This window comes from Panthera tigris, chromosome D3, assembly GCF_018350195.1.
Source record: "Panthera tigris isolate Pti1 chromosome D3, P.tigris_Pti1_mat1.1, whole genome shotgun sequence".
Classification (NCBI taxonomy): Eukaryota; Metazoa; Chordata; class Mammalia; order Carnivora; family Felidae; genus Panthera; species Panthera tigris.
This window is the reverse complement of record NC_056671.1, coordinates 59,924,312-59,996,400: the sequence shown is the minus strand read 5'-3', so window position 1 is coordinate 59,996,400 and position 72,089 is coordinate 59,924,312.

Here is a 72,089-nt window from a genome sequence, read left to right as displayed (position 1 = left end):
AAAGTAAAAACTAAGAGGAAAAATAAAAATCAAAAATCAAATAATATGGTAACCTCTATTCAATCATGCCAATAATTACATTAAATGTCAGTGAACTAAACATACCAATTAAAATACGGAGATAATAAGATTAAATTAAAAAATCAAGATCTGACTGTATGCTGTCTGTAAGAGGAACAGTTTAAGTCCAAAGACAAAAGATAAAGCAATCATACCCTTATCACAAGAAAAATGGAAACAAGGATTTCTAGTAGAGTTAAAGAGAATATATTAAAATGAAAAAGTGGCAGTACATCAGACAGTATAATGATGCCAAATATGTATATGCTTAATAGGAGAGCTTCATGTTTCAAGGAGAAATAATTGGCAATCCAAAGGAAAACAATAGACAGATCTACAATCATAGTTGGATATTTTAAAATACAAGTCACAATTTTTAGTAGAACAACTAAAGAAAAATCAATTAAGATAGACTCTCAACCACACTGACCGAATTCACACTTGTAGACCTCTACACTCAACAACACAAAGTACATTTTTTTTCCGAAAGGGTACAGAATGTTTACCAAATTATACCATATGATGGACCACAAAGCAAGTCTCTGTAAGTTTCTAATTATTGAAATTTTGAAGTCTGTTCTCATATGTCATGGCCCCAATCAAATACTGCCTTTCCTTCCCTGTACACTTTTGATTGAGGCTAGAGATTAGGCTTTTGCCTCCATTTCTATTATGTGTTCTATTTCCTTTTATTATTCCTAAGCTTTGCCTGAATCCTAGGCTGTTCACTTAAGTCTTGAAAGTCTTGGGGTTTCTTTTACACAACAGTACTTATCTCTGCCTATACCATATGAGATCTGGTTTCAGTCAAGATTGAATACCAGTTTCTAGAAAATAACCCACATGACTTTGGGGGTTACCATTATATTTTCCTGCATAATCTTCCAGAACATAGCACCTTTTGACAATGATTTCACATATTCTGCTTGAGTTTACCATTCCTTTTATCCTTAGATCTGTAATATGAACTGCGGCTCGCCCTGTACCCCAACATGTATCTCATGCTGAGTTCCCTTTGCTCTGGCTCTCAACAGTCCAACTTCAGCCTCTCTCATGCTGAATTAGAGAGACTCCACCATCTGGAACACTATGATCATTGTCACAGGTAGCTCGCAGACTTCTGTTTCAAAAAAGCATGTGTCATCTCTGCTCAGAGATGTGGTCAAGGCAAATCACATGTCATACACGACTGCAAGAGAGGAGAAGACCTGAACATATTGAACATATTTAGTGATCAGACCTAATGACTACCATGATGGAAAGCTGTTTGTGATCTGTAGTTAAGTAAAAGATGCAGGGTAAAAACCAAGTAATTTTGGGGTGCCTGGGTGGCTCAGTTGGTTAACCTTCTGACTTCAGCTCAGGTCATGATCCCATGGTCCATGGGCTCGAGCCCCACATCGGGCTCTGTGCTGACAGCTCAGAGCCTGGAGCCTGCTTCAGATTCTGTGTCTCCCTGTCTCTCTGCCCCTCCCCTGCTCATGCTCTGTCTCTCTCCATCTCTGAAAAATGAATAAACATTAAAAAAAAATTTTAAAAAGAAGCACACCCTTTTTAAAAAAAAACAAGTAATTTTAACTGTGTGAAGAATTAAGACTGGTAAGATGCCATAGTATGGATAGAGATGGAACCCATCTGAGGCAGAATGGGGATGATTTCTTTTTCATCTTGCCTTTTTTCCTCTAAATTTTGTATAATAAATATATATATTGGATAAATTATTATTCTTAACAAGAAAAGCATATATTCTGGGGCACCTGGGTGTCTCAGTCAGTTAAGCGTCCAATTTGGGCTCAGGTCATGATTTCATGGTTTGTGAGATTGAGCCCCACGTCTGGCTCTGTGCTGTCAGTTCAGAGCCTGGAACCTGCTTCGGGTTTTGTGTCTCCCTCTCTCTCTGCTACTCCCCCACTCATGCTCTGTCTCTCTCTCTCAAAAAATGAATAAACAGTAAAAAAATTTAAAGAAAAACATATATTCTTTCTTTCTCATAATAGTTCTATTGTTTGTGTGTATATATATAATGTAGGCTATAATCTATATTAGATATATATACAGTATATGTATATATATACATATTTTGAAAAGTGTCCTAACTTATTGAAACAGTTATTTAGACTTGAAAAAAAGATCCCAAATTAGATTAATATAAAATGATAGCTTGTTTCTATAATGGAATAATCAAAAAGAATAAAATGATGTTTACAATAAAGACTTATTAGGGAAACACAAGGATCTTTTATAGCTGTGCTTGAAAAGAGAAGCTTAATTTAACATTAAGAGAAAAGAGCAGTATAGAAAACTAGTCAAATTATATATTGCTTCACTCTTATCAATTAAGGATAATTATTTTAAAACATAAAACAGATAAAACATATTTGCAAAAGTATCTTAAAACTAAAAGTTTTCCAGAAAGAATAAGAGAATTTATATTTTCCATGGATTAATTTAAATCTTTGACATTATGTATTGCACTTCAGATTACTGAATTTGCAGATAAGATAATTAAAATCAATATTGGTCATCTATAAAGTTTTGGAAAATGGAAGAGAAGCAGAGAAATTAAGGTGATCACATGTCAATCTAATCTTCATAGAAGAACACAAAACCAGCATTACTAAGGCAAAGGTTTCTGTGTAGGGTGAAACATCACAAAACAATGGTGAAAATTATAAATTCTATGGTCTATTTTTGTCTCTAAATCCTGACAAGTTTATGATTTCAAAACTGGCAAGGACAATTTTATGTGCTATAATGTTGCACATTCCACTATTATTGTGTGTGTCCTTGGGATATCAGGATTTTAAGAATGGACATGGAAAGTGGTACTCATGCATATTTACTCATCTTCCTATGCAACATTACAATTACGAAGGAGAAGATGTTGAATTTACAAACTACAAATTAGTGAGTTTGATGCTGATCTCAATTAACATTTATTACCATCATCATATTTGTCATTGTTAGGCATACTAATTAGAATAAATCATTGAATTTAATAAAAAGCAACAACTAGTTTCAGATTTGCTGTTTCATCAAATGCTACTTTTACTTGATGAGTAGATTAGGGAATGGTAGATGACTTACGTATGTACTTCAACAAGCTATTGATCAGTTCCAGGCCCCATGACATCATTTTACACAAATACAAAGACGTGAATTGGATTATTTTGAAACGGAATTATAACTGGCTGACTGCATGTTGATTAAAATGGCAATTTCAGGGGCTGGCTGAGTCAGTTGGAAGAGCATGCAATTCTTGACCTTGGGGTCTTGAGTTTGAGCCCCATATTGGGTGGAGAGTATACCTAAATAAATAAAAACTTCAAAAAAATAAAGTGGCAATTTCAACTTGGTAGAGAATCTTTCCTAGTATGTTATACATCTCTATGCTTGATCCTACACTTTTGTGTGTTTATATTAATGAACTGAAAAAGGCCAGTTCACAGATGGCTGAAAGCCGAATATAGAAAACATTGTATATAAAATCCAATACAAATTTTATAGATAGAATTTTGACTAGGTATATTTAATAATAATAAATGTAAGTATTTATGATCTAATCCCCCACCTTACCCATATTTAGCACTATCCTGAAATATATACAGTTTTGAAAAGGGTTTGATATTTTAATAATAAAAAGACAAATAGGAGGAAACAACATATGGCAATTTTAAAATCTGGTGTTTTGATTTTATAAAAATGATCAATTAATTCATACTTTACTCTTTTGGGTATTAGCCAACTGGAACCAGACTACTATAAACATATATATGGGCTTGTTTTAACGGCTTGTTGTAGGAGGTTATTGAGAGGATGTGACCGCTGGTTGACTTACAAGCTGTACCTGGTCCTTGGGATGTATGTTCTGCCCACCATTCCCACAACTAGAGCTGTTTTCAAGGACACAACCTTCAGAGAGCAACATGTTGTTGAAGGCATCTGGATGATATATATATATATATGACTGAATCCAGGTATGGCCTCTGTATAAACTTTTTAAGATTTTGGCATGTGGGTACAGAGATCTAATTGTCTTGTGGTTGCCGAAGACATGCCTTGTAGATAAGTTTCCGTGCTTATTAAAACTGCCACGTCCAAATCTGGAGCGGTCTGCCTCTTTCTTCCGTCCCTCCTTGCCCTCTATGTATGGGCGCCAGTTTCAGATTTCATCTGAGAAGCTCTCAACTTTACAAACCAATAGCACTACACTCTGGGCAAGTGTTTATAAATACTGAGAATGTGGGGGCGTCTCAGCACTGTATCCTACCATAACTCATTAAAGGAGGCAGATGTCTAACGCTGGAGAATCGGAATCCAACAAATACACAGTGGCGATCTGAAACTACTTGAAGAGCTATGATGTGGATGAAATGTAGTTTTTATGGGCATATCAAGGATCACTGAGTCAGTCACAAAAGAGTATGATTCTTATTCAATGAAAGGAAAAATATTCAATGATAATGTTTAAAATGAAATCAGCTTCTTTAAAAGAGAATTTTTTTTAATCTCTTCTGGTTTTTATAAAGTCTGAACGTGGTTTGTCAGTGATTTTGAAGAGGAACTTACACTACTTGGGAATGTAATGTACAGTATGGTGACTATAGTTAATAATACTGTATTGCAAATTTGAAACTTGCTAAGAGATTAGATCTTGAAAGTTCTCATCACAGGAAAAAAAATATTAACTATGTGTGGTGACAGATGTTACCTAGACTTACTATAGTGATCATTTTGTAGTATATACAAATACCAATCATTATGTTGTACATCTGAAACTAACGTTGTATGCCAATTATATATCATTTTTTTTTAAAAATTAAAAATAGGATTTTCCTCAGAGACCTACTACCCCAGAGCACAGGTTATCCATGAAAAAACAAGCAATTTGATGGAAGACTGTTGTTAAAACTAACTTATAGGAAACAAAGCAAATTTCATTCTTCTGGTTCATTTGCTTTTTTATATTCTTTAGATTTATTTGTCTGATTTATGCTTTCTGGATTACTCAAGTAATACATGAATATAATTTTACTGTAAAAGTAAAAAAAAATAAGGAACTTAAATATCCAATATGGCAAACAAGTTTGAGGTATCATGAAAAATCATGTGATTTCCATAAGGATATGGGACTAGAATAATCATTAAGAGTCTGCCAACTCGCATACTTTATTGTTTTGCATAAAATTGTTGGCTATTAGGATCTGAGATAAAGACCATGAAGTGACAGCCTGTGTAATAGATATGCTCCACAGATGTGCTTTGTTTGCCTACTCCCATTCTACTTTCAAGCAATGTGAGTCAGATGGCAACATCAACAAATTAGGACTATCCTATCACCTTTTTAATATAATATAACCTGAACAAATAAGTGACTATCCCATTATATTCGTTGGTCCACCATGTTCAATTGCATTATCCAGAGCATCTATTCCTATTCTGGGGAATGGGAATATGGAAGCTATCTTAGAATTCTTCCTACTATAGAAATCCTTAATTTTAAGGATTTGGAAGACATTTGAGTGTGAAAATCCCAGTTCCTTCTCTGAATACCAATTATGTAATCTTTAAAATTAGGATACCAAACCTTACAGCTTGGTAAGAGAGAACAAGAGAGAACTCGACATAGAAATAGGCCTTCTAAAATTCTAAAATTCTCACTACAACTGCTATTATGTTTGGTTTGGATTATTACAGATTGACCAATCAGAGCTTTTCACTCTGAAGTCATAAAAGCCATCTAATATTAAACTTTTACTAAGATGGAAGTCATGAAATTTAAGTGTTCCTCTTTTGACTGCTACTAACTAGCTTGTCATTGACACGGAGCCTTATTTGCAGAAGTCTCACAACTTTGCTGCAGAATAAATCACATAATTGATGGATGACTCTTAGCATGCTATGGTTATTATTAGTTTCAGAGAATTCATATGGATTGGATACATTACTGCTTGTGACTTAATACCTTAGGCTCTCCCAATGCATTGTTAAGGAACTTGGATGTTCCTATCTCCCTTACGCCAGAAATCCTGATGTGGACCATCCTAATTTGATGGCTGGTGATTTAATTTTTCCTTCTGCATTTTCAATTCATTGTAAAGACAGTCCTGAGCACTTGTTTAGGTCATCATATATCGAGTTTAAAAGCATATTCAAACTAATGAAGTCTACCCACTTTTTTTGGATAACGGTGAACAGCAAAAAAGAAACTAAAGAAACGAGGATTGAAATGCACATTCTTCTTAATTTCTCTCTCTAGCATGAACTATTGGGATTCCACCTTGACCTTTAGGCAGAGACAGTTGGTTGTGCACAGCAGGGAACAAGGATGTTGTGAGATTGTGTAGAATCCCTTCAATCCATTCTCCTCTGGACATCTTTGTTAAGCCTATCTGAACATAGGGGACACTTGGAATCCTGTTGTGGCTAAACCATTTAAGACCAGAGGCAATTTTAGACTGAATAAGATTTGGTGACTATTGTGTTATCTATATCCTCTTTCGTAGAAGTTAGGGATTTTTTTTTGTTGTTTTCTGTAGCAAAGGACACACATATGTCTTTCAAGTGATATATACACTGATAAATTTGTTGGATCCCCACAACAACCCTGTGTAGTGAAGGATAGTTATCATTCCCACTTTACAGAGAAGGAAAATAAGGCAGACTGACTTGTTAAAAACTAATAGAACAAATAAGCAGCAAAACTATAATGGGAATTAAGGTTTCCCTGATTGGTTCTGTGCAATTTCTGCTTATCCTACTTTTGGATGTAGGATTTGTGTTAAAGCTACCACTTTACAATGGTCTTTGTAGGCCAAAATGATAAAGCAAGTTCTCAAAAGTGCTTTCAACTTGTGTTCTTCCTACTAGTTGAGCCTTTATTTCTATACTAGAAAACTCATTTTCCTGAATTACTTATATGAATTCCTTAATTCAGCACAATTATCAATTAATTTACTAAAAAGGTAGTTTGTATGATCTTTTCCCTTAAATGCAATTACATTCAAATGTGGTTTGCATGCAATACTGAAAAGAAAATCACCCAGATAACACTGATTATTCATCGAGTTACCATGAAATATGGAGTGGATCCTACAATTACTAATGTAACTCCATTTATCTACATGGTAATTCTCAACAATGCTAAGTTCTATTGGCCATTTGTAGGTTGATATTGTTATATAGTACTAACAGATGTTAAATTAGTTTATAAAAACACCTAGGAACAACTGTAGCAGCAGATTGCTTGTAAGTAATAGGCAAGATTATAAAATTCAGATAACATGAAATGCAATAGGTTTATACCGAGACAAAGAAAAAGTACATATAAATATTAGAGACAAGGTGTTGAATGGACCAAATTAAGATAAAACCAAAACAAAGAGGTTCAATATAAGTTAATAACATTAATGATAAAGATAGTTCAGTAGGTACCTTTCTACCAGAGAACTTCCATGCATCTCTCATCCATCTTTTGAGATGTTTGGCATTATATATTCTTTTGAATTCATGATAGTGCTTTCCACATATAAATGCATATGTCATATATAGAAAATTAGCAATTTATGGAAAATGATGAATGATACTAACCTGAAAATTAGGGGGTGGCAAAAAGTTTTACATACCCTCAAACTCAATGAATGAACTGGTTATTATAGTCAGTGAAATTGGGATATTTCAACTGTATTCCAAAGGAAACGGTAGTGCCACCTTCACATAAGGAACCCTGGTATAATGAGGCTGTATTTGATTCCAATTTTATTTCTCTCCAGAGACTTTATTATACAATAAGAACAACAATGATAACACAACAAATGCTTAAATACAAAACAAAACAAAAAACAAAAATAGAAAGCCTTTCTACCCTCCAGAAGTTGTTGCAGTCTACCTCAGCTTATATAAGATTTCAATTTCTCAACCCGTTATAGATTATTTGAGATAGACAATGGTATGAGGGAGGACATTTTGGGAGATGGTATTAATGGTATTTCACTGCAAAAATGTGCCAGAATCTTTGACGAAAAATATGCATTCTTGCTGAAAACTGTTAACTAATAAGAATTTTTGACATCTGGATTTGCAGGGGAGAAGAGAGAGAAGTCCTTTTGGTGAGAAATTTGAAAAATGTGTACAGAGTAGATTTTCAACAGCATTTTAATTCTGTTCAGTAAAATCATTTATTACTCCTGCTACAAAAGAGCCAGGCCTGTTGATTCTCAATGCTTTTTAATGCATTGTGACTAGCATTACAATGACTGACGCAACACAGTGAGTGGAGGAAAAAGTTCTCTCTCCCTCTCCCTCTCTCTCCCCGTTCAATATGCTGGAAGAAAATGTCACAGACTCCATTGAAGGTAATAGGTTTAGATCACCATTACACTTTCTATTCAATGAGCTGAGGCTGTTTGGGCCATTTCTGTTGGAAAATTCACCTGTTTGAAAAGATTCATTTTATTCAATGCAGTAGAACAAAACAGCAGAGCAGTGAGCCTGCTACACCTCCGGCCTATGCCATTTCTTTCTGTTGCAGATGCATTCCAGTCCCGGCTATGCAGCCAGATCTAATTGAAATATATGGAAACTTCAGAAGCAGAGCCATTGAAAAAACGTAGTAGACAAAGGAGGCATACATTTTTGTTACCTTCTCCCTACTTTTCACACTCCTTCCTCCTGCTCCATCCTAAATATGCTAGCTTCCCACGCTCTGCTCCCAGGCTTCTTGGAACCCTCTGTCATCATGCTCCATGCTAGGTTGCTCTTTGTAAGAAGCCCCAGCCCAGGGTCATTTCATTCCTTCTGTTATCCTTGTCCTGGGACCAGCCCCATGATCTATAACTCTGCTAGGTTATTAAAATGACAATACACCTAGGCTCAGATGTTCATGCAAATACTGGGGTAATGGCTTACATCTTCTAGATACTCCAGCACATTACAAGATTCTCATCTTAACCTTAATAAGAACCTCCTCCAAGAGCTTAGGAGAAAGAAACAGTTTAGTCCCATCTTTTCAGAAGTTTGATTCAAAGGTGTTTGGTAGAAGAATTGTGGCTCTTTCCCTTATCAAGTAAGTGATGTTGATAAGGGATATATTGGGTGTGTAGGGGGGTTGGTCTTCAGTCAATGCATTAACTTTATTAGTCTTAGGGCACTTGTGTGGCTTGGTCAGCTAAGTGTCCAACTCTTGGTTTCAGCTCAGGTCATGATAAGGCGGTTTGTGAGTTCAAGCCCTGCGTCAGGTTCCGCGCTAATAGTACAAAGCCCACTTGGGATTCTCTCTCTTTTCTCTCTGCCCCTCTCCTGTTCATGCTCTTTCTCTAAATAAATAAATGAATAAATAAATAAATAAGTAAATAAATAAATAAATAAATAAATAAATAAGTAAATAAACTTAAAAAAATATCTATCAGTCTCTCTACTTCCACTTTTCTTAATCTGGCATTTTTTTCAATTTTTATGGCAAGTAATATGTAGATGCAATTTTACATCCTCCCTCCAAACAGATAGCTGTTCCTATGCCTGATCTAAAATATTACTGGAACCAACACCAGGTATGTTTGGATGTTTCTATTCCTGAACTTGAAAATGCACAATTGTATGAGTTGGTTATAGCCTTTTATTTTTTTAAGGCAATTTGCTTGGTGGTTAACACCCAAGTTCAATCCACAAATAAGTTTTGAGTCTCAGGTTGGTGACTCAGAAATATGACCACAGCAAGTTAATGTTATGGCTTAGTTGTTTCATCTGCCAAATCTCTAGATACTTTATGGTATTTAGGGATAAAATGCTTACTTCAGAATTGTTGCAGAGGTGGAAAATAAAATGATGTATGTAAAGCACTTAAGTCTGAGCAAATACCTCACCTTATAAATAACTGGGTTTTTAAAAATTACTACTTTTATGATTGAAATAATCAAAATTATCCAGACCCTAAGAAGTTTATAATAATGTACTTGTCAGAGTTCTTTCATCTGATGAACAATGGTCACTCTGGGTTTGGAGCACTCACATTAAAGAGTACAAATGGAGTGGTGGGGGGGGCATATGAGGGAAAATGGAGACAGACTCAACAGGGTCCCACTTTCACCAAAGATAGACATTGATAGAACATGTAAGGAACACATTCTAACCAATCAAATGGCACATAAAACTTAGTTATTAAAAAGCACTTTGGCATTATCATCCTATGAGTGATGTTTATACTGTGTAAGAGATCATTAAAAGTTCCGATTCCAAAGCGCTGGGCATCCTTAGGCCCTCAAATCATTTAGTCAAGCAAAGAGAATTCTCATGCTAATGAGGGCAAAAAATTGGATTCCCCAGTTTACAGAGTATACCAAACTGAACAAAATTGTCAGCATAACATTTAAATTACTTTTTTGATAAGCTTGGCTATTTACAAATCATCAGACAATTACATCTTCCAAAAACTATTTAGCATCAATTCACTCTGCCTTTTCAACAGTGCACTTGACTAATTCCAAATAAATTGAAAAAAATTACCTTGCAGATTGCAAGAAACTGACCAAAAACAATCGCTGGGGTTTTAAATTATATATTGTTGGGCAAAAGATTTTTCCTTTGCTTCATCACCCATGTTCCAGACATTAACCCTTTAGATAAGAAGGAAAGGCAGAGGATGAACACATGACCTAAGATCAAGCTCCATTTTAAGAATTGCTGTTAAACAATTTTCATGATGATTTAAACATTCCACTCCATCCCAAGGTATGAGGTCATTCCCTAACATGCCCGTGGCATTAAAATTCTTGATTACTAATTAGAAATTAGAACTCACAGGATGATGCTAATATTTAGGGCATCCATATCTAGGCCATAAGAATCACAGTATTTTCTAACAAAACAGATAAATCATCAAGTTGATTCCTCTCCACAGACACTTAGAGATGCCTGGTATGCCACTCTTTAAGACACCTAGTGAGGTCTCTCTTGAAACCTGTTGTGGGGAGAAGATCTGTGAGGGAGGAATTTCCTCCTGAAATCACCTGGTCTGAACAACGACTCCATCTGAGGAAGCTCTGAGGTCAGAAAGCAGTAGTGGCTTCTGGGAAACAAGCACAATAAATGATGTCTTAATGTCCCTGGACCTGAAGCGTGTGTACAGACTGGGACTGAAATGTTTTGTATTTAAATACAGGGTACCTCTCTTACTCAAACTCTGTGTTAGTCACCTCCATAATCAGTTGACATTTATTCCGAGCAGGTGCTTTTATTAGGTTAGCTTCAGCATTCCCTAATGAGAAAAATAAGCCTGTTCACGTAAAATTAAATAATAATACATAACATAAACTCAAATATCAGTTGTAAATAGTCCATGATTTATTTTTTGTCTGTGCCCTTTTCTGGCATTCTCCATTTGCCTTTAGAAATGATGGCCTTGCCCCCATGAAGACTGAAATGGCTGCACCAGCAAGTTATAATAAGCAAATTCCCTTGATTCAGTGCACACCTTCCACATCACCTTGCCCTTGAGCATGCATGTCCTTGTGTGCTAGATTAATCTGGGTGGTGTTTGGTGTAAACTACTCGTGATGAATTCTTCTTGATCAAAGGGATGGGAATGTCAAAATCCTTGATAGATATAATGTCCATCGAAGATGGTTTAAAATCCAGTCCGAGAAAGAAATTCACAGGGTATTGAAAGCTGAGATAGAGCTGTGAGAGACATAGATAAAAAAGCCACCTCCCACATCAACTTCTCTGGGTTCTGTGCTGCTCCCACAGAAAAGAAGGGCTTCTGAGGTATAGGCAGAATGATACATAACACTTTTATCCTGTAAATCAGGGTCTTGTGGGGACTTGAGAAAGGTGAAAAGATTGCCATTGCTTCTGTTCATCTCTTCTATCAGGGGATGACATTACGGGACAGTGATTAAGTAAAGAGGTATTAACAGTCCAGTGGCCAAAAATCCTCCACTGAGGACAGTTTTGGGCAAAAGTAATTAATTTGATTTACAACATCTACTGGTCCTAGAATACACTTGAGCCTCCTGTCTCTCTGTAATTGTTAAAAAGAAAGAGAGAGAGAGAGTGCACAGAGACACATTTTAACCCTTTGTTATTTATAGTACAGTTGTCATTCTTATCTTAGTAGTTATTTTATCCACTTTATGGTCCTAGGTTTAATTTCATTCAGAAGTCATAATAGTGTCTTAGCTGAAGTGCTTACAACTGATCATTAATTTAGCTTCAGGGCATGAATACTAAGGAAAAAAAAGATACCAATTAAATTTCAATTGGCTATTTTTTAAAGCTGCAAACAGCAGAATCCCCATTTCAATTTAATTAACTGAGAGAGAGAGTTAAAGAAAAAAAAAAACTTGTACTTTCATATTTTATACTTACATTTCTATATTTTTCCAAAGAATTTCTTTTCTAGATAAACAGGAATTGAACATCAAAAACCAATAAGAAAACAAATAGTACTCGCTACATACGGCCATTACTATTGCCATTATTACAAATTTGTAATATATTTTGCCACGAACCCAAACAATAACCTCTGTGATAGTGGAGCATACTCTATTTTCTTTCTTGTTTAGTTTGAAGCCACCTAGAAAGACAGAGGTCTGTGCTTTCCATGCATCCTGAAAATTTGTCACACCATCCCAGAGAGAAACTCAAAAATGACATTTTTCAGTGCATGAAAGAGAGGTTATTCCTTGTGGAGGACAGAATATTCCTCTATTGATAGAAAGTGAAGTACAAGAAAAGGAAGGAAACAAATACAGAAAATTATTTTCCTTTAAGCCATAAAGCTTATTTTCTTCCTTCCTTTCGACATTTGCTTTCCTGCCAGGCCAAAGCTAGCTTTATGTTGAGGTAGAGAGTTCACAACAACTGAACACCGTGATATGAGGGTTATAGGTCTCATGCCAAACTGAACCCCAAAACCATACTGCAATTTCTACCATCACCACTCTCTTGTAAGAAATTCTCTAAATGCAAAAGTCTTACTAGAAACGTGAAGTCGTGGTAACTGAATGTCAGTTTGGCTCCTGGGTACCTAGAGTATAGTAAGGATCTGATGAAGTAGTCGTTTTGGTAAGGGTTCAATTAGAAACATCTTTGGAAGGTGTGTTGCTGTTTTTAGGGTCCTGGAAGGGGGCCTGAGGCACAGGTATTTGGATTTAAAAGTGAGGAAACAAGCAACAGTGGAATTCAAAAAAAAATTCTATCTAGCATATTATCTATCTATCTATCTATCTATCTATCATCATGTATCTACCTATGTCCCTAAAGAAAGAGAAAAAAGAAACTTTGTTCTGCAATGCTAGACACTAAGCACATAGAGAGCATATGGTGGATGAACTGATATATTTACAGATTAATAATAAAAAATAATAATTGTGGATCTACTCTTAGCAATCTTATACCCTGTTCAACATTTGTCAGAATTTCAGTGTAAAGACAGAACTCAGTCTCTAAGCTCTGTTATGAGAAGTGGTGTTTTCAGTGCCCAAAGCCTGCAGGGGTCTTTCTTCCTGGAAGACTATCCAGACAGGTAGTACTAGAAGATGGGGATCCCATTCCATTTGTGCCATGGGCTATGACCAGATAGTTACCTGAGCTCTCAAAGCATTGCTTATCTAAACAGTTCTGCAAATATTTGTTGAGCCCCTTTAATGTTAGGTTCCACTCTAGACACTTGGAATACACCAGGGAACAAAGCAAAGCCCCTGCTAGACCACGGAGAGAGACAACAAATGGATCAACATGGAAATATGTCAATGAGAGAAGGCTTGGGAGAAAAGAAAAGCTAGGCGAAGGGACAAGCAACTAGGGCAGGGCATGCAGTTTCCTTTAGGGAGGTTAATGAAGGTCTTCCTGAAAAGGTTTGGTCTAAGGAGAGAACTGAAGGACTTGAAGAATCCGGTGTGGGTTCTGGAAGCACTGAGGCCTGTGGCGGGAATGAGCTTGATATTTTTCTGGGTGTACTAAGGAGGCAATTGCATCCAGAGCATGGGGTGCAAGGAGGAGGGTGGTAGGAGGTGAACGTCAAGAGGTAGGGGCTTAGGAAGGATGTGGAAGAGAAAATTGGATTCCACCCAGTGGGCTTTGGAGTCGTGGTAAGAACTTTGCTTTACTGGGTGTGAGAAGAGAAAGTATTGTAGAATTTTGAGCTGAAGATGAGCTGATATGAATGTGAATGATATTTATATCTACATCCTGTGGACTGTTATGAAAATGAAATGAGATAATGCCCGAAAAGCCAGCACATAAAAATTGCCAGCAGGCTTGTTCAGTGCCTGCTAAGTCTAAATATACAAATTGTAAAACCTGTTCCAAGTGCTCATCTGCTTTGTTAGTGTTCTTTCCCATGTGGGTTTTACCTCCCAACTAACCTGTACACACCTTGAAAACAGGCCTGTTTTGTTCCTTTCTTTCTGTAAAGGAACCTAGATTTGCACATAGTGGCTGACTTCAGTTTTTGTGAATTGATTGGTTCATATAGATATTAATAAAAATATCTAAATGTTAGGCATTGGCCCCCAGTATAAGCAAGTCTTACTGTCTATGGGAAGGAATGAACAAGCAAGGTTGAGAACAGACTCCTTGTGAAAAATCAGAGCAGTCCATCCCCTGGTAATTATTCACTCAGAACCTTATTCCCCAAGGTCTTTGTTTTCCAAATCATCCTCAAAGTACCGAGCAAGGAACTGGCTATAATTTTAAACAATGTTTAATGAGGCTCTGAATGAAAAGAAATAATCCCACAGTCCACATGAACATTTTTACAAATTTAGTGAAAATTTTGCTCCTCCTGCCTCGTTTCAGAACCACACCCTTGCATTTGAAGTTCTTCTTTCTGAATTAGGTCCAAATATGTGGTGGCTACCCAAAGTATGCTCAGAAGGGTTGAGAGGAGCTGAGGGCTGAGACATAAGAGCTGCACCCCTGCCTGGGGCCACATGTGACAGCGGGCAGAACGCTGCATCTTAGGCAGAGGATGCAGGTTCCAGCCTGGCCTTTGCTCTGTTGGGCACTGGGTCTCCGGGTGGGCATTGTTTCCTGGTTGCTTCAACTACAAGAGCAATTACAGGCATATGCTGCATAAAAATCACAGCGATGTAGCAATAGCCAAGTGTCAAAATATGTATAAAATCACTTCTTAAATTGTCCCAATTAGTCAGGGTGCCCCATCCTCCAAAGAAAGCATATATGGACACTTATAATTAGACACACAAAAGTGCAGGTAGTAAATACTATAGTAATTTATTTTTAGGAGTGAATAGTATGCACTGTAGTAATTCAAGACAGCTCCTTGAAGCAGGCAAGCTCTAAAATGAACTGAAGAGCCATAATTTTCCAATTTTACTTTGTAATTTAATATCATGATTTTGGTGAAGTCACTCTTTAGCTTCATCTGTTTTGCTCACTTTGTGTTCTATCTTGGTCTTTACCTTTTAAGAATTCCAGGTACAGTGGGGCGCCTGGGTGGTTCAGTGAGTTAAGCATCTGACTCTTGATCTCGGCTCAGGTCATGATCTCACAGTTCTTGAGTTCAAGCCCCACATTGGGCTCTGCACTGATGGTGCAGAGCCTGCTTGGGATTCTGTCTCTCCCTCTCTCTGCCCCTCCTCTGCTTGTGCTCTCTCTCTCAAAATAAATAAATAAATTTTAAAAAATTAAAAAAAAAGAATTCCAAGTACAGATTATATCCTATTTTTAAAATTAAATTAACCAAGAAGATCTTACTTGCTCTTTAACTTATTTCTTATATACATGTATTTTTCTTTTTTCCAGACATTATTGAATTTTCTTTGTCTCCTCTTTAGTCAGTGTTTCCTGATCCTGCAGAGTCAAGGATGTGCCACACTTGGGTCTCACACTTGCCCTTAGAAATTCATCCAGAAGTCCTGGTTTGTACAAGCACTGTCTTACCTTTGGCAGCCATTTTGCACTTCATGCTTCCCTCATTAATGTGCTAGAAATGTAGCTGATTGCCTCTGTGGCCCCTTAATTAAAGACAATTAAAAGTTGCTGGGTTACCATGGGGATGACTGATTACCCAGCGGAGTTCACATTTGAGAAGATGAACCCTCAATAGTCCTCTTGCATGAGAAACAAGGACTTAGCCCTCAGGCCCCTTTATTTCATTCCCACATACTCTGAAGTTACCTAAGCTTTTATTAAGATAGGAACTTCAGGTCTCTTCCAATGGAGTCGTACTCCAAAACAATTTCTCAAGTGTCTCTTTATCCCTTCTCTGAGATCTCTTCTTGAATCTGCTATCACAGAATGGTAGAGATAGAAAGGTTCTTAAAAAGCTAGTTAAACTGGTTTAGCAAGTCAGCCAACTGTATATCATTGCAGTCCGCCGTGCAGGTCTGAGATTCAGGGAGCGAGCCTTCCAGTGATTCCCCAGTCTTTTTCCTCGTCCTCAGTCCAGTCTTACATGCAGCATAATGTACACTGTACCCGACTCTTTGCCACAGTCTTCAGTCGACAAAGGCAGGCACAAACTATTTTCCGACTGCTATTTTTGCTCCCTGGGTAACACTGCTTTTGCCTAGACTGCTCCCTATCTGTGATAAGCCACCACAGTAAGGAGAAGATGGAGAAACAGAAATTTTAATTCTTCCATTTAGTTTGATTTTTTAGAATACCAGCTAACCTGATTCTTCCTCCCAGCGCCTATATTATATCTCCTTATTTTGCTTCCATGAACTACTTCCCATTGAAGAGAATCTTCCCTAAAATGTCACTGTAACCCAATCAGTACCACATAGATACAGTGCCCCACCTTCCTACTTGGCCTGCCCTCTCAATGCTTTGCCACAGGCTGAGGTTTCCGCCCCCTACAGCTGGATCTGTACACTGATTGGCTGTGGTACTCCCCATGGTTTTCAGCCAATCCTAGAATACAGAACCCCCTGGAGGGGAATCCTGCCTTACCTAGACAACTCCGAAAAGGTTTTGCCTTTATTAAATTACTCAAAAGCACTTTATATTTAAGTACTTTTACCTCAAAAGGCGATTAGAGGCCCTGCGGGCCCTTTGTAGGTCTATGTATGAAAATTCACACTTCTTCCTCATTTATTTGCCAGGGCATCCAAGTCTTTGGTCTTTACTATTTTCAGTATATTCTATCTTCAAGAGTTCTAGGTAGGTTCCTATTATGATTGTGGCTGCCTAAACCATTAATTAACAAATTGTCTCCTCTGTTCTAATATTTGTCTTGCACTCCTGCGATACTGGTCCCCATGTTAAGAAAAGAAATAAATCTTTCTGGGGTCTCCTGGGCCTGGCATTGGGGGTAGAGGAAGATGGGTATACTTAGGGAAAGATCTCATATTATTTAAATGAACTGCATGTAATATTTCATTTGATAAATTGAACCACAGAATAAACCTTACCCTCTGCAGTGGTTAGCACTTTTTTTTCTATTTTTTTTTTTTTTTTTTTTTTTTTTTTTAATTTTAGAGTATCTACTTAATCCCAGTCATTCTTACCATCCAAAATGCCCGGTTTAAGGGGGTGAGAATGGTAACCCACAAATGCATTCAGCCCAAGGGAAATAAGAGAAAGATGTATTCGATTTATTCCCTACATTTCTTCTCCTTCCTCCTACCGCTGTGTAAGTTACTCATAAAAATACATTGCATTTAGATTCTAAAAAAATTGATTATTATTACAGTGATATTCTCAAATGCACCCTGCATGTAACACCCCAGCAGTCCTTGATTGATTTGCTACCTTAAAAATAAAATAATCTTAATAATTTTTAAAACCAATAAGCAGAAACTAATTTCAAGAGCCTGCTCTGTGCATGTTAGATCCAGGGCATGGCACTTAGTATTTTCCACAGATAATGGAAGCATAATAGGTGTGAAAGGCTGACAATTTGGACTTTGTAGGTGGTGAGGAAAGGGTCACTTGTGAGGCCACCTGTCCTTTGTTCATGTGCAGCGCAGCCATGTTTCAAGTAGTCCTGGGGTAAGGTTCCCTCGCACTGTGCTCTCAGCAGGACGCTAGCCTGACCTGTAGAGACCACCTCGGAGAGCGTGTGTAGTTCACTTTCTAGGACCGGCTCTGTCCTTGATCTCTGCGCTGTGACTGACATCAAGGTGACCAATTAGTGGGCACCGTGACGGTGTTTTCTGTGATGTTGTAAGGGCACTGAGGTCACGGCGATTCAGGCCTTGCTAAATCCCAGGAGGCTGCACAAAGCCATGTCTCTGAAGTCTGACTTCAACACAGCATCCCACAAATGAAGGTATGGCTCCTTTTTTGAACTTGACCAGGAACCTGCTTGCTGAGCAGGAGAGTGAAATGCAGCTGCTACAGCAATTTTGAATAGTAAAGACATTTGCTGATTGCCAAAACCGGGCTTTACCCTGTGAGGAGGTAAACCGGGTCATTCTCAAGGGGAGATGAAGGCAAGACGACTAGGAAAGAAAAGACTGCTTTCACAGTTTGAGGGCCCGGAGGACTGTGAGTGAGTAAGCACATATACACGTTTTCTTTTACCTTCCTTCTCCACTACACAGCTTGCCAATATTTATTTTACATCAGGGTGACAGTCATGGAATCTTACTGTGTGCCTCTTTAAAATCTGCAAAGAGCTTTGCCTCTCTAAACAGTCATGTGAGTTAAAGAGATGAATTACCTTTAAGTATCTGATGAAGGAAATGAAGACTTCTAGAAACCCCTCATCTTATCTTCTCCACTCATTTGTATTCTTTGCTCCAATTGTTGGCCTCAGGAGAGGGCCATCCCAGTAAGACCAATAAGCCCAGGATGAGGAGCTGGGTGATTCCCTGACTGGAAGGCCAAAGGATCAGCAGGCAGGCAGCCCTGGGAGTGTGAGGCAGGAGGCCGGAGGCAGCTTGGACGATCAGAGTCCGGCATATGGAAGATCAGAGACTAACAGCACACACAAGTCAAGGAGCAGTCCAAAGGGGAATTTTTAACCTATAGACAGACCAATTCTATGATCTGTTTTATTCCACTGAGAGACAATGGCTCTGATAGGATTGACAGATTTAGCAAATAAAAAAAATAGACCATCAGCTACATTTGAATTTTCAATAACTAAAAATGAATTTAAAAACTTAGTATCAGTCTGTCCCAAATATTGCATGAGACATGCTTATACTAATATATATTTTCCTATATATCAATACATATGAATATTCATTCTTTATCTGAAATTCAAATTTAGCCTGGAGTCTTGCATTTTATCCGGCAGCTGTAGGTCCACACTGGGGTAAGGAAAGAAACACAGATGGAAGAGTTCCTACACCAACTGGTAAAAGTTGTCAGTCGGTGGTGGGGAGCAGGGGGAGCCAAGGATACGAAGACTCTGAAATTTCCAACCCTGCTATATATCACATGATATTTTATTATTCTCTTACTCTGTTTTCTTCTTCATAAATCATGTATAGAAAATTGCAACTCAGCTATTATTGACATGGAAATCACTTGACCTAGTGCATGGTCAAAGCCAGTTTACAACGTCTACTACTTCCTGTTTTCTTTATTTCTTCCTCTCCTGTCCAGAGCCCCTATAGTTGTTTTTTTTTTTTTTTTTTTTTTTTGGCTCCCACTTCCCCAACCATGTTTTAGTCATTCCTTTCTTGCCACACACACCCACACCCACCCACCCACCCACCCACCCCCACACACACACACACATTTGTAATTTGTTCAGTGTCCCTGTCGTCTCAATTTCCTATGAAGTGGCTGAAGTAAATTCTGTAGACCAAGTCATGCCAAGTCTTATTTGATGGTGATAGTTTAAATTGCCAACACACACAATTAAGGCCCTTCAGGGGTTTATCTTGAAGGAATGGGTAAAGTATGAACCTCTAGTAGCCAATGAGAGGATGTTTTTAGATTAGGGAGACCTTCACTGTTTCTCAAGCCAGGTTATACTGAAGACCCCTTGGAAGGAGAAATGGCTCTGCCTTCAGGGAAGAGGAAAATCTTTGGAGTCTGGGGTTACATTTAGACTGACTTCCAAATGACAGACTCTGTTTTTGGAGAGAGCTAACATATAGCCACACCTATTTTGATCCTTTGGCCTGCTTCACCAGCTCAGGTCTCACACGTTTCCTCAAATTCTGATACTCCCTATCTGGGTGGCAATACTGCAAATAGCTGCTACCCCGTCCCCCTCACTGTACATTTCCAAAAAAATAAAAGGAGAGAAAGATGAAAGAGAAGGAAAGAAAAAAAGAACAAGAAAGAAAGAAAGAAAGAAAGAAAGAAAGAAAGAAAGAAAGAAAGAAAAAAGGAAGGAAGAAAGAAACAAAGAAAGAAAGAAAGAAAGAAAGAAAGAAAGAAAGAAAGAGAACACTCTCACTTGGATGTACCCCAACGGGAAACACATGAATCTAGTTATAATATAAAAATAACTCCATGATTTTCAGATGAGAAAGGCTACAAAATGTGCAAATGCCAAGTGTCATTATAATCACAGAGTTCATCTTGCTAAAGAAGCTCATAATTTCTCAGACATTTACAACAGCTATCTCAGCCCCCGTGGAGATGAGTTATAATCAGATGCAACCACAGGCCATTGTCTCTGAGCCAAACTCAAAGGCTCTCTCAATTAAAAAAATACCAACATTATTCGTTTGTCTTTATTTTGTGTAGTGATTATATCTGGGGAGCAAGACACCAGACCAAAACATCACACTCCTCTCTGAGGCTGGGGTGCTGCTGCATTTTAATCTAAGAGCATATTGCTGCCCTGATTGGCATTTGTGTGGAGAAAGGAATAATAACCATTTACAACCACACATCTCTTTCTTATCCCTCTTGGCTATTGACCCTTCCTCTCTTCTCTCGATTTCTTTTCTGTTTGTCTTCTCTTCCTGCATCTTTCTTCCCTACCGTACTCTCCTCTCCTCTCTGTTCCATCTTCCTTCTTGTCTTCTCTTTCCCCTCCCTTCCCTCCTTTTTTCCATGTGCTGGTGCTATGACCCTCATCTGTAATGCTAGGGGATGGTTTTTAACTGACAACTGAATTGCCAGTGTGAGTTTCCAGTGCTCCTGTTTATTTTCAGTCTCGGTTGTTTTTGGTAGGATTTCAAACTGTATTTACAAAAAGGGAGAAAATGAGCCCATTAATCTCCTTTGCTTTCTCATTCCAGCGTGCTCTATTTCTTCAAACTATTTTTTTTTCTTTCTCTGAAATAGACTTCGAAAATAGACTTTGGTACCAATAAAATTAACGTGATCAAGTTGTGTCAACTAGAATTTCAAGATGTGCAGAGTCCAATTAACATCCCTATCCCTGCCATGTGACTACTCTGGCATGTCTCATATAGGTGTGAGCCCCTGGAAGATGGTAACTTTGCATTGGACAGCCCTCTAAGAGGCACACTTTTGTCCCAGCTAGTCCTTGCCCACATGTTTCTGTGGCTTCATACTTTGCTCTCCCCCTTGTCAGTAGGTCCCTCTCACTTATTCAAAGCCTTCACTCCTGTACCACCATTTTCTCCTTGCTATGGATCATTTCTGTAAGTCTCAGTACATGTCATAATCCTAAAAGAAACAAACAGCAACAACAAAACAAGTTTCCTGGATACTCCTATCCTACTCTAGCCACTGTCCCATTTCTCTTCTCCCTTCAGAGCAACATTTCCAGAAATCTTGCCTCATTCTTTTTTATGCTGAGTAATATTCCATTATATATTTGTGTATACATACATACATATACAAATATATACACACACGACATATCTTATTTATCCTTTCATCTATTCATGGATGCTTAGGTAGAAACAATTTTATAATAATAGTGATGACCTCAAGAATGGCATCATTATATTGGTGGTGGTTGAACATGGTCACAAAAGTACTAGTAGAATTGGACTGGGGGGCATTGGTTATCTGTCTAGAACAATTTTCTAATTACTTTATCTGTGTTTTTCAGTATATTACATATGACCTATCTTCTTATCCAAAGTTGATTTAATAGCATAGAAACCCACTTCTTGCAAAATCGGGTACTGGCACATAAAGAAGGTTGCTCTCAGGGCTGCTGGGTTGTGAGGTGTGCTTGCCCTGGGGGATAGCCCTGGGAGGCTAAATTCAGGAGCTCTGCCTCTGCTCTTTGCTTCCTCTCCACTCTTATCAAGCTGTCACTTCATGTTGTCAGTGTTCCTCCTGCTTCTAATCTGCTGTGACTTGAGAAAACAAAATCAAGTGTGCTGAAACTGTGTCTAAAATAAGACCAAGGAGGGTCTAAGTGAAGACCATGAATATAACACAAGGAATTTTGAATAGGTAAGACCTCTGACTTTCTCAGTCTCCCTTGCTAAGAGCATATTCCCTTACTGTTATGTCACATATGGTCTCATGCCTGGGTGTTCATGTCACGCTCAGTATCATATAACTGACTAGAGATCCAGTATTTAGATTCTATCCCAACTCTTAATTTCCCATGAGTCCTACAATGCAGATTAATCTCCCATCCTCTCAGGTACTATAGCTTTAAATGTCTACAGTGTATTGGCACTTAGTACAGACTTTCTTATATCTTTATCTTTCTCTAAATTTATATGGTCCCTACAAGTAATTTGTAGGTTCTTTGAGTCAGAGACCACTTTTTTGGTTTCATTTTGTTTTACTTTATTTGTTTTAGGTATTTATATCTACCTTGTTCCCCAAAAGATTTTAAGTAACTAATAAAATTACTAAAAATTCTGTAAGATAAATTCATGAAGTGAAAAAAACAAGAAGACATAAAACCATGGTAGAAAATAAAATGAATTCAAGGATGAGATTAATACACACACAAGTGTTTGCTCTGAAGATCTCTACAGTATTTTATTTTATTTTACTTTATCTTGAGAGAGAGAGAGAGAGAGAGAGAGAGAGGGGGGCAGAGAGGGAGAGAGAGAGAGAACAAGCTGGGGAGGGCAGGGTGAAAGAGAGACAATCTCAAGCAGGCTCCATGCTCAGTGCAGAGCCCAACACAGGGCTTGATCCCACATCTATGAGATCACAACCTGAACAGAAATCAAGAGACAGATTCTTAACCGATTGAGCCACCCAGGTGCCCCTCTCTACAGTACTTTAAATGGGTTGTTGTGTGTCTCCTCTTTCTAACAGCCAATCCAAAGACAGATTAATGATCAGGTACTTAATCGATAGTAGATGTAACACAGGCAAACAAACAAACAAACAAACAAAAAGTCTAGTTGCTCTGCGAAAGCCTACTCATTTCTCATTTTCAAGAAAAAGAAAATATCTCCAGAGGTCTTCAAAAACCTAAGGTTGTGTCAAGCAGTGAACAAAAATTTTAATTTAGTGTGTAGCATCTATACATTAAATATCAGCAAAAAAGTTTGATATGGCTATTTTGTAAAATGTTCTTGGGCTCAGACTGAGGCACATGATCAAGGATTAGGTTTTCTACATTGTTACAGTCACATTGATTCAGAGCACTGATAGAAACAATATTCAAAGGAAAAACAAGCTGCCTTATACCTCTGGAAGAAGCCAGCACAAATTGAACACACGCATACACACACCCTGTGAATGTTCATTTCAGATTAGTTTGTGCTTTTATTTGGCTCTGAGAGTAAATGGGACATTTCTAATGAGTGCTCATCATTTTGGCAGCCAGACTACGCACAGATGATATGAGCCGCTAACCACCAGGGACAATGTTTGCCCAGATGTGACTCTATCTTATGCTACAAAGCATTGTAAATGTCAAACCCCTGGTTGGTATGCGATTCTCCATTTACCATACACAAAGCCTGCTGAAGAACAAAAGGTGCCAGATATGGATGTGTAAATCATTATAATGGGACCAACAGATCAACAACATCACCCCTTAGAAATAGGATAGCCTGAGGTCACGCTTCTTAGATCAGTAGCCCCTTTTCAAAATGTCCTTTTTTGTTTGTCCTGTTTTTCAAGAGGCACCACGGGCTTTTTGTAATTAAAGTTGTATTGATTTTGTATTTTTAAAAAAGGATTATAAAAAGACTAGCATGAACCAGAACAAAGGCAGATAATGGATGGTAAACATGAAAAAAGATAACAGTCCAGAAATGTGCTCATAATAATTCTCATATACCTGCTCACTAAAGTGGATTCAGATACCACTTTGTTTCAGATGCCACCCTGTGTACGAACAGTTTTCAATAGTGATCCTAGTCAGGGACTCCCTTTGTCTATAACAATTATAAGATTTCTATCTGCAAAGTTTTTTTTTAATGTTTGTTTGTTTGTTTGTTTGTTCAGAGTGATAGGGGAGGGGGCAGAGAGAGAGAGAGAGAGAGAGAGAGAGAGAATAAGCAGGCTCCATGCTCAGCCCAGAGTCTGACATGGGGCTAGAACCCACCACCGTGAGATCATGACCTGAGCCAAAATCAAGAGTCGGGCGCTTAACTGACTGAACCACCCAGGTGCCTCATATGAAAGTTTTTAATTCATCTTACAGATATATTTGTTCTAGGATCACAAATATACCGGCTGAAGTCTAAGAACTGATGATGAAAAACTATTTAGAACTTTAGAAAGCTCCTTTCTTCCAGTGTTGCTGTTCATCCACAGAATGGCCAGACTGACATTATCCTCAGGAGGCATATTAAAAGAATGATTAATTTTGCCATAATAGCAACAAAGGAAATTGGGGAGTACTAAAGAGAAAAACCTGACCACTTCTGCGGCTCTGTTCTCAGTGTCGATGATAACTCTCAGTACATTTTTGGATATTAATTATAGGGCTGAAATACAAACAAAAGAACCTGCAGATAGAAGGAGGTCATCAGAACAGATGTACCACAAATTTCCCTATCTCCCAACTACCTGAAAATACCTCCTGAATTACATCTGCAGTTATCCTAAGAGTATTTCACTGGTTTGCTCAGTCTGCTATGTACTATGCGATGTCTACGTGATGTCTGCCATATTCTTTATGCCTTTCCTATTCTATCTTACCCGAGTTATGTTGCATGTCTGAGGAAGAATAAGGGGGGCTTACTGCTGCCATGATAAGCATGGCCAATCACAATAATGCCATGTCTGGGATGACAGGGCTAACTCCTACTACGTCCAAAGTCACTAAACAGTTCCTCATCTGGGTTGCTTTCTACGCGGATGAGGAGACTGTCCATCTTTGCCACATTTCCTCAACATTTCTCATGCTGACCTCCACAGGATTGCTGGTTCCTCATGTGACATCAGTAACTTCATTGGCTATACTTAGGCATCAGGTCATGGAGCTAAACCAGGTTCAGAAGTCATGCTGCTCTCTCTGTTTTCCATTTCCCCCGCTCTTTACTACATTCCCTCCCCTTACTCCTCAGAGCTCCATGTATAAATTCTTTCCCTATTTCAGTCAAAACTTAGGATTTAGAGTCTTCTGCAAATGAATTCAAATAAATGAATTGTTGTTATTTGAATCTGTTCATATAGGAGATTGCAACTAAAGAAAAAATGAGATTTTCTCTTTAGAGAAAATCTTTTAGATTAGCAATGGTTTCCATACATCTATTTGTTGCTTACCAGCCAGCATGCACAATGGGCATTTGACTAAGGCAATCAGATGGGATACTTGGAATAGCTAAACGAAAGTGATTGATGTGACACGTGGGAAAATTCTCACGTAAAGCAAGGGAAAACTTTAACATTTAGAATTAGGAAACCTGTGATTTAGGTACAGCTCTGCCACTAACTAGTTGCGGGATCCTGGGAAATATCACTTACTTTTCTGGGCACAAGTTTCCTCTTTCTATTAAATGTAGAAAAATAGAATCTCTCAGTACTTCCAGCTTTCTGCTTCTTGGTGAATGAATTTCTATGCTGATTCTTTGATACCAAGCAGGGACATGTTTTCTAGCTGCATCTCTGAAAACTTGCTAGATCCTAAGGGGAAAGTCTGTAAGCAATCACTAAACCAGTGTTTAAGGAATATTTGCTTCAAACAGGGTCTTAGGCAAAATGCCATGGAAAATTCAAAGGTGTTTAAGACATAGTCTTTTCCATACAGTGATTTTAAGAGATGAAAGAGCCATGAGTGTAATCAACATGTGACTCTTGAAGCCAAATGCTTTGGTGTGATTGATGGGAGAGGTTCTGGGATTTGAAATTGGACCCAACAGGATTCCAGGTAGAGGGACGAAAGTGAGCAAATGCATTGGTGGAAAAGTATCAATAGGATGAGCTGGAGGTGATTTTTCAGGAGAAGAAAGTGCAGTTGTCTGATGGCTGGTCAAGAAATTCCAAGGGAAGACATTTGGAGTTCACTCCATTCCGCCTAACAAGCCATCAGGGTTTCTCCTCTTGCCAGGGAGAGTGAACAACTGCATTCTCGAGATAAAGATTTCCCTGTGAAGATAGAATGTTGATTCCTTATTAACCTTTAAAATCTGAGGTGAAGCTGCGAAAATCAGACTTAAAAAAAAATAAAGCAATGACATCACCAGAATCTTTTAAAAACATCTATGAATGTCTGTAGTTTGAAAAAGCTCATGGGGGGCCTCTTCTCAGGCAGGAAGAGATGAAGAAACAAACATGAATATAAACTCTACATTTGGTTTGTGCCTTGAAGCCATTGGCATTAATTAAGATTCTATGGCTTCCAAACAATTATGACATAATTAAAGTAAGATTCTTTCTACAGTAAAACGATAAGAAATGACTTTTAGAAACCGTGGGAACCATTAAAACGGCACATCAGTATCAAAATGAGCAATATTTACTAGTATTAGCACTATTAAAATGCCTTTTGAAGACAAACTTGGGCAATTATTACTCAGAAAAACTCACATTTGGAGATATAGAGCAGTGATAATTAAATCCCACACTCTATATATCTCTCTTTTTTGTGTTTGACAGAACAGAGTCTTTAAGAGAATCTATTTTAACGGCATTGAATTAGCAAGAAATTCAAACAGAGAAAGGGCACTTAGCAGGAGGTTGGTATTCAAGGAGACACAACTCTCATTATTATTATTGTTATTTTTATTATTATTCTTACTCTTTTGGAGGTGCTAAAGCTCCATTTGTGGGATTGGTACACGCACAAATAAGTTCAGCCTCTGGCTCATAAACTTTCTCTAATGGGTGTAGCACACCCTTAATTAAAATGGACAATGTGCGGCTAAGCTGGATGATTATGCAGGTCTAATAGATGGAGCACTTGAGACTTGGGTCACTGGTTCGAATCAAATGGTGAGACTGTGTCCAGCTGATCAAAAGCATCTTGCAAAATACAGTCAGGGCTTCAAGTGAATTTTAAGGTTTTGAATGTTGGAAAGGTAAAAACATCACTTCAGATTAAAGATAAGTTTTAGCAGAGGCGAAACATGACTTGTTTTCTTTCTAGTACGTGTGAGTTTGAGCACAAGCACAAGAAGTATGTATGTTGGGGTGGGGAGTAATTCAAATGAGAAATAGTAGACAGACAGTGAAGATTCAGTTGCTTCCACTCAATTGGATCATAGGATTAAATCATGGTGGCTTGTAGGAGAGATTTACTTAAGAGAGAAAGGGAACTCAAGAATCACTCATAGCCCCCAGCCACTATTTCCAGCATTTTTAAAAGACCATAGTGAATTTGTTTCTGAATAAGAAAATGAATACATTTCCTCCAAAAATATTAGTGTCCTAAAACAAATGTGAAACCTATAAGATATGAGCAAGAAGGATGAGAAGACACCTTCCTTCTTAAAAAAATATAGATGAAAGGGATTAGAGAGATAACATATAAATTATCCTCAGGGCCCAGTTGTGAAGTTTGTTTCTGTGTCAGAATGTTTCTAATTTTCAACTTTTTTTTTTTTAAGTCTGAATTAACTGGTCCAGCCCATTGTGTATGCATCTACAATTTCTGTTATACAATACAACATGGGAAAGAAAGCACATTCATAGAAGCATTTTCTATAGTTGTGAAGGAAAATAAGAAATTCACAAAGTCATGTAAGACCCCCAAAGTTATAACTCTGGTAGACTTCAGGTAATTGTTTTCTGCACTTAAAATGTTTTTAACTGTTGTCAAAAGATGGCTACATTGTAGAGGAAATGGTCTTAGATTACAAGAGGATAGAATCCAAACAAAGGGGGTATAGCTCATCCTCACCTGTCAGTGGGGAGGGCTGGGAAGGTAGCAGTACATAGCAACTGTGGTGGGGGTTTGAGGGTGCCCTTTCTGGAAAGCCAGGTGATAGATTTGGAATTACTATTGAATATTAGAAAAATAATCCACACTTGACAGCATGAATTTTCACCATTAGCATGTCATCTGCATACATGTTTTCCTGCTTAGACCATGTCAAAGATAAACAATGCTGCTAGTGAAGTGGTAAGGACAGATTTTAATCAGTAATCTACTGCAATAGGGAGAAGAATCCAGCATGAATCGAACCCAACTTCAATGTACAAAGGTGACTGGACAGTTTAAACAGAGAGTTAAGGAATATGGATAGGTGAGTGGGGGCTCAGTAGTCAGGGAAATGAAATTTACAAAAAGTGGGAAGGAGAGGTTGATCCATGTGAAACCCCTCTGGGTTTGGGAACTGGCACTTAGCAAAATTAGGCTCCTACCCTCCCCCCACCCCCCCAACCCTTACCCCCAGAGACTGGAAGGCAGGGGCCCTATCTTAAGGTGTTAGCTGGAACAAACTAAATTGTTTTGGCAGCCATGATAAGATTTCTCAGCCAGGCACTTTGAGGAGGGCTTGAGTCATTGTAGGAATGTGACTCTGGATTGTTAGAAACCCAGCTAGGGTTTGTTCAAGTCTAAGGTTAAGGCCTGATCAAGAAGAGGACTCAGAAAAGTCTGGCTAGAGTTTTGTCAAAGAAGGACCTTGTCAACAGTTAATTTCTAGGAGGCAAAGGCATATCTATGTTCTTGTGGGATGTTTAGGTCAGTCTTCTGAATACTTGCAGGCACCCCACACTTTCCTTTGCTCAGACTGTACCAAGTCTGGCTCTGTATAAACAGAATCAGTTTTGATTTTATTTTATTTTATTTTATTTTATTTTATTTTATTTTATTTTATTTTATTATTTATTTATCTATTTTGAAGTTTGTGTCAAAATGTTTCTAATTTTTAACTTTTTTTTTTTAGTCTGAATTAACTATTTTTGAGAGAGAGAAAGTATGAGTGGGGAAGGGGCAGAGAGAGAGAGAGAGGGACAGAGGATCCAGAGTGGGCTCTATACTGACAGCAGAGAGCCCAAGGCAGGGATTGAACTCAGGCACCGTGAGATCATGACCTGAGCCAAAGTCGGATACTTAACCAATGGAGCCATCTGGGTGTCCCAAGAATCAGTTATTAAATAGAAGTATATCACTGTTGATGGTGAAGTGAAGCAAACTTTTTCCTTTAACTGAAATTATTCACAGCTTATCAGGGGGGGAAAAGACACCCCCCTGAAAGAAATGGAAAACACTGTGAAAGCTCCGCTAGAAACCCTTGCCCGTTCACTTGGAAACTCTCCCTCCCCTACACTCACTGAAAATCCTTCTGCCTCAGCACGTATCTTGCCTACTGTTTTACTGGCTTTCAGCCTTGCCTCTTCCGTATTCTAGGGTCCCTTATTTTCTACTCTTGGCTGGTCCATTTTGTCTCATTTGGAATTCCTACCTTTGGAATGCCTCTATAGCATTTAGAATCCATACTTCATAACTAAGCATTTAGACACAGACTCCCCCCCCCCTTGCTTTCGAATTCTTTTGTGTCTGTTAGCCTTGTCTCCCTGGAAAGGTTAGACCTCAATTACAGTAGAGTTTCATTTGTAATTCCCTCCTGGCACTGCATGATGTTGGGCACATAATGGTTCTGACTGACAGAGTGTTGTATGCTTGCAGAATAACTGTAAATAGAGTATGAATCAGGTTATGCTAGGCTATGCTGAAATAACAACAATCCCCCAAACTTCAATGACCTAAACCTAAAAAGGCTTATTCTTCACTTGCCCAAAGTTTCTAGCAATCCTATTTTCCCCATGGCAGCTGATATCCTTGTAATAGCTCAGCTTTGCACTATCTCCATGGCCACTGTGGCAGGAGAGAATTATGCAGGAGAGTCTTACACAAGCAATAATATATTTCCACCACTTCCTACACTTTTTTCCTTCCAAGTTGTTATTCAAATTCAAGTTAGTTAACATATAGTGTAGTATTGGTTTCAGGAGTAGAATTTAGTGATTTATCACTTACATATAACACCCTGCTCACCCTGGCAGATGCCCTCCTTAATGCCCATCACCCAGTTAGCCCGTCCCCCCACCCATCTCACTTCTGACATTTTATTGGTCAAAGTGAGTCATAGGGAGATATCAAGACCAGGGTTTCAGGAGGGGTTGATTCCTTGAAGAGTCAGAAAGGGGAAAACCAGGAATATTAATAATCAGCTCTAGTATTTATACTTATAAGTACTAGTACCAGACCACAAATAGCAGAAAAAACACAGTATTCTCTGAAGAGCAGTAAAAGCCAAGAATGATGATGAAAATATGCCAGAGAAAGAATTCAGAGGCAAAAACATTTATCATCTGATTTTAACAAGCACAGGTAAGAAATAATATTTTTAATACAAATACTTCATTTATATTTTAGAAAGCAAAATCAAATGCATTATTACACTGAGGGTGAATCAAAAATCAGGGGTATATCAAGGGTATGAATAAAAAACTAAAACAAAAACATGTTAACAAATGGAATAAGTGTGACGTTTGATAAAAGTGAGGCTGGTTGCAAATTAAATTCATGAAATAAAAAGCAAAGCTTTATGGAAAAGCAAAGTAAAAAAAAAAGGCTAATTAGATGGTAACATGGACTTGGGATGAGCAGCATCTGACAAGGAAAGATAAGCAAACACCTTGAATTATTGAGTGTATACAAATCAGCACGTCTCCACTCATTCCTGTCAAGGTGACCAGGAGTCAACAAAGAGATAAATGACACACACCTTCATTATTTAGGCCAATTCTCCACTCTGGCTGGAGGTGATGGGGTTGCCCAGATAAACTATTTAATGTTTATCCCCAAGCAATGGGTCTGATAGCAATTTATCTCATTTGGTCTCTAAAGGAACATGAGAGAGAGAGAGAGAGAGAGAGAGAGAGAGAGAGAGAGAGAGAAATTGCAAGCTCTGTTATCCAAACATTTAAATTCTGAGTCAGATTGATTTTTCACCATTAGCTTGATTGAACTCTGGTTAACCTTTTGCCTATTTTAAATGTTAAAGACATTTCTTTTTTACATGTTTATTTATTTATTTTGAGAGAGAGAGGGAGGCACGTGTGGGCATACGAGTGGGGGAGGGGCAGAAGGAGAGAGGGAGAGAGAGAATCCCAAGCAGGCATGGGGATGGAGCCTGAAGTGAGGCCTGATCTCAAGATGGTGAGATCATGACCTGAGCCGAAATCAAGAGTCAAATGCTTAACTGACTGAGCCACCCAGATGCCCCTAAATGTTAAAAACATTTCTACATATGTAAATTTGGTTGGCAAAAATATCTAAACTTGGGATGGAGAGTGCCTTCTGGAGAGCAGTGAACATCATTCTTTTAGGATTTTTTTTTTTTTTGGACATAATGTCATGTCCCTGGAATAACTTAAATATAAATTATTAAAAACAGAAGTTTGTATCCCCAGGAAACAACCTTGACAAAATGATTAAATGCACTGAATATTTCTATGGCCAAGTCAGTCATGAAGGATGTCACCAAATAGTGAAATAAAAACAGACTTTAGGATATCTCAAAACATGCAGATTTCTGGCACCATTTAGCCCAACCATCCCAGCTGGAACCAGTGTTTCTCCTCCTACTTGTAACCATATTTATTGGCTTCCATATTATAGAAAGTGGGTTTGCCTAATGATTTTTGATGGTCCTGATAAAATTATGCCTTTTAGAATTTTTATTTACCTCTGCTTATAGCCTTAACAATTTGTTAAGTTTGGATACCAATCATAGCTTCCTTTGAATTTAAGGGTGTGATCAGTTGTTTGAGTGAGTGGCTCCTTCTCAATTGAATGGAAAAACCTAGTTGAAGAACCATGTTTTTTTCATGTGTCTGCCCCACCCCCACACAGTACCTAACACAATGCCTTCTACATCATAGGCACTCCTTAAAAACTCATTGTAGTACATTGGAAGTTGACCCCATTGTGCATAAAGCAACATTCTGATATTCTCATGCCATATACACACCACCTTTGAACCACTTTTTCCCCAGAAGACTAATTATTTTCTCCTACTAAGGATACCTGAAGCATCTGTTTTAGGCTCATTCTCAAAATAGAGCCAACAGAGATATAAAGAAATCTCTACCACTGCTATAGATTGAGTAGGTAAGTTTTTACACAGAGTAAAAGGTACAAGTCAGGAAAGGCAAAAAATTTAAAAGCAGCAAAATACGTGGTCCATATGTGTTCATATGTGGTTCACAAACATTATAGAAGGTTACTCAAGGAAGAAATTCATGTGAGTAGAACAGAAAACTAGAATTCTTGCCAGTAAACCCTCAGTTAGAAACTCTGATCTCAGCCGCATGTTCAGAATCAAATGTCAGTGTGCGGCCACCCCTAAATATGTAAAAAATCACATCCACAATAATATTCAACTATGAGGGAAGAAAAGAACTAGTTTTGTTAAAATTATATTTTTCATATTCATATCAAGTAAGGAAATCAGAGAAGATTTGTTCCACAATTTCATGTGCTCCTTCATGCCACATGGTTGCTTATAACTAATTTTTGCCAGGAATCCAGAGTCTCATTGACATGTAAATGTACACATATGAGCTCAGGCAATCTCTGCTGTGGCCAAGAAGACTAGGGAAGGAAAACTTTTAGAAACAGATTTATCACAGTCTAAACCACAAGTCTTGTATCAGTTCCATCTCCCCTTCCATGATGGGGCCTAATGGACCGTAAATGGTACAAGGTCTAACCTTGCATGACCCATCGTTTCAGATCTCTGAAAATAAACACTTTACATCTTTTCTGTGACAACTTTGTTAACACTGCCTTTGGGGGTAAGGGTGCCTTATAACAATGGAAATTTATTTCTCACACATCTGGAGGCTGAAAGTCCAAGATCAGAGTGCTGGCATAGTTGTGTTCTGGTGGAGACCCTCTCCCTAGTTGCAGACTGCTGAGTTCTCTTTGTGGCCTCACATGGCAGAGAGCAGAGGGCTAACACTGCATTTTGAGATGGCACGACCACAGTTTGCAGAATACATTTTAGAATGATTAGAATAATATGCATTGTCCTCTAGCCACAAATTTTCTAAAAATGTGCAAATTTGTTTAAACAATAATTTCATTTTAGAATTAGAAAAAAAATGCTTGCACTTACACTAGCATATATTTATAAACTAGGAGTGCCCTTCAAATGAAACTTACAGGCTGCATTTTTTTCAAATAACCAAGATAGAAAACAAAATTGTATTTTAAGTAAAATTAATACACGTCTCCCTCTTACAAACTTTTGTCATGCTTTGCATCCCTGTCACTGACACTGCTTTGAAGGCCTTTCTCTGTGTGTCTCTCCTCCCTCCTTGATTGTGTAGGTGCTACAGGGTAGGAAATATGGATTCTCTGTAACTCTTCACCTAATGCCATCTCCATAGCAGTACTCTGTAAATCCTTGTTGAATGAACTGATCCAAGGTGGACCATGGCCCTGACTGATAAAGTCCTTGATCTAATTTGGTTCTCCTTCACATACAGACAAGCAGAATGAAGGAAGCTGAAAGCATTGCTTTGAGTTGAAAAATGCCTAGAGCAGAGAAGACAAATTAAAAAATGAAATTATCACCACTCCTCCGGCTGTTTCTTCCTTACCTGTTATGAACCTTGGCTTAGAGAAGAAAAGTTAAATGGAATTTGTACTGTGTGTAAGGGCGCAGCCATATTATTTTCTTCTTTCAGTTTGTATGCTCCAGTATATGATGACTAGTTTCTCACTAAACTGTGCTTCGGTTGTGCATTTGTTTACTTCTAGACAGGACAGGTCTGCTAACGTGTTTCCAGGCAGCTTCCTACAATAACCCACTAGTCTGTGGCAGCTGGTGATAGTCCTGTGCAGCTTCCATGGCCTGTTTACTCCCTAGACCTTACTTCAGCAGTACTAGCTGCCATTGGCCTCACCGGGTGAGCCCGTTCTCAGACAAAAGATGGGTAGAATCCTATGGAGGAAACCTAGTGGGTGTCTGATGTGAGGTGAAAACCTGTATCCTACTGACTATGTGTTCAGCAGGCAAAATGTCAGTCTCCTCACTCTTTTAGCTAAGCTCCAAAACTTTAGGGATGAAGGCAATGAAAGACCACACTGGCTGCAGAGGAGTGAAGGAAAATCCCTTTTCCTTTTATCCAGCTCTTTCCATGTGCTGCCCCTTGCCTTGTTCAAGTTGCAAGCTTCTCTGTAGCTTAGGTTAAACATGTCATGGTTCTAGCCAGCCCCATGATCAGTTCCCACCCTTCATCTACTCCTTCGATGGTTTTACTTTTTCTTAACCTGAAAACCTCATGAAATAAGCTATTTTATTTTGTGTAACTTACTTATGTAACTTTTAAGGAATTGGGTTCCGCATGCAAAAATGCAAAAATAGCTAGAAGAAAAGAAAAAAAAAACAAATGGAAATAAACAAAACAAAACAAAACAACAACAACAAAAAAACCACCTACTTTTTTTCCAATTAAAGCCAACAGTTTACCAGCATTGGAGCACATTTCTGGCACCAGCCAGCCTGTGTTTGTTTTTATTACCACTGTGCCTTGTCATATAATATAACAGCTTTTTATTTTCAATGATATTAACTGTCTGCAGGGAGAAAGAGGAAGAAGACCTCTCCAGGACCTGAGAGTCTTATAAATAAATGAGTTTTTTAACCTCTGCTGTAATACAGATATCTTTTCAATATAATATTAAGACCCTTTGTGACAGGATCTGTCATTTTAAATACAAAAAACACTATGCCCATGGAATAAAAATACTTACTTGGCAGATGAAAAATATTTATGTTCCACTTTTACTTCCTGTGGCTGACAATATAGAATTCTTTGTTGTTCTACCCCGCCATAATCACAGGGAACAAATGAGAAGGTAAGACATGGCCAAATCACAATTAGGTGGGCACCAGCCAATTGATGGTAAATCTCAGTGCCAGAAGCTCTTGGTATGCCTCATCTCTTTAGTCCTCACTTATCTCCATCAAGGAGTATGAAATAACTGGATACCTCTGGAAATACTCAGGAGCTCCAGGAAGTTCCATATAAACATGAAAAGCATAGTAAGCATCAGTAGGATTAAGAAGCCTTACAAAACACAGAAGCCTTCTTCCAAAGACCATAAACATTAACTGACTACAGCCTTGCTGGGGTATGGAATCGTCAACATTGGGCAATTTGGCCATTATGAATAATTACACATTTTTTTGACAGTTATTATGTTCAATGCCCTGAACAAGATACTATTGTGAATATAAAAATATATCCTTGAAGATGTTTATACTAAAATTAAAAAAAAAATACAAAAATTTAAATACATTTCAAATTTTGATAGCAATTCAAAATAGAATATTATATGTGCCAAGCACTGCCAAATGGTTAGTACAGATGTGTGTTGTGAGTTCAGAGACAAGAAAGATGGCCATGCCTTTTAATTAATCTGTGAAAGTCTAATGATAAAAGAAAAGACAGAGAATAGTTGTATTAAAAGAACTGGAGATTATATGTATGAAATGACCATTCCTGACAGACCAGTGAGCATACCCAAGGCATAAAGAAAGAATGATAGTGTGTTCTGGGCAGTGATTAGCTTGACAAAAATAGTAACAACTGATATTTTTTTCACTAAAACTAAAGTGTATATGGATTTAATATTTTTTGAAATTGTTATTATTATTATTATTATTATTATTAATGATATCCCTGGAATATCATAAATAGGACTGACTTAAACATCTTTGATGTAATTATCACTGAGGAATGTGAGTCTAAGGTATTTTAAAGGACATTCTCAATAATACAGATGGTGGTAATACTTGTTCTAGAAGACAGAACTTCTGATTTCTTATTATTTTTGTGCCTAATACAATGCTGTTCTAGATGAAGAACAAAGTATGATAATAAGAGGAAAAGGAGAAAGAAGAGAAAGAGGAGGAAGGAGAGGATGAAGGGGAAAGGGAAGAGAAAGAGAGAGAGATAATTTTGAGACACAAAATGATGTCAAAGTCCATTAGCTACAGTGAAGTTCTGGAGGAAAACACAGGAAAAAGGAACCAAACAGAATGCACTAGTTTTTTTCCTTTTTCCTTTTCTTTCTGGTTTCAAAGACTTATACTGCTGGTGTTAGCCCTTTTGACTAAGATGTGATGAGAGTTTGTCTTCGGTCCACTCTTTTTCATTACCTTGGAAAGGAGTAAACATGGAATAGTTCTCAGTCATTGCTGCTGAGGGGTCACACTTATAATGTAACTAACATGGTAATTCAGTTCTTTTTGTCCAGACCCCAAATCAGCAGGCAAGGCAACTATTGCATGTCAACCATTCAGACTCCTGCAATCATGTGCAAAATGGTCCTCTGCTCACTGCAAATGAACAGGTCTCTAGTAAAGTACCTGAATGATTTCAATTCCCACATAGAAACACTGAATATCAAGCAAAATCAAAAGCAGAAGGCACATACACAGGCTGTATGTAATTCTCACTTCTGTTCTTTGTCTATGTTGATCAGCTTCCCATAGGGTATTAAGTCCCTTAATGAAGTGAAATCCCCTGTTGTCTGATGCTGTGGTGCATGCTGGGTATACATTCAGAGTTTGAATCATGTTATCTGAGTTCTAATCCTGGCACCACCACCTACCTAAGTGGGTGATCATGCGAAATTATTTTACATCTTTATGTTTCAATGTCCTCACTAGTTAGGTGTGTATAATTACAATGCTTATCTTCTAGGGGCACTTGAGGATACAAAGGATGTGATACATGAACAGCAATGAGAACAATGCTTTATATAGTGTAGGCCTAATTTATTATCTGCTGTTACTGTTTGGCTGCAGCATTTGAAGACACCTATTACAGCAAGAAAAGAAAGGAACAGACTAAGGAAGCTTGGGATCTTCTAAGCTTCAGTATCCTCATCCATAAGGAAATAAAAGAAAAGAAATAAAAGGAAATAGGAGTTGTATTTCTTTCTATGCTGCATTAGTCAAGGTAGACAATACAAAAGTTTTGTTAAGCGCCAAGCCTTGGGAATTTAAACACAATGCATGTTAATTTCTTGCTCTTATAAGAGTTCAGTTCTTTGGTGAGAGACTTTCTTTGCTGTGATTCATAGCTCAAGATCCTTGCATCTTCCAATTTGCCTTCCTTTATGACTTCCACACCCTCTCAGTTCTGTTAATGGGTGGGAACAAGGAAACATATGGATAGATTGGTTGGAGAAGTTTGTAGTACAGTGTGTGAGAGCAAACACAACTAAGAAGATGATTTGGCAATTTCCCCGTATGACTGAGGGATAATCTCAGCCCAACTTCCATATTAGTTCCTATAGCTCTGGAGTTCTTAGCATTATAATAAAAGGCTTTATGTTGGCTTTTTCTCTAGAACTTGGTTGTGCTGGATTGTGCTATTCCTGCCAGAACAGCTATGTTTGAGCACCTCTAAGAATTCTTCTTTATTCTAAGGGAATGTTTAATTAAGTTACTGAAGTTGATAGGAACCTTAAACCAATCACCCTGCTTAGCCACCATGACAGATGGGCATTCAGGTTTGCCCTTTCATTTTGTAACAGATCTCATTGCCAGACCACCTTTTCACATGCATACCACAACAGTGGTTTATATCTATCTCCACACGCTGTATAGGCCAAGAACTGCTTTAACTACTTTACAATTATTAGCCCATTTAGTGCTCAGGACAACACTTCAGGTCAGTACTACTGTATTCATACCTTTCTTGTAGAAAATATAACCCAGAGAGATGTGTTAATGTGTCCAGAATTACACAGAACTTATAGGTCAAACTGGGAATCAAACCTAGGCAGCCCAGAGCTAAAGCCCATGCTCTTAATTCCTCTGTCATTCACTGCCTCAGGACAACATCAGCTACTTATCCTAGTTATGATGTTAGGATATAGGCAGAAAAAGGCTTTTATCTCTTTATTGGTCCCTTAAATTATTTCAAAATCCATGTTAAGTAAAAGTAAATAGTCTTTTTTATGTGATAGCTCTGATGAATCCCTATACCATGCCCTTCTCCTCCCAGTCTTCTGTGCTCCAGGTCAAAGTGACCAAGTCTTTCAGCCATGTTTCAAACAAGATCAGGATCATGCTTTGGCCATACTGTTGCCCCTTAGTTGGCAATGCAACTAAAAGGCTGCACCAAAAATTGAAGAGGGAAAAAATACTTTCTAGAAATTATCTGACTAGACTATAATGATTTGAGACTATTGACTCCATAGATATGCTCACTAAATATCTCTCTGTTCAGCTTCAGACTATATTCCTTTGAAGCAACTATACGATACTGAATTTGTGGTTTCTTCTGTAGTCTGAGAACTTTCTGGAGGCATTGTCCTTCATCCTCTACCCTTCTAGCCATCTCTCACCCATTCTTATTTCAAACATTTTGCTGAAGAAACAACAGATTTTAATTTTAACTTTGGAAATAAGGTCTTTTATGACAGGCTGTATTTTATACCCTGTGCTTATATAAATGCCTAAATAATTCTTTTACTGCAATGACCTTTCTAAGCTTTTATATTATTAAAACAGGTTTAAATAACCTTCTTTTAATTATTGTACTCAAACATAATATTAAACCAAAGCTTATTTCTAGAAGCAAAAATTGGAAGGATGTTTTAAACCGTTAAACTCTGCCAAAAAAAAAAAAAAAAGAAGGCCATCTGCCAATTTTCCATTATTCTGGGCCTCAGATTGAGTGGGTATTTTAAATCAGGTGTCCTGAAACGTCATCTTGGACAGAGACTACAATATGTGGAATATGTGGTTCTGTGGCCTGCTGGCTTACTCCTTTGTCAACCAGAGGGGAGGGAAAAAGAAGGGTCCTGAAATGCATTACCTTGTTGTAAATGTTCCTCTATTACTGAAACACTAGGACTGGGGTTCCATCCTGGAAGATGGAAATGATTGGACATTTGTGAACCCCTATACAATCACTTTCTACCCTTTATCTGGTTAATTGAATTGGGTTACAATTTCAAAATTTATTTCCAACCTGAAAAAATTAAAAAAAACAAACATAAGTTCTTCCACTTATTTGAACAAACAAAGCAAAACAAGGCAAACAAAACAAGACAAACAAAACAAAACAGAAGATACACCAACTACTACCAGGAAGTGATAGAATGAAGTTTGCTGGTAGCCCCTTCCCTGACATCCTTACACTCCACCCTCATTTCATTCCCCTTTGTCATTATCACACCTAGGGATATGCTCTTTATATTTTAATGATGCAACTCCTTCCTGAATGATCTCTTCTTCTAAGGCTGGTAGAGTGATATCCTTTGCAAAGATACTAACATGCCTGATTGCCCTGAGTTGTCAGAGCCCCCTTAATATGTTGTACCCAGTCTTCTCAAAAATAAATAAAAATACTCTGGAGGTGTCTAATTCAACTAGAATAGCATGAGTTTATTGTTTACATAGCTCCGCTCACTACCTCTCTTTCTGCAAAAAAGTACATTTTTAGCAACTGCTTGACACCGAATTTGCTGCTTATATTATCAATTGGAAACTCTCTGGAAGCATTACTCTCCATCCTCTTCCCCTCCCCTTCATGCTATTACTAGAAAGATTAGGTTTTCAGATCAATAAAGAAGCTTTACTTGTTCTTGTATCTCGTCTATACACGGAGCAGGGTAGGCACCAAACATAAGCTTTTGATCCCAGTATCTACGGAAACTGACCTCTACATATTAGAATGATGGGAATTTCTGCCAATCACGTTTTCCATTTCTGCCCAATGGATCCCTAACCTTCTAAAATTTTGGAGTCAAACGGTATTAGATTTTAAAAATCCTGCCTTTCAATAGATCAAAACTATCCTTGACATAGGTAACATCCGGGATGACATCTCTGACCACCTCTCCTCACCAAGTACAGGAATGCCACTCGTAGTGTCAGTTGTTTTACAGACATTATCTCAAGTGACTGGCAGACGGCTCCCCTCATTCCACTTTCTCACCCACCAGAACAAAGAGCGCATGCAACAAGCCACAGTGTTTGCACATCACTCCTAGAGTTTCCATAACACAAGCTCCCATTTTCATTCGCAGTAATGAGAAAAGCTCACAACAACAGCTCTTGCCACTTCCCTCCTTATTGTTCTTGTTTGGAAATGGGCTATAAAACTTTACCACCTCATCATTATAGATCACTTTAAAAAAATAAAATAAAATAAAATAAAATCTAATTTACATTTTGTTCCGACTGATTTTCTTGACTGACAGTTGTCCACAGCTCAGTGGCTGCTCTGTTCAGTGTACTTTAATTTTGAGCTTTCAAGTATTTCGGAAGCCCATTCAGAAGTAAATTCTCAGAGAAAATTGAGCTCTGTCATGGATGGATTAGTACTATAATAGTTGGTCACATATCTTGCATGAAACCTTTCAGAAGCAAGGCAAATGAGAAGGAAATGAAATTCATTTCATACTTCTTCAAGCACGCTAAGAGACTTTCTCTCCAAGTAATCTGTGAAGTAGCACTGCTTGATTGGAGGTTCGCATAACTACCATTACATTATACCTTGTCACAATCTCATGTATTGGGTGACTGCTTTTTCTGAACGGATGGTACCTGCAAAGTGCTCTCTGAAGGCACTGAACAGCGAGTGTCGTTTCTTTGATCAAAATGTATAGGTCTGAGGAATAGCATAAATAAAAGTACTTGAGCTAAATTGGAACATTATAGGTCAGAGGTGAATGAAATCTGAAAAGCAGATATATGGAGGAGTCATCACATTTGCTTTTTGATATATTGATAAGCCAGGAGACCAAAAAGGGAGGGCGACTGGAGGAAGGGGAGACAGAGAGAGAATTGTTGTTAGGTATGCCTCATAGGAAAACCAAAAGCTTTATTGCTGTCAATCATACTGCAATATGGTATTTGGTTACGTTGTCAATTGCAATAATGCCAGAATTTAATTGGAAATTGTATGTGTGTGTATGCGCGTGTTACATATCATTTTAGCAAATAGTAAATGCTTTGTGTTATCTAGCAATGACATAGTATGTAAAATATTAGTAGGATAGGAGAATGGAAACCTGCATGAGAACTTTATTTTGACTGATCACTTTTTGTTTTTCAGCAGTGTTATTTCTTTAAGGACAACAAAACTATAGAAAAAGTGAAAAAGGTCAATTACTAGTTATTTTTCTTTTATAAACAATGACAAAAACAAAAAATGGTGTGATTGATTTTTTTTCCCCTGCCAGAATTGATTAGCTCTGTAGGTTCCCTGCAACTTGCTGCCTCACCGTGGGTGAATGTAACCTAGCTGAAAAGTTTGACTTGGTAGCTCCGGAGGGACGTATCTAAATGTATAGAAAGCAAGGACCAGAGATGAGATTTTTTTCCAATTCTCTCCCAGCTTCCCCTTACAGATGAACTACAATGAACTGGAGAGTGATCTAAGCTGAACTAAGTTGGAATATAGGCAGGATCGGTTTGGCCACAGATCTAGGGATCTGGATGTGCCTTCCCAGCACATGGGAAGGCCACATCTGTGTTAGATGGCTTGGGAGGAAATGAGTGATCACCTGAACTGTGATATTCAATCCCTCAGTGGCAATCACTGGGTTCACACCTCATTATCAGAGATTCTATCATTTGGGTTCTTAAAGGCTGTCAGAGAAATAGTAAAGTGAGTGGGACTGGAGTATGCAAGTATGCAACAAAGAAGGTATTTTTTAATGTTTATTTTTGAGAGAGAAAGAAAGAGAGAGAGAGAGAGAGAGAGAGAGAGAGAGAGAGAACAGGAGAGGGGCAGAAAGAGAAAGAGAGAGAGAGAGAGAGAGAGAGAGAGAGAGAGAGAGAATCCTAAGCAGGCTCCAGGCTCCAAGCTGTCACCACAGAGCCCAATGGGGGCTGGAACCCAGGAACCATGAGATCATGACCTAAGCCAAAGTTGGACGCTCAACCAACTGAGCTACCCAGGTGCTCCAAAAGAAGGGTTTTGAAGGGAAAGTGGGAGAATTCTAAAAACAAACTTTATCACTTATACTTTGATGTAGACCTGTCTTGTGGAAACAAGTGTCTAAAGTAAAATAAAATAAAATTTTCATTCCACTAGTTTTTGCCCAATTTGAAATTCTTTGGAGAGGTAACAGTGTTTTCTGAGTTCAGGGAAGCATGAGAACTCTGGGATTATGCACATCTGGATATCCCACACAGGGAACTTGCTGTTGCAGTCTTTACTTCCTTTCTAACTTTCCATTTCTTTCAGATACAGAGTTCTTTCTGTAAAGTGCCTCCCACTGCCTGTCATCATCTTTTCTTTTAATCTAGGCTGTCTAACCAGGCCTCTGCTTCTATTGTCACTATTCCAGATTAAAATGACATTTAGGGATATACAAGGTAATATTGATGACAAACAAATCCTAGATATATCTAAGGAAGAATTTCCTAGAAGCAAACCATTTTGAGGTGCTTGTTAAGTGTAAGTTTAGGTTTTGAGCCCACATATTCTGATTTGCTAGTGTTAGAGTTTTAGACTTTGCATTTTAATAAGCCTTTGGTGATTTTTTTTAATGTTCATTTATTTATTTTGAGAGGGAGGGAGAGAACTTGAGGAGGGTCAGAAAGAAAGAAAGAGAGAGAGAGAGAGAGAGAGAGAGAGAGAGAGAGACAGAAAATCCCAAGCAGGCTCTGTGAGGTCAGCTCAGAGCTTGACTTGGGGCTCAATCTCACAAACCATGAGATCATGACCTGAGCCAAAATCAGGAGTTGGATGCTCAATCGAATGAGCTACCCAGGTATCTCAAGACCTTGGTTATTCTGACACCAAGAATCTGTAGACTTCTTGAGTGACAATTAATTTGATGGTAGGAGGCAGGAAATACAATTCTAATTTATAAACTCCATAATATTCAATTTATTCATAGAAAATATGGAGCAAACTATCCCTGTCATGCCATATCCCAGGGTTGTATGATTACAGTGCATGAAAAATTTGTGAAATAGTCACTATGTGTGTGTTTAGTGAATGTTAAATAAACTAATATCAATGGAAGCGATTGCTATTGATGCTCTGGTCATTACTAATATGCAAAAAGCAAATTGTTCACATCAACTGTCACTGCGGTGTTAAGATATTTAGGGTGCAATAATGTGTTTTATGTGTATATGTGTTCTCAAAATCATCAAAATAAAGATGTTTACTCAATTGCATTTTCTGCTTATTCTCCCTTGTGACTAATGTGCTTGGACTGTTGGTATATTTGAATTATCAGAAATCATTTAACATAGTAGGTCAGGAATGGAAGCTAAACCTGTCATAGTTGAGCAATGTTTTAAAGAAAATGTAAAAAAAAGAAAGAAAAAGAAAGAAAGAAAGAAAGAAAGAAAGAAAGAAAGAAACCAAAAGTCACTAGAAGAGAAGACATTTTTCTGAGCTTAATTTACTTGACTCTCTATGCTTGAAAACTATGGTAAAAACACAACACATAAGTTTCCCATTTCAGACTTTAGTGGCCTCATAGTTTTCAATTGTGACATATAAGTTGGCCAAGATACCTAACAGTTAAGTCTGCAATGCGATAGTAGGCATTTATATGACTTTTGTTACTCTCCAGTCAGGAAGTTGCTGTCACACACCTCTTTACTATCATGAAGTTATCCATAGCAATGCAAAGTCCCTTCTGGCTGAAACGTTGCAAAAGTCTATTCACAGAACAAGCTTCCACTAAGAAATATTTTATTCATTTTTGGGAATATAAGCACAGGATAGTTTTTAAAAACACATTAGAATGTACTAGTATCCACCAAAAAACTTATCTTTTGCAAATACTTGTGAATTTGTGCAAGTATTCTTTCCAGCTAGGAAATGTCACTGCAGCTGAATTTTAAATCAAGTGTTCGTATTTCTTTGGGGAGTTCCAGATCAGCAAAAGAAATGGAATATTTACAATTTGGTGCATAATTCATTTTCTGTGTGTAACTTCATTTTTTTCTTTTTTTAGGCTGAATTGTGCTGAATTTTAGACGAAAATGGAGATCATAAATTATTAAGAATCATTCCAGAGGCTGGAATAAGTAGATTATTATTAGCATCATTATCATCATGGCTAATAAAAGAACTTAGCAAGAAAGAAAAAAAAATAGGATCTAAGATTGCTGACAAAGGTAGCTTAATGTTTTAGTGCTTGCATATTTATCAGAACCCATGTGGGACAGGATTTTCTTGAATCACCACTCTGATCTATGTCTTTTCCAGCTGCAAAACCCAGGGCACATTTCAGGGCTGTCAGCCTGCTCTCCTCCCAGAACGGCCTATCTCCTTCAGAGAGCTGGCAGGGTGATAACATCTTTTAGCAGGTAAGTGTGAAATCAGGCAGGTTTTCATAACAACTCCCATTCAATCAGGATTGGAATCCACCAGCATGGCACTGGACTCCCATAATCCCTCAGGTTCTTCAGGTAGGTATGCTGACATGTGAGCCAAATAGGATTAAATGTGTCAGTCGTTGGTTTTACCTTCATAGCCTCATTCTTTTTCCTTCTGAGGCAGGCCCCCTGCTCTAAAGCCTCACCAGCACTAACGTATGCCCCATCTGAAATCCAGTCATTAGTCATCCATTGCTTTCGGTGAAAGTGTTGTCCTCTATAAAAATGTTAATCCCCTTGCCACAGAGCCCTCACTGGGCAGCTCTTCAATTACCAATGACCTAGGTGCTGGCAGTCATTGAGTTGCTACAACTCATGAGGTCTGGTTTCAGTTGCTCTGTCTGCCCCTCCTATTGAAACAAAGGTCCTTTGGTGAGTGGCAGGGAGGTGACACAGTCCTCATTTCCCTGTGTGACAACACTCCCCCTCCTCATTTTCCTTTGGAGACTCCACACAAAGTTGTATGGGTGTAGCTGTCTTTAATGAAAGATAAAGATATTGCAACAAAAGAAACTAAAATTAAATGTGAGGAAGATAATTTTTAAATGTTTACTGACAAAAGATGTTCAAGATTTGGAAATGGAGAAAAGAACTTCTGACTGTACTTCCTTTCAATGGGATGATGAACATCGTCTAGCAGATGCTTCAGGTGTTCAGATGAACCTATCAAAGTGTCTTTGACTGTCTTTCCACTGAAAAGGCTATTTGTACAGTTCCGTAAGGGAAAGAATATGCAATATATACAATCTATTATTTTATTTTTATAATTTTAAAAATTTTATTTATCAATTTTGATAGAGCATGAATGTGAGTGGGGCAGGGGGAGAAAGAGGGGGAGAGAAAGAATCTCAAGCAGGCTCTGCATTGTCGGTGTGGAGCCAGATGTGTGGTTCAAACTCACGAATATTCATGAACTGTGAGATCCTGACCTGAGCCGAAATCAAAGTCAGCTAAGTCACCCAGGTGTCCCATTATTTAAAAAAAGTAATCCATTATTTAAACAAAAAATAGCATAAGCTCTACACATTTTAAAATTTGGTCTTCTTCGACCCATGAGGAGTAACAGGACCTTTAGTGGCTCATGTGCATTTTGATTCCTCTCTTGTCTATACAAAGTGTAGAAAAAAATTTGTGAGATGACACTAAAATCAAATTTGGAATCAAGTAACCATTTTCTTTTTAATCTCTGGGTATGGAAGTTAGGCAATTTCATTCTTCCAGCTTTATAACCAAAGACCCAGGCAAAAAATACTTTAATGACCAGGTCATGAAGGACAAGTTGAAAACAATTTTTTTGCGACTGAACTTAGGAGAGTAGAGAGAAACTGGAGATATATCATAGTATTTCGTGGCTGTGAGTATTCTAGATAATAGTCTAACCCAGTGTTACTCAGAGTGTGGTCCTTGGAGCATAGCATTGGAAGCATCTGGGAGCTTGTTAGAAGCACAAATCTTTGGGCTCCACTCCAGAACTACTTACCAAGAATCTCTGGGGGGGAGGGGTGTCAAGGAATTTGTGTTTTAACAAAATTTAACAAATTTAACAAGCTCTCCAGTTGTTTCTGATGCATGTTCATATTTGAAAACCACTGAATCCCCCCCCCCCTTTTTTTTTTGAGAGACAGAGAGAGAGAGACAGAGAGAGAGAGAGGGCACAAGTAAGTGAAGGGCAGAGAGAGAGAGAATCCCAGGAGGGACAGAGAGAGAGAGAGAGAGAGAGAGAGAGAGAGAGAGAGACAGGGCTCATCCAAAGCAGGGCTTGTGCTCACCCAAATTGGGGCACTAGGTCACCTGAATTGGAGTGTGAACTCACCTTTTGTGGGGCTTGAACTCAGGAACTGTGAGATCACGACCTGAGCCGAAGTCAAATTCTTAATGAATGAGCCACCCAGGTGCCCAAAAAGCACTGAATTCTAATACAGGTTTTTCTAATAGTATAAAGGAAAGATGTTAGGATTAATAAAGAACTGTCTCAGAGTCTGGGGGTGGGGGAGGGGAGCAGAAGCCTAGAGTAGATAAGCCTCCAGACTTCCCATCATTCTTCCAACCACAACTTAACTTAGTAAGCTTAGGTAGTTATTCAGGCTCCATGCTCAAACTATGTATATAGGATTTGCTCTGAAAGTGAGTTCCTATGTTAAAGAAAACAAAACAAAAGTTTTCATCCTTCTCATTTTAAAGATGGACATAATAATGACAGGATCTACTTTCTTTTCAGATTGATTTTTGAATAATTAATGTAGCTTACATATGGAGAGAAAGAGTGCTCTGGTGAACAGCAGAAAGAGTTGGCCAAGAGTAGACCTTCTTGGTAGGTCTTGTTAATACCTTACAGTCCCTCTCTTTCTGGGTGATTTTTGTTTGTCTTGTTTTCCACTACTAAAATTTGGTAAAGATGTATTAAGAATAGGTAGCAGTGCTTGAGAAAACATACTAAAAAGATAAAACAGCAAGATAGAGAAAGGGGTATAAAATAAATAAGATTAAGTGGCAAAATAAAAATTAAAAGTAAATAAGATACATTAAGAGACAAGGTAAGACAATAAAAGTAAAAAGGAAAATAATTAAATGAGATCATCATAGTATAATAAAAATAAAGGAGTAGAACTGTTAACTTGCATTAATTTAGCAAAATCACACATTTAAAATTGAAAAATTGATGTAATTTTTCTTTTATAGCAGCAATATAAAAACCAAGGGTTAAAACTACAGAAGAAGAAGCATTACAGCTTATAGTTAAGAACATGGTTTGGTATTAGAGAAGTTAGTGTTCAAATTCTACCTTCATGACTTATACTCTGATAGTAGGAAAGTTCCTTTCAATGTCTGTAAGATCAGTTACATAATTGATAACAATAAAAATAATAACAATGGTAACAACAATTGTAGTACATGTTCTGGAGAAGCAGTTCTTGATTTGAATGAGATAACGTGGTAAAACACTTAGCACAATGCTAGATTCTTAATACTGATTTAATTTTTTTAATAAAAAGAAGGCTTTTCTTCTTCTTTGTTCCCCTTCCCTCCCCTTCCTGAACAACTCAGTCCTAAATCTATTAGGTGGGACGGAATGGGGTAAACATTAATATGGGGGCTGCGAAGAGCCACTAATGGCTCAGAGGAAATGTAAGAATTCAAATCGGGTGAGCAGTACATTCATAAAGGAGAGCAGTCCAACTGAGGAGTCAGAAGCCTAACCAAAGAGAGAAGGTTGTGCACACCTTCTGGTGGCCAGGTGACAGTGCCAGAGCAGGGTGGAAAAGGCATCCACACAGAAAAACATTCCAGAATTGGTGTCAGAAACCAAGTGTGTTGGGAGAATCCTTGGTGTTGGAGTCTAAGCAGGTTTCAAGGTGGGACAACCTTGAAAAAGGTGTTAAAGTCCAAGCAGGAGAAACAGTGGAGATGACTCCATACAAGGTGTCAGAGCCTAAATGGAATGAGGTATGCACCTGCACAAGGGTGGGGAGCATGGCTTTGGCAGAAAGATATATTAACGATAATGCAAACCAGGTTTCTCCCAGTCACAGAACTGTATTTATTGTATGGAGAAGAGTGTGATATAGTGGTTAGTAAAAAAAGGTATATAAAGCTCTTTCCATGATATGATGTAACATTAAAAGTACATAAACTATGGATTAAACCGTTTCTAGAAGAATGGATCAAAATATCAATAGTGGTTGCCTTAGGATGGTGTGATTAGTGATCTTACTATTATATTTCTTCCTATTTATTGTTATTTCTTTTTTCCTACAATATTTATGTTTAATATTTGTAATATTTATATTTATTCAATTATGTATTGAATATTTACTATGCTTCAGAAAGGCTCTGGTGATATACACATGAATGCTATTTATCCTTGAGGAGTGTAGTAACCAGATATTGTTAATTCTAAAAGAAGGGATGCCTGAATAATTACTTTTAACAGTATACTTAGATTGATTTAACATTCTTGCCAACAGATTCCCACAGCTAAGACAAGACCAAGTGTAAAACACTTTTCATTGACAAGTAGAGGCATCTGTATAGTGGTCAGATGGCTCCTGACTGAAATGGATATTTAAACCAATCTTTGAGTTCATACTATGCAAAAGAAAGATAATGGTGGGGCGCCTGGGTGGCTCAGTCGGTTATGCGTCCGACTTCGGCTCAGGTCATGATCTCACAGTCTGTGAGTTCGAGCTCGGTGTCAGGCTATGTGCTGACAGCTTGGAGCCCGGAGCCTGCTTCAGATTCTGTGTCTCCCTCTCTCTCTGCTTCTCCCCTGCATATGCTCTTTCTCTGTCTCAAAAAAATAAATAAAAACATTAAAAAAAAAGAAAGATAATGGTAATGCAGACAAAATGCACATGCTGGTAGATCTCAGGAAAATAAATGTAATTAATAATAACCCATTGTTACCTATTTTTTTGACATCTCCAGACTTCAGGAACTTTTCTGTAAATATGTGATAACTTTGAAAGTTGAATCCACTTTTCCACAGATAGATAGGTTGCCATGCATGGGCTATAACAGGTAGAATCACCTTTGGTTATATCTATAGGACATAAAGTAAAGTGGAGATTTGGGAGTTATTAGGGTCTAATTTGATCTATGTAGATAACCAATCCAGATAATAAGTCCTTTGGGTGAGTTATGTGTACTGAATTATCTGGTTTGACCGTCTACATGTAAACATAGATCAAATTAATAGGATAATTGTCAAACTTGTTCTTCACCTTGTGGTGTGTGGACTTGCTCTCAGGACATAATTGGCACTCTGGGAGAGTTTAGCTCAAAACTGAGTAAACAGTAACAATAACTAATGGAGACTCTGCTGAGTCTAGTAGAAAATGCAACTTCTGAATATCAGTATATTCAGAATTGTTAAGGCGAATCTGTATTCAGTGGTATGTTCTGAAAAGTTGCATCATTCTACTTGTGTCTCTCGAAATCAAATGTGAAAATGCCAACTTTAATTCCGATTTATAGAAGGAAGGACTAATAAAAAACGATTTTTAAATGCACTAGTAAAAAAGAAATGGACACTATAGAGAGGTCAGTTAAAACAGAACTTTAAATGGCATTAGTTAAAAATTTATTTTTATTAGATAATTGCCCTTCAGAAGCTTAGCTGAGAAAAAATGGGTTTATGAAAAGCATAATAGATGAATACAATAATTATGTCCTCAAAAGTGACATTTATCCGAATTCATATCTCATTATGTATTCTCAACAAAACACAAAAATGAGGGAGACTGTGTAAGTGATAAGGCAAAGGCAAGATCTTCCATTATAGAAAATTTAGAATATTCAGAGTGAGTGTTTCCAAGGCAACTGTCTGTGTATTACACTGCAAATAAGCATGAGGAAAAGTTCATAAGTATCATTATTTGAGAGATCTTATTTGATAGATATGATAACACAAATATCTACATATGCTCACCTCCATTTCCACACAGTAATCTAAGTTCACACACAATAGCTGCTCTGGGTGGAGTTGTCATGAGAGATGGCGGTGCAGGGAGAGAAACAGCCACCTAGCACTCAGTACTCAGTCAGTCTACCAATCAACCGGTCAAGTAAAACACATTTCCTAGACACCTGCTATTCACTGTCATACCATGCTACTAGCTGTGGAAAGTACACAGAATAAACAGAAGTATCTATTGGATTCAAGGGACAAAATGACTGTGTAGGGAATTAGGCATATACAATGGCAACATCAGCTAAGACCAAGGGGAAATGTTTGCCGAATGCCAAAGGACTGAGTGCTACGGGGTAGCCAGTGGTGCCTAGAGCATGGTCGTTGCATAGGCAGTGTCAGGATCATCTAGAACTTGTTAAAGGGCAAATTCCCAGGGCCCATCCCAGACACTAAATCTTAAACTCTGGGGGTGGATCCTAGTACTGTGTATCTAACAGGCTCTTCGAGAGTAGACTATAAATTATAAAAGGATTTAAATATGAGAGAGATCACTGTTATGTGTAGAGTTATGAAGAGGAGGATAAATTTGACCTGAATTTGAAAGATGGATATCAGGATCTGGGAGCCTGGAAAGGAAGAGAAAGCATTGCAGAGAGGTAGATGTGAGAAACAATAGCACTTCATTCTATCTCTGTTGGGGAAGTCACCTGTTGCATTTTATGCATATTTTCACATGCTTTTGTTTTCCAATAGACTGTAAAATTTCTTAGAGTCCTGATTTTAATTATTGTCTCATTTCAGTGCTTTACACATAGTGTGTGCTCAGAAAACACAGGAGAAGGAGAAACTGGAACAGAAAGGAGAGATGAGGAAGGAAAAAAAAATTAGACTTTGTGGTAGGATGAGAAGCACATCAGATTGAGAGCCAAAAGACAATCTATTTAAATATGTTTGAATCTTACCACATTACCTATGGTATTCCTTTATGCTAAGATTTGGTTTCCTTATGTATGCGATAGTAATGACAATGATAGTAATGACAATCCACCTCAAAGATGTTGGTGCAAAATAGGCTATCTTACATAATTTGATACTATCTGGTATTGTGTATAGTTTTTGATTTGCTCAATCAATATTTATTAATACAGAAATAGTGATTTTTTTCATGAACGGTCAAGGCCATGGTATCCCCTGACTTCTCTCTTCCTTTGGTCCTTTCTTTATTCCTTTAGTTGTTGCTATCATTCATTCCGTTTCCTTTTATAGTGTTTCTCATGCTTGTCATTTATATGTGCATTTCTGGATTCCTATTTAATCAATTTTCCTCTTCTTTTTCTTACTTAAATTGCCAACACTTATAGGGCTCTTAATAAACCAATGGAAAGGCTAAATGTTTTTGCATGATCTTATTTACAAATCCCAACAGTGCAAGGACCTTAATTATTCCTATTTTGTAGACAGTATCCAAGCTTTTAGAAAGATTCAAATAAGATTTCCAGCAACACTTGGTTATTGAGTGCCACATGAAGTTTGAGCTCAGGCAGTTTGCAGGGCAGTGACGTGACCACCACATTAGGCTGCTTCTTAAATCCCAAATCTTCCCACCATGCCCCACTGTCTAGTAAGAAAAAAAAAGTTCATCAAACATCACATCAAACTATTTAAACCATCTCCAACTGTATCCCTTTTAATTTTAGGAATGCCTTTGGTTTATGTTGCTTTGTACTTGTGGTGTTTGTGTAAGAACATGTTAACTCTTTCAGTTGATGGCTTACAGTATTTCTAGGTGTCCCTGTGTTATTCTTATGTAGAAGACAGGGGAGTGTTACATGAATGCAGTTCAGAGTTCAGGTAGTAGTTTCTGGGTCACCTTTCTTCAGCAAAATATTTGTTTGTTTGTTTGTTTAATCCAGAGAGCTATCAGAATACAGTGATATTTATATACTCTGTTTGAAAAGGCAAAGAAATTGGTAATATATTTGAAGTAAGATATCCTTTCACAATGGATGCATTTTAAAAATAAAACATTTTGTGCTTAAATGGTAAGTTTTGGTGTTCTGGAAAATTCAGAACAAAGCCCAGTAAATAACAAGTTGTGCACATCCCTTTATTGTGGGGCTATTGCCTCAATTATCTGTACAATCACTTCATTTTGCAACTTCACTTTGCCTGTGTAGGGCATTGCCCTGGTTGGTAATTGTGTGGCCCATTGTTTGCAGCACATGGATAATTATTATGCTGTGAACATCAATTTGTCCTATTGTGCCGAATGGCTCTACTTCCCGAGGGACATGATGGTAGCTGTGATTCTCCTCAGTAGGGGGTGGGATGTTGCTCAGGGCTAGAGTTCTGCCCAGTAATTCCCTCTTTACAAGTAAGACTATACATAGTACATCCTAGAAGTCCTTCATTATAGCATTTGTTTTCTGCTTGTTAACATCATTTCACGCTAGATGGGCACTAGTGTAATTTTCCATTTTGTTTCATCAAATTAAGGGAAGAAAGGAGACTGTCTTGCAAGTCTTTTATTTTATAGACAGTTGGTCATTTCATTAGCACTTTTCATATTCTTGTTTGTCATGATGACTGACGATAGTAAAAAGATTTTCTCCCCATTAACTTATGAGAGAACAGCACTTTTATTTATTTATTTATTTTTGGGCTGAGAAGTATTGATCGACCAAAGAGGACATTTATTAAAATGTAACCAGCATCTTGGCACTTGCAAGTGGCGCACACTTTAACCGATTAAATAGTCATGAAGAAAGAAATCAATACATCTTGGATTCCTCTATTCTGGTCTCTGCCAGCAAAGTGGCCTCACAAATTAAGAAAGAAATAAACAAATGTGTTTATGCTGAATGTTTAAAGCACTTTGCACTTTAATCAGGAAGTAAAAGGACATTACTAATATTGGTTGGGTAGGGTGGTTTGGATGTGGTTACTTCTGCACAAACCTGATGATAAAGAAGAAATTTACTGCTGATGTTCCCAACCACAACAGGAGTAAAGCATGTTCGTGGGAATAAGGCGACCACGAATGGTTGTTCTATGAAATGCAAGAGGAAGGTCATTGGAAGTTCACAGGGGTAATTTCTTATAAAATTTGTTTGTTTGTTTGTTTTTGGTAATCCTAGTTTTTCTGCCAAAGTGTTCCAAATCTTTCAGTTCCAGGGTTGGGTAGGCTGGTGATCTTGAAACGATACAATTTACCTAGATGCAAAGTGAATGTTAAAGATGTTAGTGGCTTCAGTGCATAGTCATAGCCGATTTCCCAAGAAATTCCGGATTCTTAGCACAAAATTCTTTTTTAAAATATTTTTTAATGTTTATTTAATTTGAGAGAGAGACAGAGAGAGAGAGAGAGAGAGAGAGAGAGAGAGAGAGAGAATGAAGGGGTAGGGAGAGAGAGAGAAAGGGAGACAAGATCCAAAGTGGGCTTTGTCGGTGAGCCCGATCTGGGGCTCCAACTCACAAACCGTGAGATCATGGTTTGAGTCTGAGCTGAATTTGAATGCTTAACCAACTGAGCCACCCAGTCACCCCTTAGCACAAAATTCTTTAAGTATCATCCAATATGTTTGCATATCTTCAGAGATGCAGAGATCATCGATTAATAAAACAACTCATTTTAATTTTGGACATGGTTGATTTTTTTTAACTTTGTGATTATTTTGAGTCATCTGTGTTAGTCCCAAGAACCCACTAACTCTTTACACATATTCTTGCCAAATCTCATCTCAGTTTTCATTCATCATTTTATGCTATTGTGGTAGCCAATATCCCTGCCAGGCTTGTGTCACTTGAGCATTTGAAGAGAACTGCCAACCATCAACAGAATATAGAACATCGAGAACAGGGCTTCACAAAACTCCAGTGTAAGGTTCACTCACACTTAGCTTTTGCTCAAAGCTTTTTTTGACATTATCATATATTTTCACCATCCTGGATATAGAAATGCCTTTCTCCAAGCATGCTTTCTAGCTGCTGCTGCTCCTCCTCCTCCTCCTCCTCCTCCTCCTCCTTCTTCCTTAAAATCCAAATTTATATACACAAATGTGTAGAGCATTTGGTCCAGCAATATATGTGAAACTTATTTATTTGTATTATTTTTAATCTGAAGTGGAGATTAAGATATCCTGTTGGGGGGATATTAGAATCATATACATATTTAACATCGCATTTGCAGGAAAACAAGGTGCCCTTTCCGTCTTTACATGAATAGTCTATATACTACTTGTGCCCACGATGCCTGCATCTACTCCTCAGGGAGGGAGTGGTCTGTATCAGGCAGGAATAAACTGAATTTGTATTAGCATAGATAAAATGGACATGATATATTTTTGTTTGGTCATATTTACTGAGCCTTTTAAAAAACAGGCGTATTAATTGTCATTTTAACGTTTTATCATAAGATAGCTTATGAAGGTTACATTTCTTGATCTTGGCTTACAGGGGATTTAAGTCCAGTGTTATATCTTAGTCATCATTGTTATTTTTCCCCATCAATTATGCCTACAAAAGGAATTTCAGGGCTAGCGGTATCAATACAATGTCCTCTTCACATGACCATGTTCTACATGCTTCTTTTGCTTTCTACAGAGTCTTTCCTGACAGTGTTGACACATGTGATAATCTCTCTTCTCTCTGACTTCCATAACATAAAAACCCTCCAGTCCACATTTCCCTCTTCATTATATTCCTATTAGATTAATTCTCTTCTTTAAAAAAAAGTTAACATTTATTCATTTTTGAGAGACAGAGTGTGAGTGGGGAAGGGGCAGAGAGAGGGAGACACAGAATCTAAAGCAGGCTCCAGGCTCTGAGTTGTCAGCACAGTGCCCAATGTGGGGCTCGATCTCACTGACCGCAAGATCATGACTTGAGCTGAAGTCAGACGCTCAACTGACTGAGCCACCCAGGTGCCCCTAATTCTCTTCTTGCTTCATGTTTTAAAATCCAAGTTCTTCAGCTAGATCATAAGCTCTTTTAGGGCAAAGATAATAAATGTTGATTATATTTTGTCCCTTGATATACCCATTTCTGGGCAAAATGTATATGTTTTATATGTTTCTGCATTTGAATTCACCTCAATCATATCACCATGTTTAAGTATTGATTCTTCATTCAAATTCTCATCCAAGCAAGGCTTTTAGTTTTGATAATTTATGCACTGGCAATGTCCACTTAGGTTACCTTCTAATCTTGGAATTATAAGGCATTCTTGTATTTCATTCCATTTATTGTTATTCTCCTGGTTCACCGTCCTTAGAGCCATGGCTGGTTCACAGACACTAACTTGTGATAAAAACAACAACAACAACAATAACAACAACAACAAACACTGCCAATTCTGAAACAGATGAGTGAGCTTTATTCCAAAAAATCATCCCTTTAGATGAAATAGTAACACTTGCAATATATACACAGAGATGAGCAACGTATGTGTACCTTAATGGTCAAGAAACAAGATGTGAGGGAGTTACAGGCATATCACATGCTGCTACATTAATTCAAAATTATTTTGTTTACAAAAAGGTCCTGCCAATTTAGGTTTTTGTTGAAAGAAGCTGTGTTTGGGTGGGAAGGAGAATGAATGTAAGGATATCACTAACTGGGCAAAACAGTCTATGAAAATAAATTTCAATTGTTGTTAGTTTCTAAAGGAAAGCTGAACTAACAAAAGAGGAGAAATAGAATTTCCATATGCTTTGGACACTTTTTTTTTTTTAGTCACCCAGTTAACAATGAACAAAGAAGAGACTTAAAGAAGAAAAAAAGTACCAAATACTGAAATCAGTAAAGATCTCATAACCCAAAGAGATAGGAAGAAGCAAAACAAAGCAAGAAAAAAGTCATTAAACTCAAAGAACAAGCTGAGACACAAGGACTGTGGAGATAAAGGGAAAATATGTACAGAGTGAGGATCTTATCTCACTTAAACAGAGGAACAATGGAAGCAGCCTGCCTTTCCTTTTCCACTAGATAGCATTAGGGATGGACTGCAGAGATGGAATTGGGGGTCAGGGGGGAGAGCAAAAGCTGTTGAAGAGTTTTCATTTTTAGGTTCTTCATAAGAGTTTTTTCAGGTCGAAGTCAGTGTGTGCATGCGTGCGTGCATGTGTGAACACGCATGCACACACTCATGCATGTATTTAAGTGAACTTATTCTCAGATATTTAGTAGCACTTTCTCCTACATTTTCTAGAAAGTCATGCAAAGCAGATGTCCATCAGTGTCCCTCACAAGAATGTACAGAAGGCAGAGAATAGCAGTATGGGTATGACTGGGCTTAAGGCTGTAATTTTCATTTTCCTTCCATGGTTTATTCCCTCTTTGCTGTCCTTTAAAGTGTAAGTATTTCCATTTGAGTAATTATATCAATGACTAATATATATATATTAAAATATGTAATAGTATATATAATATTCTATGTAATATGCATAGTTTTGTTCCCTCAAAGTTGGTTAAGAATAATTATCTTATTTTAGGGTACACCAGTCTCTTTGGTTTATTTAGTACAGTCCAAATGTTGAATGACCTTGGTTCTTTTACCCAAAATGCCATGTCAATGGATCTCATAGTATTTTAGAAATTCAATAATTATATTACTATCTATTAAATGGCAGAAAATACTGCTGAAGAGATATACAGCATTTTCCAATGAACAGGCTAAGAAGAGTCCCGAGAACCGGGCTCAGATTTGTTCTTGTGTTAATTCTTCCCAGTGTAGGTGAAGGCCCTTATCTTGTCTGTGCACGGGAAGCCAATTCAACTGTGGATTCGGTCTTACATCTGTGTGGTTTATGCAGACACTATCACCCATGGAGTCATGACTAAATGACAAATAATGGTTATCTCCATGATTTTTCTTTAGTTATATTTGAGTGAAGCTACTTATTCGACATATACTCCAAGTACATAATATTATCTTCATTTGCATTATGTCATTTGTTCTGGTTGCTGAGAGGGTAACAGAAGTATCTGACATCATTTCTACACAAAATGAGACTACATTATCCTTAGGGAAATAAGTCATATCTAAGTTAAGTGTAGATTATATTGCAGTAGATGCTTAAGGAAGACACAAGTCCTGCTAAGAAGGGTTTAATGGTCTTCCAGAAACACCTTGGTGGAGGACTGCCACTACCTCAAGCTTATGGTTTTGTTTTTCTTTTAATTTAACTTCCTCCTTTTCATCTTTCCAATTATTCAATATTTTCAAAGTGTAGTTTGTGTAAAACTAATGCTATATAACAGGACTTCTAGTGTAAGATTTGTACTCATTCCAGTGGTATGTGTGTAAGGCAGTAATTATTACTGAATCGCATGAGAGATTTATTTTCTTTTCAGTTCTCTTTTGATGATGCCGATTATGTGAAGACAAGTCTCATTTGGTGTTTAGGAGGTCACTATACCTAAGCTAATATACCTTATTAACAAAACTGAAGTAGACTTTAGATTCAGGGCCTTAAGCAGACAATAGGTAAGAGCTCCAATTTTGAAATACTGTTTCATTTTTGTTGTCTTTATCTTTGTTCTTATTGTTTTAACAGCTTAAATTTGGAAATATATATATGTATACATAATATATAAAATATATAAAAATTGACTTCAAAGATAAGGAGTTTCCTGATTAAATTGATTTAAGTTAACGACACTGTTTTTATTAATAGAAAATAAATAGTCATTTAGGTGGCAAAAATCTGAAATTTAGGAAACCTCATGCCAACCCAAATTCCCTGCAATACAAGCCACACCTGTTCTGGAAGCCTTCTCTAACAACACGGACTCTCAGTTGACTTCCTTAACTCTAGCATTCTTCTTAGCCTTTTAGTATGTCCCCCGTAATAGCACCTAGCAAATGAGACGGATGCTCATTTACTACATATTGATTAACTGGGGTAGATATCAATCTAGGCAGTCAAAGTGACAAGGATTTGGCTGCTGGAGAGTAGGAAACAGGGCAGTCCAGATCAGTAAAATGGGAGCACCCAAGACCCAGATACCAGCATGCGTACATTATGTGTTCAGAGTATGATACAACCACAAATGACCTTGTGCTCCATGTTCTTAAAAGAATTGCAGGAAATAAATCTAAATAGATGACTGACAGCTCTGAGTAATCCGCATGGTGCATGTTGTTCTACTTTGAACCTGACTTTAATCCTGTCACATACATTCTGCTCAGTCATGATGCACAGATGCTACCATTGACCGCAGCACCTCACTGGACAACCACTTAGATTTTAATATAATTGTAGCCCATCTGCTGAAGCAGGCTTTCCTGTATTTCTTTTGTGTGTGTGTGTGTGTGTGTGTGTGTGTGTGTGTGTGTGTGTGTGTGTAAGCCTCTAGATTCACAAAAACATCATGCCTTGATATTAAATCCAGATTATAACAGGCTCTGAAGTTCTATTCATCAATTGTCCTTAAAATATACCTAGAACAGCCTACTTATTTTACATGCTCTGACCTAATGCTCAGAGCAGCAAGTAAAGATAATGCAATGAGATCCCTCTGGTAACAGCATCCTATTTCACATCACCATGATCTGCCCAATTTTGAACATAATGTGAAAGTCTTTAAAAAACAAGTGATAAAAGGGGAAACCATAACACCAATAAAAGCCTCATGCTTGGAGGATGTGTTCAATAGTTCTAACATGTATAACATTAAAATTTTATCAACAAATCAGGGAGAAAACATTTTGTATACAGAAATCAATTTACCTAGAAACTATCTGCAAGACTTGCTTGTAATTTATTTTGCCTCAAAGAATACACTGCTTTTAAACCTAATTCTATTGCATTTTAGTGTGTATGAAGAGAAAGGGACGTGAACATTTTTGCTCAAAGCATAAGTAAAAGAGTTAGAAGACCTCAAAGTATTATAAACAAAAATAAGTACTTTGGTGAAATAAAATGAAATTTTGTGGCACCAGATTTCCTGAGTGTTTGAGCCTTTGTTTAAAATTTTTATCCATATATATGAGCTTCTCTGTTCCTTTGACTGATAAGCCAATTTATTTATAAAAAGAAAGAAGGATGCCACAGGCTAAGCCAGGTCTAGGAAAATGAAATGCAGGGGCTAAGGTTATGAACCACTGGTTCCAAGTGAGTGCAGTTACAGGAGGCCCCACCATGCTATATCTGGGGAAACAGGACAAAAAAATAAATGAAACAAATACAAAGTTGCAAGTCACATAAACCTAAGTTTGTCAGTTTTAATGCTTATTGGCTGACGTCAACTAGGTCACTTCTAAATAAGCTTCAGTTTTAGCCATACAATATGGATAGTTTGTTGCACATAATCCACGTGATTGTTGTGTGGCTCAAATTATGTAACAACTGAAAGATCCTGGCATAGTGGCCAGGCATACCATGCACTTAATAATTGCTAGTTGTCTTCCTGATCTTACCCTATTACATAGGGGCTTCAGACAGGTGACACCCAGGAGACCCACCGCTGATAGGATCTGTGCCATTGTTGTGATCTTATGGCAGTGAGCCAATGTCTGGCTCTCTTGCCATTAGAGCAGTTTTATCCAAAGAAGAGTAACCCCCCCCATCAAGGAGATGTAGGACCTAAATGCAATTCTTCTAACATAGCACATCCTTTGGATGTGCTCCAATTAGCCATCCTGGTGTTTCCCCTGCCTTGGTATAACTTGCTCTGCACTCCAAACAAAGCTCCTCAGAGTGGTTCTGGCTTCTAGTTTTGCCCTTTTGTTTTACAGAGAAGGGCCTCACCTAAAAGCAAGTAGAAGACTGTTTACGGACAACCTTTTATTTATACGATGTCTGCTATAGCCTTTGGGGTGAAGAGAAAGTCTCCATCCTCAAGCATCTTGGGATTTTGGAAGAGAAGCAAGGTACAGAGAGTTGAGAACCTTAGATAAGTTCACTTAAGGATGCAAACCAATGAAGTGGTCAGTTCAGGAACTCTCTAGAGAAAGGGTATCCAGAAGCTGGAGCCGGTCACAGGGATAGACAGGAAGCTCCAGGTGCTGAGGTAACACTGAAACACATCCCTTAACTTGGCAAAGGGGCTTGAGGGGCCTGGTACAGGGACACCTGAGGAAACAGTCCACTATGCATGTAAAGAACAGACTTGAATGCTAAGAAAATAACTTAAAAAATAAAAAAAAAGAGACTCCTTTGGGGCACCTGGGTGGCTCAGTTGGCTTCAATCACGATTTCATCATTTGTGAAATCGAACTTTGCCTCAGGCTCTGCACTGAGAGTGTGGAGCCTGCTTGTGATTCTCTCCCTCCCTGCCTATATCTCTCCCAAAATAAATAAATAAACATTCACAAAAAAATTAAAAAAAAAATTAAAAAGACTTATGGAATTATTTGTTTCAGTGTGGATTTAGGTTACTTTGAAAAAAGAAGTAGTCTCATTAATTATGTCAGAATATTCAAGCAGGTATAATCCTGTAGTATTTTACCTCAATATAATATGAGTCTGATTTAGACTAATGCTTGATCATCAGGCCTTATTGCTCTTTTCTTCAAGTAACACCCACACCCACATGCCCCCCAACATACGAGCATGGGGTTTTTTGTCAGGCATTTGATTTTACATGACATAAAGTGATTTTACAATTCTACTGTATTGCCAAAGTGCTTTCACTTCTCTTCATTATTCCTCATTGAAGAAGTTGTACGAATGGAATGGTAAAAGTGTGGGCAATGGAGCCAGACTGGCTGGGTGTGAATTCTAGCTTCGCTATTAGTTGTGTGACCTTGGGTGAATTATCTAACAATATTTATCTCAGTTTCCTAACTGTGAAATGGCAGTAATAAAAGTAGTGCGTCCTATGTTTGCTGTATGCAATGAGCTAATGTATATATGATGCTCAAAACAGGATCATATACAAAGTGAGATAGAAATAAATAAACACTAGCTCAGGGACGCCTGGGTGGCTCAGCCGGTTAAGTGTCCGACTTCAGCTCAGGTCATGATCTCATGGCTTGTGGGTTCGAGCCCCGCGTCTGGCTCTGTGCTGACAGCTCAGAGCCTGGAGCCTGCTTCAGATTGTGTCTCCCTCTCTCTCTCCCCCTCCCCCACTCATGCTCTGTCTCTCTCAAAAATAAACATAAAAAATAAAAAAAAATAAACAGCTCAATAAATATTGACTATCAGGTGCTACAACTTGCTGTGGTAAGTAGGTATGATATTATCATTCTGGCTTTATTAATACAGAAGCTGATTGGAAGCCAGTTATTATGTTCTTTGTTACTTGGTAATACATAGCTATATCGGTTAGGGATATAAAAGGAAGCAACTTATAAGCAATAATTTGAAATACAAAAAGGAAGAATATAAGGCCAAGAATTATTTTAAAGTTACAGTACCTATAGATAAATCAAAATTCTGTCTTCGGATTTGAAAAGTAAGCCACTTACTGTGTGCATTGGAATTGTTAAGCCTCACATGTCCAGACAGAGGTAAAGCAGCTGTGATCCTGAGCTCAGCTGTGTGCTAACAGCCTGGCCAAGGGAAGCCTGAACCTACACATGGCTCCAAAGAGCACCCTTTGACCCGGCTCCCGAAATCTCACTGCTACCTGGGGGACAAACAGGGCTCCCTGTAGGATGGACACTGGCTGTGCATAGTGAAAGTATGATATGTGTGTGTTCTGAACCCTCCTGATGGGTCACTGTTCTTTGGCAAAACTACACTAACAGGAAGAGACTCCAATACTGGCTAGTAGGTATGGACCGGTCTGGAAGGAAAACCATGGGGAGAACCACTTAGATCCCCTTAGTCATTGCCTACCCTGTGTCTGGTCTTGACTTAGGAAGGAATTAGAATTTGAAAGCACAACTGGGAAGGCTGAAAAATGTTTTTGTCACTATTTTTCTTTTAGGGATGGCCCCAAATCAGAAAGCACTGGGAGTGTAGACTTTCAGCCAAACGCCATTTGGTCATGCTCATAAATGGTTGAATTCAGAGATACAAGCAGGTTTGTTTTGTTTGATTATCTCTCTGTTTAATTTTATAACAAATGGTACATTTTTGAGTGATTCCATTGATTTCTTTGCCATCTTATAAAATTTTGTTTCATGTAATATAGATCAATTATCAAAAATGTTTCTATAACAGATTCGTATGGTTAACACCAATTTAAACAAAAATAAATAGGTGTGTTTCCTGAATGACTTCCATGGTACAATGCAAACAAAGAACTGGTCTCTGTCCTGATTTCTGGCACAGAGCTTCATAAGCCCTTGGAATTTCCCGAGTGATAGGAATGTCTCATTATACTAATGAGGCCCCTAGATGGATTCAGTATGAGGACTGGTTGCCAGAAAACAATAGACAATTAGAAGGTTAGATCTTTCAGCCCTATCTGCACACCTCTGAGGAGACTGAGTTCAATCACCAATAGTCAATGATTTAATCAGTCATGCCTACATAACGAAGCCTCAGCAAAAACTCTTGAACAACAAGGTTTGAGAAGCTTTCTACGTTTGTGAACATGTCAATGTTTTTGGAGGATGGAGAGCCTGAAAAATACATGGAAGCTTCATGGCTTTTCCCACTTCCCCTGTCCTACTCATCACTTCCATTTGGCTGTTCATGAGTTTCATCCTTTATAATAAAACTCTAACTTAAACATAGCCCTTTCCTGAGTTGAATCATTATAGGTAATTATTGAATCTGAGGATGGGGTGTCATGGGAATCCTCAAATTTGTAGTCTGATGGGCAGAAGTATGGGTAACCTGGAGTTGCCCAGAATTGTGGCTAGTGTCTGAAGGGAAGTCTTGTGGCAATAAGCCCTTAGTCTGGGTGTTCTGCACTAACTCTCGGTATTTAGTGTCAGAATTGAGTCGAATTGTAGAATACCCAATTGGTGTAAGATAATTGATTCTTGTTGGGAAAAAAAAATGTACCTTCTGAGATATCTTGATATATTAGAGTGCATTCAAACTCTTCAAAAGGAGCACACTTAATTTTCCAAAAGTATTGCTTTACTCTAAGATTCTTTACTTGGGGATAACATCATGGGGCCTTACAATGTTTAGTAGACACTTTAGAAAATTATTTTATAAAAACTGTTGCAACATATTTACCACAATATTCTGCACCTAACCATTGAGTTAAGCACTGCAAGTAGAGCTAAAGGAACAAAGCATTTAAATACAAGTGCACCTTTTATTGTTCCCTTTACTATCACAGCATCTCAAGCCCCTCTGCTTGCTTCTATTTCTAGTTTTAATCTGAGATTTTAGCTCTTCTTTAGAAAGCCACCTCCACAATCCTTGGGTTGGCAAAACTCATAGACCCTCAGCAAGAGTTGCTGGGTTAGAAGTAAGTGTCAGGGGGTTTTAGAGCTATGTAAAAAGCAATGTACGTGATTTTTTTTTTATTTTTATTTTTTATTATTTTTTTAACGTTTATTTATTTTTGAGACAGAGGGAGACAAAGCATGAACGGGGGAGGGTCAGAGAGAGGGAGATACAGAATCTGAAACAGGCTCCAGGCTCTGAGCTGTCAGCACAGAGCCCGACGCAGGGCTCGAACTCACGGACTGCGAGATCATGACCTGGGCCGAAGTCGGCCGCTTAACCGACTGAGCCACCCAGGCGCCCCAAGGTATGTGATTTTGAATGAACCCAAGGCCTCAAACAAGTTTCACAAACACAAAGCCAACAGAGACCAGTCTGTTACCACAAAAGGAAGTAGTTTGGGAAGTGAACATGTCCATCTCAAGAAGGGAAGTGTTTTTCAGCATTAATCAATTATTGCCATCTAGTAATCCATGCCCAATGTTGGTACCTCTCTTGAGTTTTTAAGAGGCAGAAATCTGGATCTTTTGTGATCTCTTTTCTTTCCTTTCTTCTCTCTCTGACTAATTTTAGTTTAGAAAATACCGTGTGAGCAATTTAAAAAAAAAAGTACATCTGCTCTCTGAATTTGGGCCACCATCTGTGGTGCAAAGATCTCCTTTTGGAATATAAGATTATTCATAATCTAGCCCCTGACTACCTCTTGAATCCTATTGCTAATACTCCAACCTATTTATAGTCTTCATTATACTGAGTTACATATACTTTCTTCTAATTATTTTCCTTTATGTGTCTAGGATGTGTGTTGGATTCTCGTAACACCCACTGATTTACTACCTTTAAAATTTTTTTCTCAAGCATCATTTCCTTGTCAAGCTTTTCCTAACACGTTGTCTTTTGCCTCCATGCGAGGCTTTGCCACTTCCTCTTTTGCACACCAGTAATGCATCAACATGCTTTCATCACAGACTCATAGCTTGCATTGAATGCATACTTTTCCTATCTTCCTTTAAAGAATTATGCACAGACACCAAGAGAAATTCCAGGTACATAATTGGAATGTAATCATTTTTTGTATTAATGAATGAATCAAGAAAGATGAACATTCTGGGTCTATGTCATGGCAGTCTACCATTGCCTGTGGTCTAAGGCTGAACTCCTCAGGATGCCACAGAAGGTCCTTTATGTGTGGCACATCAACAAGAAGAGGAACTTTTTGAAGTCTCTGTCTCTGACTAGTTGTATGAACTTACAGAAGATACTTAATGTTTTGCATTTATTTTTATCCATTTTCTCATCTGTGAAACAGCGATGATAACAATAGATGCCTCATGAAGAATAATTGAAGCTTTATTTAAATAATAGAAACAGTACTTCTACCACAGCCATTGCCACAGAAGGGGCTCAAGTTTTAATTCCCTACCTGCTTACTTTCTCTTATTTATCACCATCAACAGCCTATGCTGTTTGCTACCACAACTTGCCATCACAATTTCTATTCAGCTATACTGCATTTCCCTGTCATTATCAAACAGCTTCTTATTCACATACGCATGAATCTGTGCACACTGCTTCTTCTGCCTGGAATGTGCTCTATTCCTTACCATACTTGTCCTTCAAGGCTCACTTCAAATTCTATTTCTTCCCCATGTCCCAGGGAGAGTTAGTTCTTCCCTGACTTTAGGCTAGCATTAAAATTGAGCCTGGCACATGCTAGGTGAACATAAATGTCAGCATGTAGTATTATTTTCTCTTAGATTCTGAGTTAAGGGCAGGGAGAGTGCCTCATTCCCTCTGGACCTTGTTGCCTGCCATACTGCATGGGAAAACATCATGTTTCGACACACATTTGATGAATGGATGAGCAAAACCAAATTGAACTTTGGGAACTGAAAGGTAAGATTATGGCTACTTTTGGCTAGCAGCACATTCTTTACTCTTGGGCAATTCTCTTAAGAATGAAATCCTACACAGCTTTCCACCTACCAGAAAACATAATCCCTTACTTTAAACTAGAAAAAATATTTGTAGATTTACCCCCAAAGGTATTAGAAAATGTGATCTGTATTATCTGACGTTCTGTATTAATGTAAGATGAGTAAAATCTGTATGGTAGACATCCAAGGTTATACAAACTTTTCATTTCTGATGATACAGGAAAAGGAAGTGTGTTTAGAAAACAATGGGTTTCAATCCTGAATAAATGTGTGTATCCTAAATGACTGAGAGAATCCTGTTTTTATTTAACACACACACACATAGAACTCTAGAAATATGCAATCATATGTAGATTCAACTATGCAACAAGAACTAACAAAGAAATATCAACATCATTTCCTGCTCTTACCACCTTAAGTAGATTTGCTAAAACTTTTTCCTATAGTCGTATTTATGTTGCTTTGCCAAAGTCTTCAATTTCTTTAATTTTCTGAGTCACATGCCTTCAGTGTCAGTATAACAATCCTTTGACCCTTTGACCCCACATCTGACATGTTCTTAAGAAGTTTAACCTTTACTAGATTCCCCTGAGTTCCACTCCCCAAGTACGTCTGGTAATCTCTAAGGAACACTTATGTGTCCTACAAATCTAACCTGTGTGTCAGATGGGTCTAGATGGGTAGTTATTTTGCTGCATATCACTCCTCTACTCCCTGAAGATCATATTTATGATATCTTTTACCTGATTTCTCCATTCTGTTTATCTGTCTCACTTCTCCTCACATTTGGACCTGGCCTCTGTGAACATTCCAAGGCAGAATTCAGACCAGGTCACCAAAAGCAAGACAGTTTAAGACAGTTTCGCTGAAGATCAGAAGGTAACAGAAGGAAATTGGGAGGCAGGAAACTGAACCACTATTGATTACCACATGAGTGTTGCTAGAGTCACAGGCCATACTCCTCCCAAAGAGGTCCCTTACCAGCCACCTCTCTGCTTTGTCTGGTTGTTTCCATGTCTGGCAGGGAGGTAAGCTTTCTGTTAATGCAAATGACTCTAATTCTGGTGGCATACGCAGAGTGTGAGCTCCCCTCTCCCATGCCTCTGAAGACCAATGAGAAGGGGAAAAAATACATTTACTTCTTTTTTGTTTTTTTACTCATTCCAATCCCTGTCTCTTATGGGAAAATCAAATCTCTTACATTTTTACAGATAATTTTTATTATTTCTTTTCTAGAATTTTCCCAATTCAAAACAGAAGTTCCTTCTTTTTTGTATAAATAAAAGAGTCACTTAAATTGTTTTACCATCCATCTTCCTACAACTGTGGAATAACTTAAGTTCACAGATAACTTCAAACATTAATTTAGAGAAACTAAAAAGTTGCTGCAGTTTTATTTTATTTAAAAAATTTTTTTTGATGTTTACTTTTGAGAGAGAGAGAGAGAGAGAGACAGAGCATGAGGAGGGGAGGGGCAGAGAGATGGGGAGAGACAGAATCTGAAGCAGGCTCCAGGGTCTGAACTGTCAGCATAGAGCCAGACGTGGGGCTTGAACTCACAACTGTGAGGTCATGACCTGAGGCAAAGTTGGACACTCAACTGACTGAGCCACCCAGGCGCCCCAAAAGTTACTGAAGTTTTAAATAACAGTTTAGCCCCACCCAAATTGACTACCTCTCTGCCACATCAGATCATAAGCTTTCTAAAACTTCAGGATTCATATTCAGTTGTAGAATCCCATTAAAATCCTATAACCAATGTTCAATAGGGAGAGACAACCAACTACAAATCTGAATCACTGAGGAAAGAAGGACATAGTTAGAAGTGTCATCTTAATGTTTAATACTACAAGAAAATAAGATTTCCAATCTCATTAGAGGTATGAGTGAGAAAATTGAAAATAGTCCTTTGTCTTATTTTAAAATTATTCTCAAGAGTTCACTGCAAATAGTTTCAGGTACTATTCCTGAAGATGATCTCCAAGGAGACCATGATTCAAATACACTACCAATAATTTCCCAACTTCACAGCTACCATTAGCATATAGTATTATTCCAACAACCCACTTGCAAATTAACAATAAGGTACTGACTGGAGCTGAATTCTCAACTGTTCCAGGAAGAAACTTTATCTTAGACTATACCTGATGTATCAAACTATTTAAAAGTAATTGGCATAGGCAGTGAACCATCCACCTGCAGGCTCATGAATATCACAGATAGGAGAAAGAATGTGCAAGTGAATTTTGTCCAAGGTAATAATTGTAGGTCAAATGCTGCTGTGAAGTTTCTAGTTACAATTCATAATTTCTGGAGGTTAAAACTCTGTTAACTTTCTATCTCTAGAAAATGGGCTAAGTGGCTTTGGAAATGGTATTACAATGACACTGAAAATGGCAGCTATACATATATTATATATAATACATACATATATATGTGTGTGTATGTTTTTTTGCATGTTCTTCATGGAAAACTAATAGAAACATAGTTACAAATAATAATACAATGTGAAATTGTTAATATATATTAAAATTTTACCATACTCTTGATTTGTATGCCTTATCTTTAACAAGGACTATTAAACATGTGTGGTTTAAAATCAGTAGCACAGCTAATCATTTCTTGTACATTAAAATATAGGACTTGCAGCAGAATTAAAGAAAACCTGTTTCTTCTCACATCATTTCTTAAAGATGGTTATGTAATCTCTATCACTAAAATACAAAACTGTCATCACCAGATGACATAAAAAATCTTACAAGGAGGAAGTGTATAGATGTTACATTCTTTTAAATATTTTTTCTATTATAAAAGTAATTCATGTTTTTTTTTTTCCAGGAAACCTGGAAAACTTACAAATGAAGAAAGAACGAAATCCAGAAATAACTAACATTAAAAACATTGGTGCCTCTCATCACAACAATATGTTTGCTCTATTGTTTGCATTTGAGAGTGTACTGCATATTTTATTTGATACTGAGCTATGTATAGACAGGATTTTGGATAAGAGACATATATGTTTATTTGTCTACTCTTATTTAAAAATTATGGAATGTCTTAGATGATACAATATTTATTTTCAAAATCTTCAAATAATTTCTTAAGTTCCTCAGCATTAGTGGAGAAAAAATATATTATTTTTTTTTGTTTCTTGGGAATTTTCCTGCTGAAAGAACCACATTTCTGATTCTGGGAAAGTATTAAAAAAGTAGATGGACCTAAAGTGCCAAGATTTTCCCTGGGACTATAGAAACAACTTTATAATAGTATAATTCAACTGAATTTCTTTTTAAAAATTTTTTTAATGTTTTTCTTTATTTTTGAGACAGACAGAGACAGAGCATGAGCAGGGGAGGGACAGAGAGAGAGGGAGACACAGAATCTGAAGCAGGCTCCAGGCTCTGAGCTGTCAGCACAGAGCCTGACGTGGGGCTCGAACTCATGGACTGTGAGATCATGACCTGAGCCGAAGTCGGACGCTTAATCGACTGAGCCACCCAGGTGCCCCTCAACTGAATTTCTAAGTTGAGAATCACAATAATTACTAATAGATATACAGAATTTTACACCTAGACAGCCCTGATCTTGAGCTCTTAATCTTGTTTCATTTTTCAGGCAACTTAAGAATTATTGAGTAAAGTTTTAAAGTCCTTTCCATTCTTAGTCTTTAATTACCTTGGAATATTCTTCTATTGATTTTATAATTTTGAAATATAAAATTGTCATGAATTGATGAAGTTTAACCCTTGTTCTGTTATCTTCCAAGATTTAATGTTGGAGAGGAGAAGTCTGGGACAAAATAATTTTTTGGGTACTCTTTGGGGCTATTTGTGCAAATGTTTTAGTTTTGCAACTAAAATCACTGTCACATCTATGAAGAAGTGGTTTCTAGTTACTGGTTTCATGGGATGATGGTAAAAACTCTTTGATATGCATCTACATGCTCAACCATCCTCCCTCTGATTCAGGGAAACTTCTTTCCCTTTAAAAATAAGGTTTTTGTTTGTTTTGCTCCTTTTAGTTTCTAACATGTTCCTTTCTAAAAGACTTGTATTACAAATGTCTCTCATCTTTGTATATAATCTATTTATTTTATTGTAATCCTGAGATAGTCAAATTCTACCTATCCACGAATTTTATTCTTATCCTCTGTGAATGTTTTTGCTTTTTTCTTGCATGACTAGTTTACTTTAAATACATCTTTAAATCACCTTTTTCCTATTTTCATTTTATTTTATCCTATCTGTTCATCTCAAGGGTTATTTCCTTATACATTCTGCTTATATTTCCTGGAGGTCAAATAATCTTATAACCTTTTGAAATCTTCAGTTATCTAATTTTTCCCCTTATTCCTGTAACAGATCAATTTTAGGAGTCTGCTTTAATAAGAACTATATATTTGAACTACTTTAAAATTTAATGAATGAAGCAAAAATTGGGCATCATCACTCATGCATCTGTGGGTTACCTATGGGTATTGGCTACTCTAGACTGGAATCAACTGGGGTAAATTAGATGAAGACTCTTTGCTATACTTATACTTTACCCTATTTCTGAACAATTGGCTTGCTCAGACATATATTTCTCATGGTAATATTTATGCAAGAGAGTAGGTCAGAGCAAACAAGGACTCATAGACCTAGGTTCATAACTGGTACACTGTCATATTTACCTCATTGTACTGTTCACATCAAGGAATGGGAAAAATATACTTTGGACTAGACCAAAGTCAAGGGGTGGGGAAATATATGCTGCCTTTATGGACAAGGTTCTACAGTCATATGGAAAAGTATATACACAAATAGAGGTGCAATCAAGTTCAGTAATACAAACTTCCTACGATATTTTTTTTTAGGTGTTTGACTATGGTTCCTCTTTCCTTATAGTAAGGTGCATCTTTCATTATACTTTTTTTCCTTTTTTTAAAACTCATATCTGAGTAAGATATAATATTAACAGACTTAATAGTTATCACAGATAAGTTGTAAGACTTTGCCTTAGCTATAGTCACTCCATGTGTGCTGGTAAAATCCTTTTATCAATTGGAGGCTTTCACATTGCAGACTGCAGCTCCTAACTCAATTCCTAGTGTCTACCAGGCATGTATGTTTTGTGGCATGTGGTTCTGTGGAAATGAATTGCAATGTTCACCATCCTCTTATTATCTGGCCGTCTGTCTTTTTGAGCAGACAGAACTCGTGAGATATTACAGCATCCAGCATACTCTTCCTTCCAGGAATCTTCATGTTTCTATTCTGCTAAACTACCTCCAGGGACAACATCTTCCAGAATGTATAACACCTCTATCACATCTCTGCTTCTAGCACATCATATTACTACTTGTTTTCTATAACTTTACAGTTTTAACAGAGTAAATTGTCATGATCTTAGATTTGGCAATTAATTGCTAATTATGACACCAAAGCATAAGTAACAAAAGGAAAATAGAGAAATTGGACTTCATCAAAGCCAAAAACTTTTGCTCATTAAAGGACATTATCAAGAAAGGGTAAGAATCTATAGAATGGGAGGAAACAGTTGTATATGATATATCTGATAAGGATTTAATGTTTAGAATGTATAAAAAACTTTTTAAATTTTTTAAAAAATATTTATTTATTTAGAGAGAGTAAGCAAGTGGGGGAGGGGCAGAGAGAGAGAGAGAGAGAGAGAGAGAGAGAGAGAGAATCTCAAGCAGGCTCCATGCTCCATGTGGAGCCAAAGAGGGGCTCGATCTCAGGATCACAAGATCATGACCTGAGCTGATATCAAGCATTGGACACTTAACTGACTGAGCCACCCAGATGCCCCTATAAAGAACTCTTATAAATCAACAACAACCCAATTTAAAAATAGGCAAATGGCTTGAATAGTTATTTCTCCACATAAGATATACAAATTGCAAGTAAGAACATATGAAAAGATGCTCAAGATCGCTAATCATCAGGGAAATGCAAATTAAAAGCACAATAATATACCACTCTCCACCTACTAGGATGTCTATGATAGAAAAAAAAAAAAAAGAAAAGAAAATGACACATGTTGGCAAAGATATGGAGATATTGGAACTGTTGCGTATTGCAGGTGGGAATGTAAAATAGGGCAACCACTGGATATGAGTTTTGGTAGTCTCTAAAAAAGGAAATCATGGAATTGTCATCTGATCCAACAATTTCACTTTAGGTATATATCCCAAAATTGTGAACAGAGACTCAAACAGATATTTATAAACCCATACTCATTGCAACATTATTCGCAATAGCCAAAAAAACCTGAAATAACCTAAGTGTCTAACAACAGATGAATAAATAAAATATGGTATGTAAATATAATGAAATATTATTTATCCATAAAAATAAATGAATTTCTCATACATGCTAAAACACAGATGAACTTGAATATATGCTATTTTGCTATGTGAAAAAAGCCAGACACCAAGGACAAATATTCTATGATTCTACTTATATGAAATATCTGGAATAGGCAAATTCATAGATACAGAAATTAGATTAGAAGTTACCAGGGTCTGGGGGTGGGGCAAGGAGTTATTGCTTAATGGGTAGAGTTTTTGTTTGTGGTGATGAAATGTTTTGGAAATATATATAGGTAATGTTGCATAACATTGTAAATACAGTTAATGACACTAAATTACACACTTGAAAATAGTTAAAATGAAAAAAAATTATCTATATTTTATCACAATTTAAAAACTGAGATAAAGGGACCATGATAAGTCTCCAAAATTCTGCCTAGGCTTAGACTTGAAGACTAACCATGAAGTTTTCTAAATGTATCTCTTCATTTT